Genomic DNA, 72,089 nt, shown 5'->3' with positions numbered 1-72,089 from the left:
TTTTCATTGGAACATCAGAACTATTATAGCTGTCTAAGTAATATATAGGCTTGACATATATGGTATCATTAAGGATTTACATCTTAGTAATGGATTGAGAGCACACACTTTCTGGACTCTCTTGTCACTAATATTACACTGAAAAAAATCCCCTAGTGATTTGTTTACATTTGTTAATGCAGCTTTTAAAAGATATTGAAGCACTAGACAAAGTAATTTCATTGCTTGACATGAAGAGATTGCCTCCATTTCTTTAATGCTCCAACTGTAATTATTTGTTCCTAAGGACAGAGGACTACAAAAATTCTCCCTACAGACAAATTAATATTTGTTTTAATCAGGTATTTTCAGGCTTTTATTTATTATCTGAAGCAGCCTGTGGTGGGAGTCACAGGTTCTGCAAAGTGACTATTCCAGTCATTAATGACTCTCAGCCTCCAGAGCAGGGAGCTGGTGACAAGGTCTGTGGTGCTTCCCCCAGGCCACTGCAGCTGAATTTAAGCAACAGAACAGAGAGAAAGGGTTAAGATATTCCAGGGTGTTAAAAACCTCTTCTGGATCCCACCCCTGGTTGAAATGCAGTCCAGCTGGTGGAATTCAACAAGAGCTGACTGATGACCTCTGTCCAGCCAACCGTGTATTATCCATCTCTGACACAAGGAAATCACTTTGCAGGACGTTTCCATCTGTCTCCATTCATCCCCTGCCCTTGCAGTGCTGTGTCTGTGCAGCACACTCTGCATTCCAGCTCTGCAAGCTGAGGATGTGCCAGCCACCCCCTCTTGCCAGGATGATGCTGTTCCCTCTCCTCTCTGAGCTCTGTCCCACAGCAAAGGGTGTCCGAGCCCTCTGACTGACCTCACCACACAGAAATTGTCTCTCATTTCCTGCTTAGTTCAGGGGCAAAGCCCTTTCAAAGCAGCCCCTGGTTCTGCTCCTCTCCTGCCAGCAGGTTGTTGTTACACCTTGTTCACACTCTCACACAGGGCCCAGGACATTTTCCTGCTCAAGGGAGAAAAATTCAAGAGATTAAACTGTTGTTTAATTTTAAAATTAAAATTGGATTTTGTTCAATAATAGATATAAAAACATGGCAGGAAGTAGGAGAAACAGAAAGAATAGCCTGACTTGTGGTCATTTTTCTTCTGCAGAACTTCTTAATTCCACTCTAAGATACATTTTATATTGGGGGTGATTTTGTTTCCACTTCCAACTTTGGGTCTCTAAACACGTAGCTAACACTGGGACCCAGTGTTTCTTTCTTCTCTCCTGCTCTCACCTCTCCCCACTCCCTCTCACAGTGTCTGAAGGACATAATATAGTTATAATTGGAGAAAAAATCACGGCTTAGGATATGAAGCTGCAGAACTTTCCCATGAAACATTTTATATCTTTTGTTTTTTTTTTTTACACAGCAGCCATTTGAAAGCTAAATGCAACTACAATGCACAGCCACAAAGCTGTTTCTCTTCTTAAAGATCCTTATCATGCTCTAAACTTGTCAGCACCCTGGCTGGGTCCAGGTCCTGGAGCACCAGAGGAGCCAAACCTGCTGGCAGGGATCCAGGTGGGAGATCAAGCACTGGGAAATCAATGTGCCCAGCTCTCCTGGATCTCCAGAGAGTGAGGTTGAGTTTAATGTTCACTGTCACAGGTATGTAAAGATGAAGATTGATAACAAGAGAAGCTCAAAGTCAGGGCTGCTGTGCCCATTTGCAGGGTTACACCTGGAGGGGACGCAGCTTTTCTGGGTGTGAGGGTGACACCTCCACAAAGCAAAGCCTTCCTACACTGTCCTCTGCTATTGTAGCTGCCCCAGACAAAACATAAAAGCAGAAAAGCCATAAGAAGACCTTTCCAGCAGATATTCTAGGCTGTAGGATAAAAAACCCCACACATCCCAGTCCCAATACTGCTAAAATATTTCCACACAGCTGGGCTGCAGCTGCCTCGTCTCTTGTCTTTAAAATTAGGCATCAGCTTGTCTGCAAAGTGCTACAGCTCCCAAGAGAAATGAAGATGGGTCTGTTTTCTCCAGAAAGGCGCCAGGCTGACATTAGGCATCCAGCAATACCAAACTTTATCTCTCTCCTCTGTGAACAGGGGGGGTTGTTCCTCCTCAGAGGGTCTCCAGCAGCAGTGCAGAGCTCCCGGCTGTCCCCGAGCACTGAGAGCTCTCCAGCTTGGGCAGGGTGCCAGGCTGAGTGCCACAGCCCTCCTTGGAGTCCCCTTGTCCCCTGGGCTGACTGCCACAGGCACAGACTGAGCTCCACAGCTGGGGTTTTGCTGAGCATGACCTGTCAAACCGTGCTGCCAAGCTGGTGAGAAGGGGTTTGTTTGCTAAGAGGGATGCTGCACTGAAATCTTCTGTGGGCTGGGGATGGGGTGGGATGGGATGGGATGGGATGGGATGGGATGGGATGGGATGGGATGGATGAAATCCTCTGGAGCAAACAAGGATATCTTATAGCTTAAAACTTAGAGCACCTAAAGGGGGCCTAAAACCAGGCTGGAGAGGGACTTTTTACAAGGCCATGCAGTGATAAGACAAAAAGGAATGGGTTTAAGATGAGGGTTTAAATCTATCTATTTAGATTGGATATTTGGAAGAAATTCTTCCCTGTGAGGGTGGTGAGGCCCTGGCACAGGTTGCCCAGAGAAGTTGTGGCTGCCCCATCCCTGGAAATGTCCAAGACTGGGTTAGATGGAGCTTGGAGCAACCTGGGCTAGTGGAAGGTGTCCCTGTCCATGGCATGATGATCTTTGAGGTCCTTTCCAAGGCAAACCTTTCCAGGATTCTGTGGAACCTGGCAGAATGTGAACTTGCTGCAGAAGAAATTGCCATCTTCCACTTCATCTAAAATGGACTCAATGACTTAGTGGTCTTTTACAGCCAAAATCATTCCATGGTTATTTTCTGGTCATGCAAAAAGGAACAGAAATTCATGTGACAAGGAAGACTAAATTTAAGTAAATACACAACAACAAGACCTTTAATTCTGTCTGTTGATGATACTCAAACCAGAAGAAGCTCTAAAGCTGCTTGTTACAGAGCAGGATAATCTCAGCAGACCTAACAGAATAAAAATTCATTTCTGCCAGTACACTGAGAATGTCTCAGGATAAACATGGCAAGGAGATCTTAAAATAAAAAAGTGTCATAACTCCTAGCTTCGGGATAGGGTGGAGGGGAAGATGAAATACTTTCATTAAATTAACTCTCATCTGAATGAGGCTTTTGTTTCATTTCTAAAAGAAACTTGTTTCTTTGTTGTCATTTTCTTCTTGAGTGGTAAATACAATGCAGAATTCCAGAAGCCTCATTTTCAAACAAGAAAATGTAATCAACTTCACAGAGCACTGAGACAAATCAATAAGGAAGGAGTCAGAAAACCAAACAAAAGCAACAAGGGAAAAATATTACCCTATTTATATGCCCATAATACATGGGAGAAAAAGATATTTAAAATTACAGAGCTAATTTCTAAAGTAGCAAACATCACTAGTCAGTGATAAAAACCAGAAAACTATTTCAGCTGAAAAATACCATGAGCTTGTGATGATGATAACAACCCATGTGATAGTCATTATTGTCAACAGTACAGAAACATGAGCAATTTTGCCTTCTTTTTGCTCTTTTTTTATTTGTCATTAGCAGAGAGTAAGAGACCAGAAAAGCAATTATTGCCCAATTAACCCTTGTAATCTTATATGACATTTCAGCTTCATTTGCAGCTTTAAAGTTGGATTTCATAGTCTGGTGACTCTTCACAAGGATATCAAGACTTTGCTGAAACATGCAATATCTGCCTTGACTGGCAGCTGCAAGATGCATAAAATCAACATTAAACTGGCTTCAGCCCACAGAGCCATGGCTCAGAGTCTGGCTACATCAGAGACAGAAGATAATACATCATAAGTGGAAAAAAACATAAAAGCTCATCCTTTCCTTCTTATTTTTTTTTTCCCTTAAGATTCCTCCTGTCTCCACTCCAGAAAGTCTCATCTTTGCCCACAGAGCACAAGCTCACCAGCCAGCTGAGAACCCACACACTTTTCAGAGTATTTAAGTATTTAAGGGTGGGAACAGGCTTGGGTGTCTTTGAAAGAGGTATCTTTCCTGTTCTCTGTTATTAAACCTAAATCACTTTTTTCATAAAATTTAGAGTGAATTAGTTTTTTCAGCTGTAAGTGAGGAAACAACGTGGATGGAAAATAGGAAAAAAAAAAGATCAAAAACCAAACCAGAACTGGACGAGAACTCTGCTCTTTTGACATTGTGTTCAATGAATTTGAATGTAAGGAAAGCAGAACATGTCCACTGTTGCCAAAGGAGAAAAATTCTAGAAGCTAACTACAATTTGTGACTGCTTTTGGGGTAGGAATATCCCTTCTGAGTCACTGGGAAATAGAAAAATCAAATCACCCTTAAAAAAAAATAAAGCCATAAAGTTCTGTATCAGCAGGGAATCCAAAGGCTGAAATTAAACCAAATATTAATCAGCTCACCCATTATTCTTATTTCAGTGCTAGAGAACCAGAAGGAAACATCCAGCAAAAAAAAGTTAATTTTCATCTGGAGACGTATTAAATGAAAATAACCACAAAGTCAACAAACTTCAGCTCATAAAAAGTTGCATGCACATTTTTATTCTGCCATCAACTGTGCTTTACCTTTGGGCCATTTCATATCTGCTTGAGTTATAACTGGTGTAATAAATGGGGTTTTAGGCAGCATATTTCCATGCAAATTTACATAGTCAAATTACTATTCTTATTCCAACTCCATCGTAGATGAAAAAATAAATTGAAGGACGTGTTTAAAAAAATCCTTACGATAAAAAATGACTGTTTCAATAGACTTATTCTTTGAAATATTACTTTTCACTCTCATGTAACAGAAGTGTATAAAATTTAATAGGAGTAGACCCAAAAAGCTTCTAGAGAAATTCCACTAAAGACCCTGTAAAAGTAACTTTGTTTAGAGAAGTTTTGTTCCACTATTAAAAACAAAAATTAAATCAACAGAGTCTGAGTGATTCATTTTTATTGACTGGTTTTCAAAGATGATCATTATCATGCAGTTTTGCCTCTATGCTAATATCACACAAATAGAATTAATTGTGAAACACTGTATTTTCCTTTAGAAAATTCCAGCATTCCAATCCAGCTGAGGTTCAAGTGAGACGTGTTCAGCTGCACTTTTTAAAAGACACCCATGGTGATCTCCCAGGCCTTCACTGAATCCTGGGAAGCTGTGAGGAGAGGCACAATGCAGGAGCTGAATATGGACATTTTCCCTGTGTTTTGCACCATTCTCCCACTTTTTTAAAAGGCAGGAAAATTTCAGTGCATTCTTTTTGCAGCCCCTGACAGTGTGAAAGAGCCTTTGCAGCACGTGTAGCCAGTTGGCTGGAGGAGCTGGCTGAGAAAACCCAGCCTGGTAATTTTGCCTATAGTAAATGCTGACAGAAATTTCTCTGATACTGTTCCACTGCAGCTGCCTCATTGTTCTGTTTTAACGTAATCAGCACAGTAAGGAGGAAGAAAGGAGCGTTAATTTTATATCAAAAAAACTTTAATTGAGTCTTTCATACTTGAGCACTGTATGATAAATGCACATGATGGTCTGTGAGTTAGTTCTGGTTGTGAGAACGTGGTGTGTCAAAACTTGTGCCCTTTCAGCTTTGTGTCACCCTAAGAGGGGCTCCTGAGACACCCCCAAACTCCTCTGCAGGAGTCCCTGAGGAATCACAAGCACCAAAAGACATTCCTGGGTAAGGGTGAGGCTTCTCAAAATAACTCTAAGGGTCAAGGTGGTATTGGAGGACCTCTGAGGGCCCAGCCTTGCAGAAGAATGGCTCAATTATAACGAGACAGCATGATCAAGTATGTCTTGAAAAAGCAAAAAGGTTTTAATAAAAGAATGAAAATAATACAAAAACAAATAACACAACCGAGCACAGAATAATGAACAAAGTCCATATCCCTGTTACAACATCCCGAAAATGCCTCGAGTACCTTTATTCTTCCACTTATCTTCTTAATGTCTGAGGAGGGCTTAATTGGCAAATTGCCAATCACAACAGGGACAACTTTTGAAGAGCATCTAGAAAGTCCAACAGGTGCTTCTGTCTTGGCCCTGAGCCAATTATCGTGAGAGAAGCAAGGAAAGTTCTAGCTAAAGTTCCTAATATGTCTAAAGGTAAACTGAAACCTCTTTCCTTATACAAAACTGCCACTTGGATGTGGAGTTGCTTTCCTACAAGGTGGTTCGAGGTCCCTCTCGCTGTCACATGAGAAGGATGATCCAGAGGGGAATGAACTTCCAGCCCGGGGTACATCAGAAGCACTCAGTGCACAGAGGTGAGCCCTGGCACCACTGGCAGCGACCTTTCACAGACACTGATGGAGCAGCTGGAAATCCACCATGGGGAAAACACAGCAGGTCTCACCACCAAACCCTCACAGTTCTGTTTTCCAGTTCTCATAACAGTGCAGCTCCTGGTAAAGGAATGAACATTCCTAATCTCTGTCTCCACTTATTACAGATGGGATGTATTTACACAGGGGGATTTTGAGATGCTAAACCTGTGTTACAGCTAGAAAACTTGTAACCCCCTAAAATCGGAAACGCTTTATTCAAAATATGTACAAAGCAGTGCAGCCAGTTCTTCCTCCTTCCTAGACTCCCCTCATTTTGTTTACACCAATTTTAAATAGGGGATGCTCAGATGACATTTAATCCTTAGATTTTATGCGTGAAAACAAATATTCTCCCTGGTTAAATTCTAATTTTCTCACACAACTTGTACCAGAATCACAGACATGGCAGTAACACGAATGAAGGTCACAGTGCCTATTCCCCATGTCTCAAGGTGGAGCATATTAGATTTAAAATCATGGCTCAACTCTTCTTAAAATATTCAAAGGCTGGGGACTACAGATGGTCCCCTACAGGTTTAACTAACCTTCTAGTTATAATATATTTTTTAGGACTTCTCAATTACTTTTGTCCCAGACCAATCAAATATACAAAAGAGTTTATCCTCTTCCATATTTTTTTTTGTATCATCTTTGTGCATTCTCTTTCTCTAGAAACTGGGCAGCCTCAGTTCTTCTCATCTTTCTGGTTGCTAGATCTCCAATCACTTAACACTACTTAATTCTCATTCTTTGTAAAATATAGAAGTTCAAGATAGGAGATTGTTTCCAAAATTCCAAATCAAACCAGAATAAAAGTCCTGTGATTATGCTACATTTTATGCTTTTTCAGCTTACTTGAAGAGTCAAGATTTATCAATGAAGGTAACAGCCAAAAAACCTGTCACTGACATTTATTATTAGACCTGGACAAAAGGAAAAAATTATCTCAATAGTTTCATGTTTATCTGTTTAATTAATTGATCTAATTTGTTGCAAATAGTTCTTGGTTGTTAGCATATTCCCAAGCACATTCTGGCAACCATTAATTACCTCAAATTCAATTTGCTTTGCTTGATTGACCAACAAGGTCACAGAACTCTGTGGCTTTGTGTTTGAAAGAGGGCAAAGAAGTCTCAAAGAAGCTTCTCAAAGAGATGCAAGTTTGATTTGTGCAAATACACTGCAATCATCAACTTTGTCCTTTCCAGAATTACAACTACAATCAACCTTTGCTAGAATAATTACAGAAAATGGGCAGTGGAAAATCAAACAAAGCAAAAAAAGTTCTTTTCCTTTCCTTCAGCGTGCAAAGACAGATCCCCTTCCTATCGTCATCTCCCAAACCAACCCAGGATCTCACAGCACACAAACAGGTACATCCTGATGGGAAAATTATGAAGCCAAGGGGTAGAACAGAACAAAGGGAACAGCTGCTGCCAGTCAAGGCTGGAGAGGAGAATCAGAAGTAACACGGAATTTGTAAATTTAGCAAATCTATTCTGAGAATTCGGAATGATGAATCATTCCCCGCCTCCCTAACTTCCGAGACGCCTCGAGAGAAAGTTCATTTGGCTTAACTCTGGCCCTCCATTGTCTTTTAGCCAAAAGAATCCCCCAGGTGCTGTGTTTCCAAAGATGAGACCCTGGACTAAAGGTCTAAATACATATATTAGCTGTTGTTTCTGCCTTTCAGTCCTTTTTATTAATTAGTCAGTTTTGCCTATACTGTAACAAGGATGTTTCTTTAATTACTCCTACAGTTTTAACCTTCCAGGCCCTGGAAAAGACTCATTAGGAATACTCAGCAGGAAAACTGGTGGGATCATGGCTGGTGCAGCTGAGCAGCCCAGTGCACCCAAGTGGTGCTGAGCAAGTGCAGCCTCCAGCAGTGGTGCTGGAGAGCCCCAGCCCCACGTGGAGAACAGCCCAGGAGAGCAGAGAAGGATTAGATTTCACCACTGAGAAGTGGTGCAGCTCCCATTATCCACCTCTATTTTTTTAACCATCTCTGGTTTGCTTTGCCTACCCTCTACTTAGATTGATGATTGCCTTGTTTTTGTTGCCCTTCCCACACAGTTTCCCAGACATTCTTGGAGGTGCTCTTTTCCTGCAAGCCCATTGTCTGTAGTGTCTCTCCCTTTTCTGTAGCTGCTCTTTTCAACCTGCTTTCTCCTCCTTTCTCCCTAACCCTTTTTTATCCTTTTGCCTTCTCTTCTAGCACTTCTCTGCCCTGTAACCTACCACTTTCTGCTCAAAAGGGAAACTATAAATCAATAGCCTGCACTGTGGAATTGCTGCCTTTTCCACTTTGTTTAAATTCTGCCCTCATAAGAATCAATTCAAAACTCCACTATCTCAGCCAGAAAGGAGAAAAAGTGCAGGCAAACACTTTCTTCACATACAGTGGCCCACACAAGCTCCAGTGCCTGTGCACACCCAGACACACACAGCCCAGTGGCGCCTGAAAATACAGGTGGTGTGTCAAAAATCACACTGCCATCTCTTTTGAGGTTTTGATCTCCTTTCAGTGTCAAGGGAGCCAGCAGAAAGGAAAACTAGGATTTTTCCCTTCCCATTTCACATTTTATGCTCCTCAGAGCAGGAAATTTCCCCAAGAGAATGTTGTGTCAGGTGACAGAAATCACAATTTGTCACAGAGCAATGTTGATTTCAATTACCCCACAAAACAACTAGAAAGCCAGGCCCTGAGCCTATTACTCAAATCCTCATTGATAGCCAGGTTTGACCACAGCAATGTCAGGTAGAAGTTTTATTTTGCTCAGGGAATGGACATTCCTGTCCTGACCCACAGTCCTGCTCCAGCTGGAGGACACAGCAGCAGCTCAGCAGTGGAGCCCAGGCAGGGCAGGAGCCAGCACTGATCAGCAGCTGCACAGGAGCCCCATCCTGGTCCTTGCAGCACGTCCTCATTACCCAAAATACAATCCAGGTACTGCTGATTCAACCATCAGTCATAAAAGCAGTGAGAAGTTTGGCTAAAAAAATCAGCGCTTGTGACGGCAGCCAGGAATGAGCAGATTTATGTTCATAAAGCATTAGACAACCTATTTTTAGTGAAAGAAGAAGCCCACAACACCTGGGGTCCAGCTGAGAGTCTTCAGAAAAGTGTCAGTTTGAGGTGGGACTAATCTGACTCCTCGTCCTTGCAGCAAGGCAAATATGAGTCAATGTGTTGGCAAAGGACAAGCCATGCTCCACTGGAGAATAAATTTTCCTTTTCAGGAGAAATTGATGCTCTTAGGTTAGACTTTCTCATGGCAGAATCCTCTGTGATCCTGAAGCCCGGGTGCATGTGGTATAATAATTTGGTACACTATGCAAGAAAGTCATCCAGTTGCTCTTTGGTGCTCAGGCTAAATTCTTCTTGGTCCTTTGATGGCAAACGAGAGGCATAAATCAATGGCAGCTGATCAGTAATTATACAAAATTACAGTATGCTTTTGTGGTGTTTTTGAAAGAAAGTGTCATTTTGCTATTCAGCCTTACTAATTTCTGGCTCACATTGAATCATTGTGCCACGTTTGCAACTCCTTAAAGCCACACTCACATCTCTCACCACTGTGCCTTGGTTTCTGTGATGACAAGGGGGGGAAATGAGGTTTTCTCCAGGCTGCTGCAGTACCCTGTGACTGTTCTTGAGGTGAGGGCTTTGTCAGGAAAAGCCAGCCCTGCAGGCTGGGCTGACAGCTCACAGCTCCCCCTGCGAGTGAAGCAAGGTCCCTCACTCAGCTGCTTAAATTGCCACACCGAGGTCAGGCTTGGGGAGGGACACAGAAGCTTTAAATCCTCCTTAGGCTCTTCAGTCCCTGTCCTGTTTCTTGTAGTCCAACCAGACCAGAGGACTCTGGAGCTGGAGCGCAAACACAGAAAAACACACACAAACCTGCACTCCATAAAATATTCCTACTAATTAAATCCATTTCAATACTTTTGGGTTGGTTGGTTGGAAGGTTTTTTTAGTCAAACAGTCTGTGCTGAGCTAAGGATTACTTACAACATATCTGCAAACTCTGCTGTGTCACACGCCGTGGTGGAAATGGGCTGCCATGCTGCACTGGGCTCAGTGCAAAGGCTGCTGCCAATTAACACTGCTAAAACATGTTAATTTAAGATTTCCCTTTTCCAACTAATTGATATCTGATTAAGCGCAGAATAAGTTTTTTTAAGTGTTCATTAAGTAGCTAAAATTTCCTCACAAGTTTCATGTTTTATATGAGGCCACAATCACGGAAGACGTAGCTCATGTAATTTCCAAATCATTACAGAGTAATTGGACTTATCAGTTACATGCTAATTAAACTTCCACTGAATGCTCTTTCTGCAATCAGATAGATGCACGGTACCCATCTCATTATGGTAAAATGGAATTGCTGAGGCACTTGAAGTGGAGTGTGGCACAGAGAGCAGAAAAGTGTGCTCTGCTCTGTGAGGGGAGCAGCACCTGCAGCTCTCACAGCTACAGAGGACCCAAAACCCCAGCAGAGCCAACAGACACTGGACAGGCTTCAAAATGCTTCCCAAAGCCTGGCCTGGCACAGGGGTTTCACCTGCCCTGTGCTCTGTTCTGCCATTGTCACACTGCCACCAAAAATGAGCTGGGCTGGGTTTGTATCTACTTCAGTGCATCTCCAACCCTCCAAAGCTCAGAGTGTCCCAAGAACATCAGCTGCACTCATGACAGACTGTGCCCATGTCACAACATGGACAAATCTGCTTTTGGAGCCCTGATACACTCCCTGCTGGTCTGGGTGCTGCAGTATTTAAGAACTTGTGATTTCCACGGGAAATAAATGATCCATGAAGAAAAGAAACAAGGGAAGAACCTTTGATACATCCAAAATTCAGATGTGTTTCCTCACCCGGTGAAATGATTTCATCACCAATATGATAATGACAGAAGGATTTGGTGACATTACATGATGAGGAGGAAATCAGACTTATGTCCATAATAAGATTCACTGGCTTTTCATGGAAGAGCACAATTGGGTGAGGGAATTTGGGGAACACAATGTGATGACAATTGTAACTCTTCCTAATAATGAATAAGGAGATAAAAAATATGATACATCAGGTGATTTAATATTTTTTCACTCTTTCCATCTGCCAGAGCATTTTTTCTCCAGGACTGTGGTTAGTATCTCTTCTCTCTCCTGGATTTGGTTTTGGCAGCTGGAGTCAAGAAAAATTTGAATGAATTGTCTTTCAGGGAAAGGGGAGGGAAAAGAAAAAGAAATGTAAGCAAGCTTCCCTTTTGGTCTCCCAGGGAGCTGGGCCTTTACTCCTCTCTCTTGAATAAGAGAAAACCTGCAGAGCTGCATGGGAGGTTTTCCTGAATGGAAATTGTGGGGTTTAATCTTCCAGCTGATCAAATGGGCTGCAGTCCCAGGCACAGAGCTGTGAGGAATTCTGCTGCTGCTCCTCAGCCCACGGATCCACCAGAGCCCAGCCTGGGAGTGCACCCAAAGCACAGCTCCCCGTGGGAGCCTGCACCAAAACAAGCAGCTAGAACCCAGGGAAACACACGGATTTCAAACCCACAGGGACCAAGCCAGCTCCCAGGGAGGTTCTCTTTGGTTGGTTTTTACTTGGTTTTTTTGTTTAGTTTTAAAAGAGCACAGATTCCTACAAATGAGTAAGGTGTAGATACTGATTTCTCCAGCTGATATTCCTTTGGTGCTCATTTATAAGCATTTTTCAAGTTGAAAGCCAAGCATGAGTGTTTTAATTTTTTTTAATGAAAGCCTGAGAATTAGTAGGAAGACCTAGAAGAGATGTCATAGTCAATTACTAATGTGAGGTTCTAAAAATGCAATTAAGTGTGGATGAGTATTGCACTAATTGCAAACAAGTTACCTTAGACCAGTTAACCTGTCTGCTCAGGGGAAAGCTAATTTCTATGACCCATGTGAAAAACTCCTTTAAAAAGTAGTCTCTTCCATTTCAAAAAAAAAAGGAGAAAAATAATTCTAAACCATGCCTGCAATTATCATCAACTTCCAGCACAAGGAAGATAGTAATTTGCCTGTAAGCTAAAAAGCCAAGAGCTTTATGTTTCTTATTAATGCTGTAACACTAACTGTTGAGCCTTTCAATGCTGTAGAGTGACTGCCTTACTTTATTATGGGTTTTAAACAATTCTCCCTGCCTCCAGAGCCACATATCTTAATTTTCTGAAGTCAGCAATTGTCCAGGGTGGTGGAATCTCTTAGAAAGAAACAAGTGGAGACCCACCTGGGTCCTGGTGCTGCTTTTCATCTCAGTGGCCTTTGGATGTTGTTGACTTGGACAGTCCCTGTTCCCAGCCTGGGATTGACCAAAACTCCTCCTCTTCAAGTGCTGGAGAAAATCAGGTGGAAATCTGCTGCCACCCTTCCCCTTTCCTCCCAGCACAGGCTGCAGAGCCAGGGCTGTGGAACTTCAGGGAGTCCCTCAGCTGTAATTGCTGTAATTGCGTGAGGCTTTTTGGAATTAACATTCATCTCCCTGACACGCACATCCCCACACCTGGAAGAATTTTCCGTTTGTTTATTTGTTCACATGGAAAGCAGGATTAGAGCTGACATGCACCTTGTCACATGATTACCACTGATATGGGTGGCAAGTCCACAAACAGCTACAAAACCTGACAGAATCGTGTATCACTATTATTATACATGTGTGGGATTTCTTTTTTATTACAAAATTATTTCCTTTATGGCACGCTGATTTTATTTCTGTATTGAATTCAATTTTCCCTTGTTTTAATCTTGCAGGAGTTTTAAATCACTGAGGATTTAAAATTGAGGCTCCAAGAATGTCATCTGCTTACAGGTAGTGTATGCAATAAGACACATTGCTGTTATTATTGCCATTATTAGGGGTGTATGTTATGGTGGGAGTGTTATTTGATGTGTCTTATGGGAACAAAAAGCCAAAATGAAACCAAGCCTTTTCCCTGTCTGGCACTTTGCCATTTCACTGTTTCTTTTTGTATAATTTTTTATTCTTTTCAATAATCGATCACTTTTATTTGGAGTAGGGGAAGATGACATCCTGAGTAACACCTTTAGCTTGGAGGGTTTGATCAGAGGAATGTGACTCACTCAAAGCCAGCTGGGAACTGGCTAGGTGGGAAGTGGCAAATATTTTAATTCTGAGCTGCCTAAATCAGTATTTCCTTGGCCTTCTCTTTATGTGCAGCAGACTTACTTCCTCAGGCAACCTCTTGCACTTTTGTGTTTTGCTATTAAACACAACTGCAATTATTTTTATCATATGAGCATGGGGGAATTTAGCATCATCCCATAAAGAGAAAGTCGACTGGCATTTTTCCTAACAAAATTTCATTTTCAATTGTCAAACAACAGTTGGGACATGAATTCTCTTCTGCAGTTCAGCTTTATGGTAAAGTTTCATCTCAGGTTGTTTACCATTTCCAGAAGTTAAAACCAGGTAAAATACACTGTTGCAGTCAATGTAAAAAAAAAACCATAGAACCATTTAATTGAATATTTTTCTCTTCTTTCCTCCTGAGGGCCATTTTGTTGCTTTCTGTGAATAACAGGATACAATACAAATATACATCTTAAATCCACCACTGCTTTATACAATTGCACGCTGTTTCCACTGTTACTTAATAAATTGTCCTGTATAATATAAACTGCCCTGCATTCACCTAACTTCATTTTCACTTGCTGCTGTGTGACTCAGAGATCTGGCTTTGCTAGAATTTTCTACCATGAATGAGTTTATAGGCTTTTAGCACGAATTTGGGATGAATGTTTGTAATTTTCAGCTTTTCAAAGCAGTGGATATCACCCAAAAAACAGCACTGGATTCCTATTCTAGTCCATAAAAGCCACTTCTCTCTGTTCCTACTGGTGTGCCTCCTATGACAATCACAAGTTATTTCCTTTATCCTTCACTACACAGTGCTTAAAACCAGCAAAATCATCACAGGATTTCAATCAGAGCTTGTTGCCAATGTTTCACCTTCCAAATGAATGCAGCTTTTAATAAATTATCTTGAGCCTAGGAGAGGTTCCATCATGATTCACTCTGGAACATCCTGAGTGCTGGGCTATGCCAGCAGAAATGATTTCAACAAGGCTCTCTGTGAAGATGCAGCAGACGTGATTAAAGGAGCTGCAGTTTGGAACAAATGGTTCAACATGTTGGTGTCAAAAGGAAGCATTTCCCCCCTCGACTGGCTTGGCAGCTGTTGGACTTCATTAGGAGGAGAAAACACAGGAGTGTGCAGACAGGTGCACAGCAGATTAAGGGCTCAAAACAAGGCAGAGCAACAGCTTCGCCTTGCTGGTGACAGAGCAGAGACAGAAAAAGAACATCCATGGAGAGCTGTGATTCAGGGAGAGCATTAGTTAGAAAAAAAAAACCAAAAAAGCAAAAAAACACAACCCCTAAAACCCCCCCATACTAATATTAGTACTAATGTTGGCACTAATAAATACTAATACTAATACTAACACTAATACTAATGCTAAATACTAAATTAATTAATTAATTAATACACTAAATTAAAATACTAGCAATTCACATAGTAACAGAACTGCCTCCCAAAATAAGGGAATTGCCAAAATACATAAAGTGATTTGTGCCTGTTTTCTCCCACAAGCCTGTGAGAATGTTTAATAAGAATTTGTGTCTTGAGCTGGCAAAGCAGCAGCTCCACTTCTCAGCTTAAAATGAAAATTAAGAATTTGGTTATTAAATTTGGTTGTTTAATGCTTAAGGAGTGATTTCCTGTTGCTAAATATGTATTTAGAGGCTTAAGTCCCACTGAAATCAAACTGTCAAAATTCATCTCAGAGTGTCTTCCTAACTTACACGTTTAGAAATGCAAAAAAACCCCACTTTTGGAAATGTAGGGGATAGACACAACACTCATGGATTGCCTAGACAAAAAACAGGCTTGTTCCTATGAGTGAGGGTCATGAGAGGGATTAAAGAGTTAAGCAAGAGAGGACCTGGAATTATTTAGGATGTGTAATAATGATTAAGGCCAGCGTTGCCTCGGTGCCTCCTCCCCAGCACCTGGAGAAGGAGCCAAGGGGGTCTGGAGGACCCTGGCAATTCTCCATAGGAGTGGTTGGGGCAGTTGTGAGTCAGGATGGGAGAGCCTTCCTCCAGATCATCCATCCCAAGCCAAAAACAGCCACTGACACCTCCACAGCCTGGAAATTGCCATTAGAAAAAGAAATTTCTCTCCCCTTTCAGATACTGAAGTGACCCCTGGATATTCCAGGAGCAGCAGGAATCAGGGTGCTGTGGTGTTGGGCTGACAAACACACCAGGATCCATCTCCACCAGACCTCTCATCACTGTACCACTGACTGGACTGGACACATAATTTGACAGAAAAATCATATTTTCAGCCCATTCAGGGCAGCACCAACTCACAGCATTTCTCTGAGGTTAGCAGGATACTATAAAACCAGCAATCAGCAGTTCCTCAGCTGAAATCCTTCCCCCACATGGAAAGGAAAGTGAAATCATTGGTCATGCAGGGCACAAGGGCAAAGAGCAAAGCAGGGAGGCTCCTGCTGCCCAGGGTAACATGAATAATAAGGCACTGATGATGCTAAGTGCTGTGTTTATTTTTTATTTTCCATTTTCCCACTGCGAAGCAATGCTTGCCTGTGAAGAATTGTCTTTCTTTAAATAAAGCACCTTTCAAACAAGCTCATTACAAAACCATCTGAGCACTCCTGACAGTGAAGTTGGTGTGTGAGACAATGGCAAATTATTCATCACAAATAAATTACCAGATGAACACACTCTCCTTTTTTTTGGAAATATATTACTGGAGCCATTGAGGCTGAGGGTGGAACAAGGGCTGTATAAAAACTATGAGCAGTGAAAGGTAACAAATCCCCAGCCCCACTAAACATATTAATTAAATTTACAAGACCAAGAATGACGTAGGGAAGGAAACTATATGATGAGGGATACTTTTGGTTAAATCAGTGACTAAATCAAAACTAAATTCAGGTCTCCTGGAAACTTGAAATACTTCAGGTTAGGAGCAAATTAGGGATGGGAAAAAGGGGAGGTGAGTGAAGAATATATGGATGAATTTGCTGGTGTTTGAGGACCACTGGTGAGGAAAAAATCAGGTCACAGCTAGATTATACTGACTATCTGATTTTTATCTTCCAAATTTTCTGCAAATTCCAGCAGGGTGTTGTTCAGAGGAGGGGATGAGACTTTTCTGTTGCCTTCTTTTTACTGAAATGGTCTAAATAAGAGAATAAAGTGAAAAGCGTGCAATCAGTGGATAACAAAGGAATAGCTGCTGACAGCATAAGGAAAATTATGGCTGATGCATCTCATGACCTTCAGTAGTGACAAAAAAGCAGTAGCAGGAGAGAAGTGAACAGCAGCAAATAAAACCAGGGTTGCACACAGGCCCCAAAGCTGATTTTCAAGCAATTCCCTCCATATCTTATTCACAGTATTTGGCTTGCTGGCTCTGAGTTCTTCTGTTTCTATTTGTTTTTCTTAAATGAGCAATTAGTCAAATCTGAGTTAATGAAGCTTGCTTAGTCATCCAAGGTCTGTAAAACTTTGCCAGAAGTCAGCATCTTTGCAACCCTTGAAAATGAGTGAGTCTGGCACAACAGGCTTTGCTGACTGGCCTCTTCCATCATCTGAAATCCCATTTATCAGCTCGTTTCAGGCATCCTTTGAAAAGCAGCAGAGATGAAGAGGGAAGACTTTGTCCTGTCAGGGTAGTTCATATCAGTTCCTTTAGACTAAAGATTGAGAGACTTAATCATCTCAAGTAGAGATGACAGTGAAATATCAGACTCTCGAATCAGTAATGATCAAGGGGGACAGATTTGGAGGATGTCTGAGAAGTGCTCTTTGCTCTCTGTATGGCAATTTGGAATCAGGGTTAAGCCCACAGGGATTTATCACACATCTGGGACAAAAACTGAAAGTGCTGCTCTGATCAAGAGGAGTTTGATGGTCTCCAACTCTTTCAAGATTAAAAAAAACCCTTTTCCTCTTCGAAGCTCCAATTGCAGACCAAGTGAGAGGTGCTGGGAGGGCACATTTTGAAGGGAAAAGGCAAAAGTGGTGTCCTGCACACAGCAGCTCTTGGCAGTTTCCAGCATGGAAAGGGATCTCCCCGGGAGGGAAGGAAACCCACACCTATCAGGCTTCAGAGACGTGCAGCAATTAGTGTGCCAGCAAAGCTTAATTTCCTTGATAGAGTTATAAAAGCAGCACAGAAGAATCTTTTGACACACACACTCTCAGCTAAAGCAGAGCCTTCAGTATGCCTTGATATCCAAGGAAAAGTTAGCATTAAACATTTTAACTCAGATTTTCATTCATATTATTGAAAAAAAAATTGAAAACCCAAACCGATTTTCTTGGAGGAAAATGGACAATTAATTTCTCCAGCCTCCATGAGTCTGTCTTTTCTCAGATGCTGGTGACAAGAACACTTGGTATTTCGTTTGGCACATGTGACTGAACAATCAGTTCCCAGAATGAAAGGCAGGGCTTTCTACATGGGAATTAGGAACTAATGCCTCAGTGTGAAGGCTATAGCAGATTCCTATTTTTAGTGCATTATTCAGAGATGTACAACCAAGACATGCATTACAGGATTCCACGGTTGCATCCTCTCCCCTGGGGAGGCAGCCTGACCCAAACTTGGAGCAATGTGCCACCTCCTCCTTTCCATTCCACTCTCCAGCCTCTCCATGTCTCCATCTGTTTTGAGGACATATAATAAACCACCTTTTGTAGTTTCTCCTTTTGCATAAAACCTTTTAAAACCGAAATGCATCTCAGGAAATCAATTAGCTGGAGTAAATTAATGCTGTGGCCTTACACCTGCCTTCTGCATTTACTCCCACCTTCTCTACCTCTCTCCTGCCTTCTCATGGGGCCAGTGTCTCACTCCTGCTGTGCAATCTCTGACCTCCTGAAACAGTTTTAGAAATGCTGTATCCAGGCCAGGATGATGTAGGATGTAGTGAAGGATTCAAATCCTTTTCAGTTCTGTGAGGAGAACCTTTCTCCTTTGGAACTTTCCCACTTTTAGACCTAAACAGATTTGAGGTCCATCCTCAGTGTCCAGCAGTTCAAATACTCCCAGGTGAGAAGTTAACCTGGACTGGGGCCAGATTCCAAACCAGTACCAAGTACTAAATGAACAAGAAAACCATTTTACTTTCTAGTTCTGGGAATTTTTTCTTCCACCTGAAGGAAGAATTAAGTACTTTGTGTTAAGGGCCAGTAAATTTGGACAAAAATAAAATTCTTCTTTCCTTCTGGCTTGTTCTTTGTGACAGAGTGCTAAAGCAGCCCCTTCTAGGATGACAGGGATCATCTGTGCACCATCTGAAGAAGCAAGGTTTTGGTGTAAAAACATTCCTCTTGCCTCTTTAGTTTCCCAGAGGCATGCTGATTACAGCTTAATCATAGGTTATTAAATATATTAACAAATACCTGTAATGAACAGAAAATTAATCTAAAATCTGCATTTTCAAGAAAAACAAGAGTCAGTGTCAGCCCTGTGGTGATTCAGCACAGAGGCTTCTTCTTCTTTCTTCTTCTTTTTTCATCTTTTTTTCTTCTTTTTTTCTTCTTTTTTCTTCTTTTTTCTCCTTTTTTCTTCTTCTTTTTTTGTTTCAGGGAAAAGAAAACATGCACAAGCTCCCAGCTGTATACAAATATTAGGAACTGCTCTTCCCATAGTAGGAAATTTATTGGTTGTATGTCCTCTGTATGGGCTAGGCCATGCACAGATGGGTCAGGGCAGACTGAATTTAAGCTGATTTCACATACAAGGGGATATTTGCTGAAGAGGACTATAGTTCCTCATCCACTGGATTTACACAGCAATTGCCTCTTTCCAGCACATTTCTGGCAAGTCTTTACTGCATGAACCATTTCTAGAAGCCCAGGGTATTTCTTACAGAACTGTTCTCTAAGAGCTGCAAGGGCCAAGGGATGATGAGGTATTACAGCCATTGTAAAGGACCTTGAGAAAAACACAAATCAAGCCTTTCTCCAATCCCCAGGTACATATAATCATAAAACTGAGAAAACATTGTAAAATGTTACCCCGCCAACCATGAACACAAAGTTTAAAAAGTTGGGTTTTTTCTCAAGTAAGCTCCTTCAGATTCACTAGTTCTGACTTTTATTTATTTGTTATCCTGCAGCAGCAGGAAACACCATCATTAAGGCATTTTCTGGGGCAGCAGTACCAGAGATAATTAACTGGGCAAAGCTGAGATCCAGTGGGGAGAAGGAGAGGGGCTCATCCTGCTCAGCCCCCTCAGAGTTGCAATCACAGCAGCAGGACCAAACCTGTTCAAAAGGCTCTCCAGCTGCAGGCTTTTGCAGACCTTTGAGAGGTTTGGGGGATGAAATGTGTTTTCTGAGAATTCACAATGAAATCATGCAAAGGAGGGAGGTTATTACATCCCAGGCTGGAAGACAGAGCACTTCTCTTCTGCCTCCAGAACAACCATATTTTTCTGATGCATCTTCTATTTAAAATGCCCTCCCTAATCACAGCTTCTCATAAGGAGTAAACCTCTAAAACACACACACACTGCAACTGAAAACTGTTGAGCCAACAGTGCTCAAAATTCTGATAGAAGCAGGGTGTGGAGCTGGCTAACAAAAGATGACTTTTAACCTCTCACTGAGCCACAGGAAACAGCTGAAATGCAGGTGAACGTGTTCCTGGGGTTCTCCCCATCTCACAGGACACTCCAGCCCACCCCACCCTCTCCCAACCCCAAAAAAGAACAGCTAGGAGGGAACCCAGAGCACTCTCCCAGACTCCAGACTGAGAGGAGCATGAGGAGCTGGCAGCAGAACCAGTGGAGTTGCCCTGGTAGATTCAATCTGTTCCGAGGATTAGGACCTCTGTTAAAAATATCTCAAAAGCAGAGTTTGCAGCAAAGTTGGTGCTTTGAGAAAGAAAATGTTTTTATTTTCTAAGACCTGGTCCCAGAACAGTTTTACTTGTAGTATGCAATTAGAAACCATTGCTGAACATACCAGGGAATGCAGATGAATTATAGAGGTTTGTCCATAAGGGCGAGATACTTTCTGGCATGAAGGGATATTATACTAAAAATGAAATCTTTAACCCCTATTTGTCCAGTGTGTTACCTTTGATTATTTTGTTTTAACTTCTGAACTACAAGTTTAAAGGAATTGCCATCCCAGCACAGTGCTAGGCTCTAATCCAGACACAATAACTCAGGCACAAGCTCTTCTGGGCTTGTCTTTCAGAGTTTTCCACTCAGAGCTGTGGAAAGGGTCTGCCTGAAGCCCAGTAATTCAGAATCCTGCCCTCACAGAGGTTTTGTTATGATTGTATCTCCAATATTTTTATTTGTATCTATTCACTGTTCAAGCCAAAAGTCCTTGAGTTCTGTTTTGCTTTTGAGATTTGTCATGAGGACTTCCATAAAGACACTTCTAGCAATTTGACAGGCCCAGTAAATCTGAGAAAGAAATTTGGAATTTTATATTTCTTTTTTCCTCTTCCTTCTCTTCACTGGAGAAGGAAGAAAGGGGATGAAGGAAAAGGATTTTTTTTGGGGGGGGGGGGAGTTTCCTTTGAGGTAGCCAATGCAAGCATTTGCAGGGAAATTGAAAAATTCACTTTAAACAGTTTGCTACAGCAATGCTTTGCCTCCCTCCTTTTCCATCAAGCCAGGAATCTGGACATGCAAGCACATAAAATGCTTTAGGGAATCTTTCAAAAGTGAGAAAAGAGGGATTTGTGGTGAGAAACAAACAGTTTCTGAAGCTGTTTGAAGTCTCACTGGAAATCAGTGTTGCCTTTGCAGGGCAGAGAAGACTTTTGGAGTGACTGCATTAGCAAGAGCCTGGTGTGGAAAACAGCTGAGTTTTCCTTGGGCAGAGAGGAAATCAAACACGGGGACACTCAGCCACTGGAGAGAGCAGGACAGGAAATGAAGGATGTTCTCAGGAGAGAGAATGCACAAGCACAGCACTGGAATGATGGAATATCTGCCACCTTCCAGCTTCCACACAGCTAAACATACAAGAATCCACGCTGTGCATATCCTCACCACACCTGGAGAATGCTTTTGGTGTCTGACAAATGAGAAACCCAAATGTGCAAACGCTGAGGGTTAGATTTTGTCAAAAGGCTAAAATCAGAGCAGGGAACTGGAGGCATTCCCTGAACCCTAAGCTCATTCTTGCTCCTGCACCAGTCACTCATTTTGTGAGCTCTGATTTATTCTTATTAGAAAAACAAAACACAGCAAAAGAAGGCACAAACCAAGCATTCGTCTCACATTGATCCAAATTCTTTCACTTAACTCATAATTTCAGTCCTTCAGAGAAAATGCATTTCTGTCCAGGCTTCAGCTAAATTGCTCCAAGAGACATATTCTAAACATATATTCTAAAAGTTGTCGTATGCCCCCGCCTCTTCTATTTGGAGAAAATGGAAAAAGCAAAAAAGCTAATGGAAGAGGAGCTGAGTATTTCAGAAAATTGTATTCTGTTTCTGCAAACCCAAGGGAATTCAACGATTCAGCTAAAAATGGGTAGCATTTGTTTTTGGTGCTCTTCATTTGCAAGTCTCTGGAATATTTTGAGCTTTAATCATAACACTAAAAGGAGACATGTTCTGCATTGTGATTCACTGGAGCACAAAGGCATCACCCACACTTGGACAACAGCTTTTTATGCTGGAAATCTCTAATCAGGATCAACACCTAAAATATGTGTGTATGCTTTTAGGTGAGTGGGGAGCAATAATGTAATTCCAGGCTGGGGTGTCCCTTAATAGCTACACGTTTTATTTCCTATATAATGTCAGGAAAGTAGAATAGAAAGGTGTTAAGAACATCTGGGACGGTATAAATAGAATTACAGGCTGGGAGGAGGCAAAGCCCCAGCACCATTAATGGAATTTTTAAAAGCAACAAATGTACTAAATGTCTCCAGTATGATAAAGACTATCAAGATGAACATCTTTCTATGCAGGAATTTTCCTCCTATTTTTTTTTAATGACTCAAATGCTTGAGTAGTTTCTTTATTGAATTTTTAATTTCATGGATAAGTCAAGCATATACAAATAGATAGTAAATACTGATAGGTTTAGTATGTAAAAACAAAGAGATAGGGAAAACAAGAATTTGGTTATTAAATCCTAAAAGCAAATGAAGCACACACACAAAAAAAATCTTATGGGAACCTCCAAGCCCCAGTGGAGTTCTTGAAAAAAAAATGAAAATAAAAGATACAGACAAAAAAAATACTCTCATTCTTTGGATTATATTAACTGAAATGTGATTCCCTGTTTGACTCTGAACATTTACTTGAAATAGCACATTAATTTCTCTAATGAAATAATGGAAAGAAATTGAAACAAAATTACAGTTAATGATATTTTCTCCTGCCTGTACAGGTACATCTCCTTATCTTCTGTAGTTTTTTTCATTCCTATGAAGAACACCAGTTCTCTGCAAAGTAAATGAAAACTGCCTGTTCCTTTGAGTGATTGGGAAGGGGGGATGCAATAGGGAGGATAAGAATATGCTGATGGTACTTTATTCTAAGTACCCAATACTCAATTCAAAGTTTACTGGAAGAGGATTTCCAGTGCTCCTCACTTACAGGAACTCCTCTAAGAGAGAAGAATTTATGGTGAGCAAGCTGATTTTATTGGAGTTTTTTCCAGTGCATTGCACTGTAATGGAACCCTCGTTCGTTTACAGACAAATGCATGTCCTGGGCTCTGTTTCAAAGGGGATTGAGCTTCCAGTCATTAAATTGTGTACAGAAGGCAGTCACCTAAACTCCACGATCTTAATTATATGCAAAACAGAATCCTATTGATTTCTTGCATGTTCTCAGCCTTCTAGAGTAACACACATCCCATTAAGGGTAAGAAACAGATTTTCCCACTAACTGGAAGTCTAAGGAGTGATACAGGATGTTTGAAGGCACAGTAAGTCCACGTATCAGAAGGACCAAGGAGAAAACAAGAATGGGGCAGTTTGCTGCAGATCTTACACTTCCAGCCATAGAGTTTACTCAGTAATCTACTTGGGAATTCACCCTGGAATATTTCTTTTTACTCAGTCTATGCAATTCCCACAAAACATTGAACAATTCTAACATTGCCATGCATACACCTTCATTCCTTCTTCTGGCATGGAAATTTTAATGAGCTCTGGAGCTGTTTCCTCTACCTCCACTCCCTCTCCATGTCCCGTTGTCACTGCCACTGGAATGAGGTGCCACCACAGGAGTGGCCAGGTGAGGAAAGTTTGGGATGCTCTGGGGCTGGGAGAAGGGAGCACAGTGCCTGCAGCAGAGCCCACCCTGTGACCTGCCAAGGCAAAAAGCAGAGCAGGGCAGCCCTCTGCTCTGCCTCCCCTCAGAGGAGCTCGTTTGCACAGCAAAGTCCACTCGAGTCAAGGGAAATATTTCAATTATTTGAAGTGGGCTGTGGATTGGAGTTATAATTGAGGTTTGGTTTCTCGGTGTTATTGCAACGTGAGCGCTGATCCATTGCAGCAATCATCACAGTGCCCTCACTCACTGCAATTATTTAAAACTATTGAAAAGCAACACCCCATGGAAGCAATTTCTTTTCTCTTTTAGGGCATAATTTATTTGTAAATCGCTCAGGGTGGGTCTTTGTGTTGCAAACATCACAAATGAATTCTACTTCTCATAAAACAGTCACCTGATACCTCTTCACATTGGAAAATAAATCTGTAATGTTATAAGAACTGCTCTAATTGACCCCTTCCCTTCACAAAACTCACAAACAAATATGAGGAACAAAGAATAATGAAAAAAATTATCTAAAGCACATCTTTCTCTTCTAAGAAAATCTCAAGGTATTTGTTCAGTTGCACACAAATTCCAGGAGAGGTTACACAAGCTTCACAAGAGATTACCCTTCCAGCCAGAGCTGCAGTGCTACAAATTTGCCAAATCAGATTTCAGGCATTTCAAATGGAAAAACCTTGAGAGGCTGTCCAGGCTGTCCAGGCAGCAATTCAGATATGATGCCATGAGCAGATCAACTTTCTAATGAAGGAGTCAGGGGCATTTGCTGTGTACACACACAGATCTGACTGAACCAGTGCATTAAGCCATGAGATCCTTTTCAGGAGCGTTTGAGAATGAAGATGGTTCATCTGCCATGAAATAACCTGGCAGATGAGTCGGGTGAGACATGTCATCAGGGTCAAGTAAAAGCAATTTTTTCCTCAGTCTCAGGTTAAAACACAGGAAGCTGGGTTTTCTTTTTAGTTTTGGGTTGATTTTTCGTTTTCTGCTTTTTTAAGGGCAGCTATAAAAAGTCTAGACACACATAGCCTCCCTGGAATTCCTGATGATAGAGCAAGGACTGCATGTGCAATCCTATGTTTGACTCTGTCTTTGAAAAAAAGTTGTTTTTTCTTCCTTGTGGGCTGATTAGAGTGATACCATCATACTTTAAATCCAATCTGTGCCGTCAGCATCAGCAGAAAGATTTGTTTACCTTACCAAAATCTATTTAAGCCACCCATAAGTGACTCAACAACAATGCACAAATATATTCAGGGGGAGAAGACATCAAGTGGCAAATGACTATTCAGTATATCACAAAGCACAACAACAACCACTGGATGAAAGATAAAGCCTGACTCATCCAAATTAAAGTATGGTGCTAATTATTTAATGACTGCAAGGGAAACTGCTGGCATAGGCTGGCTTGGGACTTTGTCACCTTTGAGGAGATTGACAAGGACTGATCATACCCACATCCTGCAGCAATTTCTCAGGAGAAGCTCTTGTTACCCTGGGGCAGGAACCTGGGCTTGTGCCACCTTCCTCATTTCCCTCCCAGCCCTCCTTTCTGTCACAAAACAGCACAGAAAGCTGCAGGACTCCCAGAAATGGTAACAGCCAGCAGAATGCTCAACACAGCATGAGTGCTCACCTCCAAATCCACCAAATCTGGAGCACTGGAATAAGATCAGTCAGTGCCCTTTGAACCCTGTAGCCAGCAGGATTTGATAAAGCACCAGGAAAAGATTAGGAACTGGGAAGAGTGTTTCCCAGATGTTGTATGATGCTTTAGTCAGGGGCAGCTGCAAGTCCAGGCTGGAGAATCGGTGCCCTTTGATTTCCTCTGATCTGGGCCTGGGGTAGCAACAATAGAAAAATGAATTTCAGGATTTGAGCTTGATCTTACAGCTCCTGTCCATGTCTGTAAACAAAGATCAGAGTGGTGAATGGAAAGAGTCTCCTCCACTTTGCAAGCCCTGCTCAAGGCATGCTCTGCTGTGCTGCAGGTGCTGAACAGTTTGCATGCAGAACTTGCATCTTCTGGCCAAAGAGAGCAGAGTGAGGATTCTGCTGCTCATGACCTCTGTGAAGGGTACCTGGCTTCAATGAGCAGTGACAACTCAGACATAACAATGAGTTTCAGCAATTCCAGCTCCACATCTTCCACTGCTCATGGCCAGATAATCCCACAGGTGGCTGCTCTCCTCAGCTCTCCTCACTGACCTTCATTTGACATGCCCAGTCACAGATCCTTTCATAGCAATCACTATAAATCCATCCCAATGGGAAAAAGGAGGAATAAATCATGTAGCTTCATCTCTTCCCATTCAAATATTCATTTGCATTATTTATAGATAATGAGATATCAGAGACTTCTTTCCTCTTCTCACTGTGCATACTGTCCTGTCAGAATTAATGCTGCTCTGGCTCTTCATTGATTGCATTGAATCTAAAGATCAACATTTCTCCTTTTAGTCTCCATTCTCCAGGGTGAAGACCTGAATATAGAAAAGGAAAGAATCACTAGTCATAACCTTAGAATGGAATTTATTTCACCTGTACTTAAAATACTGAGAAATCATTTGCAGTGCTGGGAGTGAAATTACTGATGAGACATTGGGCAAAAGCAGAGCTCAAAATGTTCTGTTTGCTTCAGTGTCTTGAGGCTGTACACTCTGCTGTGCAAAGCAAGTGCTGGGCTAAACCAAAGTTAAAAAATAAAAAAGAAAATTAGGAAAAAGAAAAAACCCTTGTGCTTTGAAACCCAAAGAACAGCATTGCAAGAAGGCATCAAATTTCGAGGTAGTGTCAAGTGTTGAGCCAGGGTACAGCACAACTGAGCTCATCTTAATCATTACTCCCATCTTTGCATCCTTGAGGGGTAACAGATTTTGAAATCTTCAAAATCTTTGACCTCTGTGGAACAAATGGAATTGAAAGTCAACCCCTGAACAGAAAAAAAAAAAAAAAAAAAAAAAAAAAAAAAAAAAAAAAAAAAAAAAAAAAAGAAAAAGGTGGCCATGTCCCATCTCATACTGCCAGTTTCAAAGCCTTTCCTGGCTTCCAGCAACAATATTCCACTAGTAACAGTGAGAGGTGGGTGAAACCCCTTTCTAATGTCATTTCTCAAGCATAAGAAGTTAAACTGTGCTTTCAAGAACTGTGTAAAGAGTTACACGAGCACCAACCCAGAGGAAGCGGAAATGGGATGCTCAGGTGCAGAACTAAATTAATTTTAAAGAGGTTGAGCAAGTATTTCAGGGAAGAGTTTTATGAATTTACCCAGGCTTTACAAGGGCTGTGAAGATCTGCGGTGGAATTCAGTTTGAAAACAATGAACTGAAATACCATCCCCACCCAAAGTGTTCTCCAAAAGCCCCTTATCCAACTTCCTCCAGGCCTCTAACTTGTCTCCTGACTGCTGCAGAAAACATTCTTTATAAAAACCACATAAATTAACAAAATCCATGACTTGCAGAGATCAGGAATTACTTTTTTTAAGCCTTGCAACTCTCCGCACTCAGTGCAAAGCATATGAAATAATAACACTGCTAGCAATGACTCTGCTACTGCTCATGGAAAACATCTTTCCTGATCACTGACATGGCAGATCTGCAGCTGACATCTGCTCAGCAGTGAGATTGCTTTGCTGACACATAAGATTGAGTTTCACTGGGAAATCAAGATGATATCATTGGCTATTATAATAAGTTGTTAAAGCCCATGGTAATATTTTTCTGTCTTTTTCAATCAAATTGTTATCTTTTTGCTCTCCTCTCTCCCTCCCAGTCACTTGCTCTGATTTTATCTTCTCCACAAAACACTCACAGGAAAAGTATTTCCGTTGTGTTTTTCAGGTGCCATTGCTTTCAAAAAAGCTAATTAACATCTTGCAGTAAATCAGTTCCCTGGGTGTCCTCAGATTTCAAATGAAGCTGACCTGTGCACAACAGGGTCTTCACTTCAGATTGAACGTGCTCATTAGTACCTCCTAATAAATGAGACTGCTGGGTGGTGCTGCTCATCCCACCTCCCAGAAAGTGCTGCAGGAGGGGAGGGTGGAATTGGGACAACTATTTGATTCAAGCATGGCCCATACCTGTGCTCTTTTTCATGATTCAGCAACAATTAAAAAGCTGAGAAAAGACTGAGGAAAAATAATTGAGAGGCTCAGAGCTCCAGGAGGTTCCTGCTAAAAAACTGGGCTGAACAAGAGGCCCCATGAGCAGCAAGGAGATCTCCTGCACCCTCGAGGCTCAAGGACACACAGGCCTTGAGGATGCTGGGTTTTACCCTCCAAGCTGAGGTGGCATGGGCCAACATCTCTGACAGAGCAGAGGAGCAGCTTAGAGGAGAGTTGTTCTCACATCACACCTACTCCAGACTCTGGGCAGCCCATCATCAACTCCAGCTCCAAGGGGAGCAAGCCAAGCTGCCTGTCAGTCAACAAAAACAGAGTTCAAACCTTTCAGACACCCCCAAAGGAGAGGAGAAGTTGATGACGCAAGATTTCTCCTCCTTAATTGCTCTTTAGCACAGTCACTACAGTCAGATTTCAGCAAAGAAAACACCTCTGCACAGCATTCCCAAAGGGGATAATCTTTTGCTTTTGCAGATAACCCTGAGGTTTCTTGCCAAATTACTGCAGCATTATTAACATCAGAAACACTCAAAGCATTCTCAGGTGAGGCAGGGGTGCAGGGACCCCTCAAGCTTCAGCAGGAAGTTTTGCTGGGTGGGCTTTGGCAGTGGGAAGGTGAAGGTCAGAGCTGATTTGGGAGGGTGGTGATGCCATTTTTGTAGGTTGTTATTATTCCTTAGGTGAGTAAAAGATCGTGGCTTCTAAAGAGTTGTTGCTTTTTCTTGAGTTGATGATTTAGTACCTATTTCTTATGTTGATAAATTAGGGTTTTATTCTCTCATAGTTTCTGATTCTCCTTTGTAGGAAGGTAATATTAAGTTAAAGCTTTAGATTAGCATGACCAGAATTCTCAGTTGTTCAGTGGAAGAGAATTTGAAATGTAGCAAAATTCACAGTTAGGCCTTGGTACGAAGGAGTCAAGGACCAAAACACTCATTCCAAGGGAAAAAAATCTCTGAGCTGTTTACAAGCGTGTGCCTCTCTTGCCTCAGGCTGCTGATCAAATTATGGTCTGGGTTAGCTGAGGATTCAGAGGTTGTGTATTTATCAGAGGCTACTAAAAGCCTTGCAGATTCATTAAGTGCTCTAATAACAGGAGGGAAAAAAGCCAAAGTGAATAGAAAAGCTCTTCATTAACATCACAGTATTGTCTTTTCCATAAGGTATGTGAAGGAACTTGTTTATTTTTCAGTCCCAGTAGAGTTTAGGTTATGTCCACTATATATATATTTTTTTTTCCCCCGGGAGAGTGAAGATGGAAATTTCTTTCTGAATAATGCCCGAGTCCATGTGTTTGAATTTGGTGCATTAAATGGGAAAACAAAGGCATTTAAAGACTTTGGGACTAGGCTTATGCTTTCAAAGGTACTTTGGTGCTCACAGAATCAAATATTAATACGTTGAGATTTAGGTCCTAAATATTAAGGCAGATGATATCTTGAAATCACACTGCTTAGCTTGCTGGCTTAAAGTGCAAAAGTCTCTTCGTACCAGAGAGAGATTTATTCTTACAATTGATTAGAAAAAATGTAAGCACACAATTAGAATTCATTTTCACCGAAGGCTTCAGAACAGCAATCTACCTCCTATGTTCCTTATTGTTTAACAAGGCACCTGCTGGGAGTTTTTATGTGTGGAGGTTAGGTATATTTAGAAGTATATTCTGATTTAAATACATGTTATTTTGATGTGACCTACTCAATTATAAATGCAGAACTCTGATATAAAAACACAGCTCCTCCTAGAGAACTAATATCTAGGCTTTAATTTAACTATTAAGCACTTCCAAATATACACATTTAATTAAAGCATTAGGGAAACCTCTTGTAGAGTGCAAACAAGGATCCTCTGCATTTTTCACCCCAAATGCCTCTTTCTGTCTTTGAAACTTAGTTCTCCAAGTAACAAAACAAGTTTTTTGGTGCTGCTGGGTTTATGAATCCGAAGGGGGCTGATTGCCAGGATGTTTTCATGTTCCTCTGCGGTGCTGGAGGATGCTGTTGCCTCTAACCTCATTGTTCCTCTGCTTTTGGAGAAGTGGTGTTAGAAATAAGACTCTTGACATGGCAATATATCAAGCAGCAATTCATATTAATAATTAATTAATTAACATGGTAAAGTGTGAGCAGAGACAGCGCTGGGTACAGTGGAAGGGTTTTCCCTTCCGACTGCCCCCTGATTGCTGGACTTGCTGGGATTTTATTGGCTCTATTCATACATATTCATAAGCTTTTCTCAGCAGTTTCCATTTCTAGTTTTTAACGTCACAATTCAATCCTTAACAGTCATAAATCCATAGTTGGTCCTGTATAATTCTATAGGCTATTGTGATCTATTTCGATATTTCAGTATTTCAGGATGTACATCCAGGATATGTCTCTCAGATGGTGGGGTCCAGCTTCCAGATGTGGGGGTCCAGCTTCTATTTTCCAGGTCTATCAATCTTCGATAGTGATGTCCAGTTTCCCTCTTCAGGAGTCATAAATCAGTGAGCTGAAATCTTTCTTTCGTGTCCAGGATGTTTTCCAACCTTCTGTGAAAGGCCTGGACCCCCTTCTTATTTCCTTCTTTTGTCTAAAAGCCTTTTTACATTCTAAAACTACAGTAAAAAAATTCTTTAATACAAAGCAAGCTTCTAAAGTTATCATTAGAAGACACTTATTACAGAATAGCTTGCGACTTATAATAGGTAATTGCAAGCAAACGATTTATTCAAAAACTTCCTTCCATGCTTTCCTTGGCTGTTTATTAGAACTCATCTTTATAACTGACCCATGACCGTGTTCCACAACTAGAATTACACAGATTTTCTTCATTTCCCTGACACCAAACACAACTTTGTATTCACAGTGGGGGCTCAGAGAGGGTCTCCAAGCAGTGGCAGGCAGTGAGCAGAGCACAGCCTGTGCTGGGGAGATTTGTGCACGTGGAGCCAGAGCAGTGCACGGGATCTGCTGCCAGAGATGGATCTAATTGCCCTGGCATCAGCAGGCCAATAAAGCTGATTGGTTTTTAATTCCTCGGCGCTGGGGTCCCAGCTGCAGGCAGCACACACAGAGCCACATTTCTCAGGTAGTGCTGGGGCTGCTCAGCTCTGCTGCTGCCTCAGTGCTGCACGGGGATTTCTGCTGGGGCTGCCCAGGTCTCTCTGTTCTCTGTGCTTACCTTGCCTTTTTGGGCTACCTAAAAACACAGGCCAGGCAAAATTATGGGAATAAAAAGCAGTTACATTTGCTGAAGGGTCTTCAGGTACATTTTAGGCACACGTAACCCTCCCAGGCACTACACCCAAAAAAGGGCAATGGGTCATGGGTGTCGTCTTTGTAGGTTTGGAGAACCAGTAAGGGATATTTTCCCTAGGAAAGTGTTGCTTTTCATGGGAAGTTGAAGATTTACTGTGTTAACCAGAAAGCAAGTTCTGTTGAGGCAAAACCCAAAGAAATTTCAGGCTGTGGTAGCTGCATGAGTGATTTTGTGTAAGTGAAAAGTCAAATGAGCAGTTGTTCTGACCTGCTGCAATCTGCATGCACTGCAAACTGAATTTCCTGAGCATCACAGGAATATCTGAAACCTGTGTAGGATGGCACTGAGGTGAGGCTACAGCAGCTGTAAAAGCTTTGTTTTGGCATTTGACCATCTTCCAAACATAAACAGCAAAATAACTCATCCATCTCGAGGCCCAGGAATGGCTGTGCGAGTTAGCCTCAACTTAAACCTTGTAGGTTTAAATTGCCTTTATAGCCAAATACACTCAGGCTGAGGTCAGGGAAGGTACTGGCAGGTTATGCAGGCAGGCTGAATCTCATTTTTATAAAACTCACTGGAATCCATTTGCAACAACAGATGCCATGGAGTGCACCTGCCTGATCCTTCACCACTGATAATAGAGCTGGAGATAGCTCAGTGAGCCTCTTCATCATGAATTTCTATTTTCTTTTATAGTCTTAAATATTCCCACTGCCTTTATCTTAGAAAACATATTGCACTTTAGTTTCTATTTCACTAGTTTTTGAACACTGCTATTTTTAAGGGGCTATTACTTTTCCCCTTTGCTAAGTTCAGCATCTTATTCCTCAACAAGAAAAAGTATAACTGAATAAACTAAACCCTTTTTTTTTTTTACTTTGTCATTCATATGACTTTGGAAAGCAGTAAGCTGCAGATACTTTTGGGTTTTGTGTGTGTGAACCTGCATTTCCTGTGTTTGATTCTATGATTTTTTTTTTCTATTTTTTTTGCATTGCTTACCCAGAAAATCCACTTAAACATTTGCAGTCAGTAAATGCTGGCAAGCAGATAGCTCTGCTGTGATTTCCCCTACTTTTCAAATTTTTATGTTTGGCATTACTTGAAAAGGTCATTCTTCTCTTATAGAGTATATTAAATTGGGATATAACTTTTGTTTCCCTCTGGAGAAATCCTATCCTAACCCTATTAATTTTGGGTACATCCTTATGCACACCAGATATTGTTCCTGTATCTTTATTTCATCACTAAGATTGGTCCATTTGATGAACTTATATTCAGACAAGCTGAGAAATGAGATTACACGGGCTTGATTCAGTTTGACAAGCAGCAGCAGATTTGCATTTGTGCTGCTTTTCCCCACTCAGTAGTAGAACAACTCCTGTGCAAACCTCCCCCTGCTTTCTTTCACAGTCTGAGACAAACAGATGTTTGGCGAGATGTTTAGCATCTGAAATGATTAGTCTGCTCAGACTCTTGCATTTATTTACTTTATATTTCTTGAGGGTTTAGGGGTTGGTTTGTTTTTGTTTCTTCCAGTTGTGTTATGAAGAGAAAAGCTTCAGTGTCCCATTGTGAGTTTTTCCTCTTCAAGCTGCAGCTCCTGCCCAACAAAGGGGCAGTGAACAATTGCCCATCAGAGCTGCAGGAAGCAATTCGAGATTTGAATTGGGCAACGAAGAGCAAATGTACTCTGTCACCACAACTACGTGGAAGATGCTCGAAGATTTTATGACAAATCTTCTGCAACAGTCCAGCTGCAAGAGAAATGTCTTGTGGAAGAGCAGAAATAGAAAGCCTTCATTCATCAGCAGTCTGTCTTTGATGTCTTTTTTTTTTCTTTTCTTTTTTTTTTTTCAGATTTAGTCAGATAAATGAATATATTCCACATGCTAATGTCGATGGTACACATTTTCTTTGCAGTAGCTACACCACAATCATCATGTTTGTGCAGGTGACCTGGTCTCTGTCACACCAAATTCCAAGAACATGGACTTTTTTCTCTTTTTTTTACATCTCTTTGTTAGATATACATCATATTTTGGTCCTTGCAGGGTGAAGAGTGCTTCTGGTTCAAAGACACTTGAGTTGCAGAGGCAGATTTCCCATCTTCCTTTGGCTTGGCATGCTGCAGAAGGTCTGTAATTTATTAAAGTTGGCTTTATTAGTATTTAGTGCTGGAGAACATCCACATTGGTTAGGCCTGTGAGTGAAATCAATGCCATGCAGAACACTAAGTCTCATTATTCTAATTCTGCAGCTAAACTGATGGGATGTTTAAAAGTGTGATGGATAAGCTGGAAAGTAAACCAAGGAGCAAAATCTCTTTGGTCTGTGAAAGGACTGGATAAAGAACAACAGAAAAGAGAGCATGCAGGCTGGAATAGAGCAGCTAATACAGTGTAGGAGTGATTGGTGTTTATTTGCATACCTGGCATAGATAATTAACTCATTCAGAAACATTTGATAGATAAAGGATGGAATAATCAACAGGAAAATGCATGTTCTGACATCTGAGAAACTGATTATGTGTCTGAAAGAACTGATGGCTTGTTTGGACCTGCTTGGTGGATGTCTGCTGATGTCTCGAACTAATTCACTAATGAACATCTGAACTCATTACTCACTGAACTAATTCACCTGCCTGGTAAATCTGGGCTTGAGCTGTGGCTGTTGGTGGGAGCAGACCCAGAGAAACAAGGGCTGATGGATGAATGCTGGGGAGTGCTTTGCATTAATATTGGCTAATAGGGAAAGAATTAATTATGGAAACAGGAAGAGCAATGAATGGTTCTTGTGAAAGTTTGGTGAACCCTCCTGTCGCAGGAGCAGCTGCAAAGCAAACTTGATCAAATCTTGGGTTGCTCTGCCCTGTAGTTCTGTGGTAGAAGAAGAGAATCATGCTTGAAGCACATCTGGGAAATTTATTTACTTGTCAGTCACAGAGTTATAAAAGTTGGGGAACGCAGATGCAGTTAAGTTACTTAAAGAATTAATGAGGCTGCTAGAATATCACCCATCGTATTTTTCTGGGTGTTGGGGAGAGAAAAAGCATCTCTATGATCTTCCATTATAGTTTCTGGTAGAAAGGTGTTTCTTGCAGTACAGGTGGAGAGAAAAAACACTTTGGTTTTTGATAATGAAACGATTACCTCCCTTTCTGCTGCAAATCCTTCTGGTTTGAGGGAACAATATTTCCTAGAATGAAAGTACCAATGCTGGTTTGAAAAGTACATTATAAGCCACAATAACTTTCCCACTGCATTCTGGTTTATGTCTCTGCTATTGTGTTTTAGTGTTTCTCTGAAATGAGCAAGCTGTGTCTTTTCCTTGTTGCAGTTTTCCAACGAGTGTATTGTGTCAGGTCACTAAATACAACATATTTACAACTATTACTAACAAATCAGATTAAATGGGCCATGATTGTTTGGTTCTTGGTGTAATCAAGCACTTCATATATTTTTTTTTTCAAAAAACAGGAATAGATCTCAATTATGTAACTATTCTTCTCTAGAATTCTATGAAAAAGGTCTTTTTTTCAAACTTTGGTAGGAAAAAAATAGCTATACTTTTCCGAGCTTCTGTATAAGCTCCTTTTTGTTGTTCTTTGCTAGCACTCTGCATAGTTCATACATTTTTAGTAGTAGAATAAGAATATAAATCTCTAAATATGTGCTTTATTAGTATAGACAAATAAATAAATGAATTGCCCTAAAAATTGAAAGTGTCCCTTGAGATTCACTGAGATATTCACAACCTAAGCTTGGCAGGCAAAGATTTACCAGACCATCTATAACTTTTATTTGAAAAACAAGGACAATTAAAAATAGTATGAGGCATTTTGGTCATGAATTATTCTGACCAGGATTGTAACTAGAATTTTATTCCAATGCCTAAATGAAATATCTCCCTGTGTATCCAGTGAGTTTCATTATAGCTTCAGTTTTATTACCTCACTTTGAGAGATTTAATCCTTTTCTTGGAAATGCATTACTCTTCAGAAAGTACAAATAAAAATGAAATACAGCATTTTTTTTTGGTGGGGGGTAAGGCAAGAAGAATAGCAGGAGTGAAGGAATCAACTTTTATTTTTAAGATGGCTAAACTTTTATGGTATTATTTTATTGAGGTGCTCTTAGCATTGTTACAGCTTTTTGAAAACTCAGGAAGGGCAAAGTTTAGAGGCTTTTGTAGAGGCCACAGCCTTGGTGCCATGGTAGCCCTTTCCCTCCTCAGCAGCATCATCAGTAGCAGTGGCTGTGGTGGTTCCCTGGAGGGTCCAGGGGACCTGGATGCAGAGCAGAGGAATTTTCTGTTGTCAAAAGAGAAGGGACGTGTTGGAACCCTGGAAATTGAGAATTTCAGACTTTCTCTGCTGACAGGCACTGACCCTCAGTAAAACATTGCATTTGACCTGAGGCTGTGGAGAAGGCTTCCAAAATTGAGTGACAGCACTGGGATTGTGGAGGTGTAGTTTGAATAGAAGTGTGTGAGACCATAGGGTGCAAAACTTAGAGTTTAAGGGTTTAGAATATAGTAATATATATAAAGCAAGATGGAGGATTTAGGGTGTTGACTAAGTCCTTCTTTTTCACCTTCCTCTTCATGGGTTCAGGTGGTCTTTTGTAATTGGGTAGAAAAATCTGAATTGCAGACCACGGGTGGTTGATTATTGGGTTAAAAGTTAAAATAATATAGGTGTCATCTCATAATTGGACAGTTTGTTCTTCAAAAGCCTTGTAGAGAGATAAAGACAGCCATTTTCTACCTTGTTAGCTAGATCTCATAACTTGTGAGATTGTACTATAAACAAGAATTACATATCTGAGTCCAAACACGAACACCATCTCTCAAGCGTTTAATCTGGCTCCAACAGAAGAAAGAAGATAAAAATACTTCAGGGACAGACTGAATTCCTCCTTTCCAACCCAAGTGCCAGCCACTCAGCCACTCACCTCTGTGCTTTGGAGCCCCTTTGGATAAATGCCAGCAGGATGAGGGCAAAGACAGGGAATTGCAGAGTTCCTTCCCATGGCTCTGCAAAGGCAGCACGAGCAGGGAACTCCTCTTTTACCCCCTGTGGCTGTGACAGGGCTGAGCCCCAGGGCTGGAGCAGCTCCAGGGGCCTTGAGATGGAAAAAGGCTACCCAGGAGGAGAATTCTTGCTGCAGGTGAGTGTTCATAGGTCCAGCATTTTCTCTGGCACAGAAGTCACCTTTCAAATAATTTAATGATTTTTGAGTTTAGCTTATCCTGTCAAGTGTTTTTCTTCACTCTTCCTTCCCTTTCTTGCTCCAGTTTTCATCAGTGTCTTGGCACTTATAAATCCAACCTATTTTGTGTGTGAAGGGTAAAGATTAATGCTACTGAATAGGTTTATCTTTTTAACAGTGCTGTCACAGACTGAAGCATGTTACCCACAGTCTAAAGCAAAATTGCATCGTAGATATTTTTTGTCTGAAAATGAATTTGTTCTTTTGAAATATAGATGGAAATAAAACTATTGTCTTGCTAGATAAAGATATATCTTTTTTAACCCGTTTTATTGCATTTGTGCAAACAAATGAGCATGAGACTTAAAAAGTAACTCAAGAAGAGGAAAAGGGAAAGAGAAAAGAAAAAAAGAAAAATTAAAAGCAAAGGTAAGAACTGAGATGAAAACACAAAACAGGAGAGTGATAGATTCCTGCAATCAAACCCAGTAGCAGAGTTTAGATGCAAAAGGCACAAGGTCAGAATTTAAAATTTATTAGTTCTCAACTGCTGTGTTTTGTTTTTTGAAGTCAAACAAATGACATAGAAAATGATGTGTAAGTAAATTGCTCTTTCTGCACACTAATGATGGAACTCCTATGATAGATATGAGAGCAGCACAGAGATGCTGATAGCAAACTGGATATGTGGAAGAGACTTCCCAGGAGCCAGAACTGCAGAAAACATGGTCAGTGAACAAGAAATTTGAAGTTTTCTGGTGAAGGGAAAACCCTTTCACCCTAATTTAAGGATGAGCAGCTTTGCGTGTCTGTTGCTTCCTGCTCCTATGCAGGTACTGCTCTATGCCTGATCTTACTAAAACTGGCAGCAGAAACCTTAACCATGTGTTTCCAACCTTGTCCTTACAGGATGGGAGGTCAGGAGGCAATAAAACTGCTAGTTGAAACATTGTTTAACACATTGTCCTAAGCACAGAAGCAGCATTTTTACCTTTAGTAGTGAGTGCCAAGGTGCTGATTGATGTTACAGAGGAGTCACAGATCTCATATTATAAGGTGAGGCAAATGTCCTGTGAAGTCAACTCTGTTCCCTAGTGAAAAGAGTGAGATTTTAGAAGGTTTCCACAGAGCAATCACACTCCAGGGTACTGCATAGGAGGTACTTTGGGAAAGCCTTTCCTGAGGCTTTTAGTGTGAGCCAGCAGGGACTGAAGCTGATGCTCAGAATCCCCCTCTGAATCAATGGATATGGAAATGGAAACCTGTTGTCTTGAGCTTGGCCTTGGAAGATTACCCAAACAAAAAGGCCTTAAAATTTTCTCCAGTCCAAGATATATTCTGGACCTTCTATTTCAGAAGAATTACTTGCACATTTCTAAAAGGACTCACCCAGTCCAGGGAGTGCTTAGCAGTGATATCTCCTCATTGTACACAAAGCCATTTTGCCACCCGCTCTTCCACCCAACTGCCTGGTCTCATTTCCAGCTGCCTGGGCACAGATGGCTTCCTCACACACTGATCTCAGCCTTTCTTTGATTCTCTAACACACTTGAACTCCCCTTTCCCCCCAGGAATTTCCCAGGCTGGCAATGAGCCCTGGCAGCAGGGCTGTGCTGGCGCTGGGGGTGCCAAACTCGCTGTCCCTGCACGTCCCAGCTTCAGCTGGGGCCACCACAGGTAGGGCCAGCACTGGCACAGGCAAAGGAAACCCCACATAAGGCCTGGGCTGCAGGTACAAACCTCATTTCTCATCTGGTTTTGCTCCTTGGCAGGATCTCCACACTGATGCCAAACCCCCAGGCCAGTTCAAGATCACCCACACGTCCCGTTGTGAGGAAGTAAATACAATTTATCAGAAATACAACACAGGAGATTCCAGAGAGCTCCAGGAGCTCGGGTTTGTGTAGGCAAAGCTTGGGAGATCAGCCAGTGATGCCATCTGCTGTGGGGTGGTGCAGGGCCAGCAGCTGTGCCCCTGCTCTGCCCCTTCTCACAGCAGCCCCCCCTGCCCTCTGCCCACAGCCTGGCACCCCGAAACGAGTGCTGGCAAAGTCCTGCCCGCCAGCTCTGCTGCTCTGAACACACACAGCACGGAAAGATCCCCTCTGGTGTTGTCCTTAAGGAAGCTTTGACTCATCAAAACCAGCAGAAATGCAAAATATTTCTGTTGTGGTGCATAAGAGGCCAAGTTCTGATAGAGAACAATCTCCTACTTAATTCATTTTATTCAACTTTATAAAGCACACTTGGAGACAAAAAGTATAATAAAACCCCAGAGTCCCAGTACAACATCTAACACTAACAACCCTAACACTGCCACTAAATAGATTTATTTATTTTTTTATAAAAACCAGAAGTAAGTCCTTAATCTGCTTAAAATGCAGAGTCAGCTGCCAATTATGTAAATAATACATGCATGTAATCTCCTTCTGTCTCCCTCTTCTTTTTATTTTCAGAAGTAATATCTTTTTCTTTGTTTTTTGCAGTCCATTCTGCCGACCAGCTCAGGCACAGGACCTTGTAAATAGGTCTCTATTTACAAGGCGGGTCCAGCTAACAACAATCCTGCTTCCAGATCCATAACTCTTTTCCCAGAAGTGCTTAGATATTGCTTCAGGAAGCAGACAGTGAAATAAAAACAATGGCAGAAGAGTAACCTGAGTGATTTGGAAAAAAGATAAAAAACATCTCCATGGAATGCTTGATAATAATAATAATAATAAAAATAAACAGAACAAAAATAAAGGTATTGATAATTTATTCCCCTGTCTCTCTCTGCTCCAAACCTGGGAATGTATTTTTCAGCTCCATCATGCAAGTATTTCCTCTGTGGGGAAGTCCAAACGAGTTCAAGTGGAGAAAAAAATTGTTTTCCATCAGCTGCTAGAATCTACTACAAAATTATATCCTTTTTGTAGGAATGTTGGTGGTTTGTTTTTTTGTTTTTTTTCTCAAGTGTCTTAGCAAGCTGCTGTTGGGGGTGGGATGTGAGGTTTGTGCTGCCCTGTCCGGTTTCTCTCAGCCCTGCTGGGAGCGGTCCGGGCGCATCCCGGGATCGATCCGCGGATTCCTCAGCGCCATCTGCTGCCACCGGGAAAGTTACAGCCAGAATCATTTTAATTCATTCATGGACGGTTTGTTTGGTTGGGTTTTTTGTTTGTTTGGTTGGTTGTTTTTTGCTTTTGTTTGTTTTTGGTTTTTTGTGGGTTTTTTTTGTTTGGGGTTTTTTTGGTTTTTTGTTTTTTTTTTTTTTTTTTTTAATTGTTGCTTTTATTTTCAATTACCGCAAAGGATGCGATTCCTGGGGAGCACAGGAGCAAACCTGCCGGGCAGCAAAGCAGCGAGGTCTGACTTCCTCCCCCAGAATTGTCTGTCTGGGGAGGTGGTGGGGTCACCATCCCTGGATGTGTTTAAAAGAGGGCTGGATGTGGCACTGGTGCCTTGGTTTAGTTGAGGTGTTAGGGCTGGGTTGGACCTGATGATCTTGAAGATCTCTTCCAACCTGGTCATTCTGGATTCTGTGATTCTGTGATTCTGTGACTCACAGCCCTGGGAGCTGGATTTGTCAGCACTGCAGTGACACCTGGACACTGATGATGTTCCCAGGCACACAACACAGCCAAGGGCCATCACAGGAATTAAAATACCCCCTGCCCCACACCACAGTCTGTGCCGGGAGCTGTGTGCAGGAAGAAAGTAGAAATGGAAAGGTTTATTTCTTTATCCACTTAAATTAGAGAATGGGAGAACTGGGGAGAGGGTAGTGCTGGCAGACTTTGGGAAGCTACAAAGCAAACAGCTGGGTAACACAGGGATCAGTTATATCTGGGATTCCCAGCTGGATCGGAGTCCCAAACATCCCTGCCTGCCTATCACCATTGTATCCTGGGAATTTACAGTCAACAACAGAACAACTTATCATGCCTTTTCCCTTGTAATAATCTCAGTGATTTACTGGGGCTGGATATTAAAATGTCTTTCCCTACCACCAGGCATTTGCATACATCCATCAGCCAGCTTGTATACGTGGGATGGGAGATGATTTAATGCTGCCAAGGAGGCTTAAGATGTGGATAAATGTTTTTGTAAGGTTTGTTAATGCTGTCATGACAAGATTTAGGAGGCCAAAGACCTGTCCTAGGCATAATGACTGGCTGAAGCAATCCTGGAAACATCCCTGTCTGGGGAAGTCATATTTAACAAAGATTTTAGAAAACAATATCTAGTCACAATATCTAGCAGAATAGAATTTCACTCTAATCTTTTTATACCAAATACAAAATCAAGTTTCTTGAGTGAATTTTCCCAATGCATCTGCTATTTGAGCCTCCAAGTATTACAAAGCTGAATATTTGCACATCTGATCTGCCCAGACACTGGCCCAAATCAGCTTTGTGCATGCCCTGGAGCAGCTGATCTGCATACAGGATGGCAAGAGGGAATACCAGGAGTAGGAGTAGGAGGGTACATACCTGGGGCTAGGACAGACATAAATTCAATCAGCATGGACAGTCTGTGGAAGCAGAAAGCAAGTAGATTAATATTAATTACTGTCAATGGTTTATATTTTGTGAAGAAATTACTTTTGCTGATAGTGAGTTTCTCAACTACCATTTGAATACTCCTGGCTTCTTTTGGGGAAAAAGAGAAGTGCAAAATCTTGGTAGAGCAAAAAATGTCATTAACTTACCACTGTACTTCCTCATCAAGAATATTTTTACTGCTATAAGCCCTGAAGATCCAGGAAATCAACTGAAAGACAAAATCACACCCTCAGAAGTGTGTGCTTTGGAAATGCAGACAAGCTCTGGTGACTGGAGAGATGCATGGCTGCTGTAATGTGCTTTACCCAAGACAGAGTTCCAGTTGTTTGTCTGAGGGGGATCCACAGCAAGTCTGTGTTAATTAATTCACTATTACAAGACAGAACAAGAACAAGAGGAATATCTACAATTCTCTACTGCACCCCACAAGAATTTCCCAGAAGAAATAACTACTGGCTTTACTAAACTGGTTCTCATGATAGTAACTAACAGAAAGACTGTAAGGGAATCTGAGCCTCCTCAACAATGAATTTAACATTATAAGCAGGCACTTTTTCAATAAAATATTTACATTTCCTACCTCTGCGTGGAGAGGTATTTTGAATTAGAAGAGCCTGGTGCTAAAGCCACCTGTGCAGGTTCATTTGCAGCATGAGAAGTGCAGTGACTCTCCTGCAGGCCCTGTGTTAGAGCTCAGCTGGGGCCATGGGGGACCCATGCTCTTTGCTTTTTCCTGTTAATCACTTGCCTTCTCCAGGGCATTGCCCAGACATGTCAGGATTTAATTTCTTAACAAAGAGATTGTTTTGCTCACAGAGGTGTGGAAACCAAACTCTGGCAGTGGAGGCTGCAGTTTCTGTTGGGATTAAAGGATCTTGGAAATTCACCCTAAAGATCTACTCTACTGCCTCGTGCTACTGGGTGGTTTTTGTCAGGAAGAATTCATGTTTCCAGCTGGCTTTGGCTTAGTGGATGTCTGTTGAACTAAAAGTATTTTTAACGTGTCACTTTATCCATAGTCCAGTGTGTCTCAATTTCCATTTCAAATACAGCTCAGATCTGACTAATCTTTTGCTTCTTCAACATTTTCAAGGAACTGTAAATTCCGCTATTTAATTAATGGGTCAAAGAGGCTGAGCTGTCTTCACGCAAAATAGAACCTTGCAGTGATTAATTAAAATTGCTTTCACTGTTCCAGCTTGGTAGATAGACCTGAGCATGGCATATTCTGCTCCAGAGTGCAAACCTGAGTGTGCTAAACTTAGAGAAGCAAAGGGAAATGTGATTATTACAAATGGCGGAACAATTTTTGCAATATGCAGAGACTGGTTTTTAAAGGACACTTTCAAGAGTTATGATGAACTTAAATCTGATCAGCCTTAATTGACCTGAGGAGCTCCCTCCCTGGGGATGTCACATCACTGTGCTCCCAGAGGCCCAGCACTCCTGCCAGGAATGGGCAGGAGGCACAAGATGCTGCAGTGGTGATGCCCACTGGTGCTGTCCTTCACCTCTGGGTGCCTCCTGCAGCTCCTCATTTGTGGCTGCAGCCAGCAAGGTGTATTACAGGCTCTCTCCTGGTTAGCAGGTGGGAAATTCAGATGTTTCCACAGGTCTGGGGCTGCACTTGTGATGGTTCTGTGTTGGTGTGGCAAGGGAATGCCAACATAGCAGCTAGGAATGAGGGCAGCCAGCAAAATGGAATATTTTGAGTTATTCTCAGTGGAGCAGACCTCTTATTTATTGTGTGGTTTGGTCTCTTGTGCCTTTCTTTCAGTAAAATACATTCATTTCATTCTTCAAAAACCTTCTCCAGCTCCCAATGAGAGGATTCCTCGGGAGAAACAGCGGGTGAAGTTCCGACAGCGGATAATAGAAGTGATTTCCTTTGTGCATTTCAGAAACCTCAGGTTAACCTGTTTTCCTTCCTCCATGCACACTCACAGGTCCTGTCACTCACAGACCCGCCCCTCAGTTAAAAGTTAAAATGCTGATCAGCAGGAGTTGGCTTTAATCACCTCCAAAAGGCCGCTGACAAACAGCTCTCCCGGTATGGATCCTGTACATGCTTTTACCTTTCCACCCTGCATTTAAATTTGGAATTAACCCCACGAACCCCCCACTAATGTGAGATCCAGACCGCGCTGGCACTGCCATCTGCTAAAAGATCAACAGGGCAACCCAAGGCATCAATGACAGCAAAAGGAGGCATTGGGTTTGTGAATTGAAGCCTCCTGTAGTGTACAAATTGTATTTATTCCCCTTTGCTGGATGCAGGGGTGCTGAGGGCAGCGGGGGGGTGCTGCCCTGGGTGGGTGCTGCCCTCAGCACCACAGGCACAAAGCCTGGGGGCTGGTTCCCTGCAGCAGCCAGCAGCGATTTCCATGACAACCAGCAAGCTGATTACTCAATTACAGCCTTCCTTTTAAAAAGTGACATCAAGCCAAGGGGACAACACATCCTCAGCTTCCCATGGTGCTTGATTTTCAAAGCACTGAGCTATGTTTAACTTTTTAATATACCTTGTGATTATGTTTGCCAACCTAGTTCTGGATCTCTTTTTTTTTTTTTTTCATTCGTTATTACCTTCATCATTATTGTGTTCCAATTGTTCTTTGAAATGTAGAGAAAGTAAAAAGCTACTTAAACCACACAGTTTTTCCTGTTGCAGGAAGTATGCAGGTGTAACCAACACCCAGTGAAAAGCCTCACTGGCATGGGAGGGCTGTGACAGATGCACTTTTAGGGGAGTGCTGGAGCCATGATCTATTTTGCAAAATAAATATGCCAAACCTATTACAAGAAACCTCAACAGAGCTACCCGTGCTGCAGTCTCTGAAACTGAGTTTTCTCTTCATGCTGTGCAGGCTTTTCATGCCTAATGTGCTCCTGTAGGTGCCAGCATGCTGTTCTCAGAGCTGATGCATTTTTCATCCTTCTGCATGAGCAGAGATTACAGGATATTTTTCTGCAGCTTAAAAAAGGAGGAAAGCTGAGCATACACTTGTGATACTGGCTTTCATTGCTTTGTTTAGATCAGTTCAGATCTATAACATCAGCTGTGCACAGACTGAGGAATTCCTTTGGTTTTTTATAGGGATACAACTGCTGTTATAGCTCCTTGAGGGGCTGGTCGAGGTCTTCCTCATGGTGGACAAGAGAGAGATGTCCAGTGATAAACCTCCTTTACCAAGCTAAGCCAGGGAGAAGAATAGAAGAATGGAAATAGGTTAAAATTAGCCTGGTTACCCCAATTATCTGGTTTTGGGACAGAGCTGAGCAGCAGCTTTTCTGCAGGGGAAAACTGTGAGCTCCTCTTGTCTATCAGAGTGGAAGAAGCTTCCCTATCTCTCCCCAAAGAGCAGGGCAGTATCCAAAGTCCAACCCCACAGGAGACAGATAGGTAAATGAGCCTTTCTGATTTCCCCAGACACTCTTAAATTGATTTGTGTGGAGTACAAACAGCAACAACATGACGAGGGGAACAGAAAACCACAGCAAATGAACTGTTTCTATGCATTTCCTCATGCCTCGTCCCTCTTCGACATTTTTAAGCTGAACCATAAGCCCTTCTCAGAGAAATGATTGACTAAAAAGTGCCTGATTATTTCAGCATTATTTGCTTTGCAAACTGCCTGTGTTATTTTATTTCAAAGCTAAGAAAACATAACCTGATTTTCCAAGCCATGGCGAGGAGCAGCTGAAGGTGAGGCTCTCCAGTTGTGGTGTTTCAGGGTGTGATGGAGATGTCAAACTGTGCAGAGGGGGGAGCTCCCTGCCAGGCATCTGTGGGAGAAGGTGCAGGGTGTGACTGGCTCAGGTGTTTGTCAGGAAGGCAGGGACAAGCTCAGAACACCAAATTGCAGCTTGCTGCTGCTCACTTAATGAGTCAGCTTCCCAGCCAGGCACACTCCAGAAAGGAGAGGTAGGAGGGATCAGCTGGAATATTACCTGAGCCACGCTGACAGTAGGAACAAATGGGAATTTCAAAAAGTGACAGATCTACATGGAGTGGAGAACCTTCACTGACTCTGGGGCCTTGCAAGAGGGGTAGATGCATGAGCTGGGTGTCTAAATGATGGGACAAATGCAGGCAAATATAATCTTGGCATTTAAGACCTCTGTGATGAGCTGTACCTTGTCCCCTGGCCTTCTTTTCCCTGAAAAGTCACTGAGAACCAGAGCTGGGAAACCAAACTCACTGACAAAGGACAAGTGCCTGTATGCTTTGAAGGGCAGGTATGGCACTAAGGTATGGGATCTGCAGTGTCTTAGATGGGCTGTGCATTGCCAGGTGCCGTCCTGTCTCCTCTCAGAGCCTCAGACACACAAAAGGACATTTTTTCAGAGCACTGGCAGGAAACTAAAGAGAATTTAGGCTGGGATAGCTAAACTTTTACGTGATACATGTTTGCATCATTATCTCTCAGGAGAACACCTCCTTTCAATTACTTGGGGACATGAAGTTCTTTTCTCTCTGTCACTCCTGCCTTTATCCCTTCCCTTCTCCACCCTCAGTGGGAGCTTCTTGCTGGGTAAAGGCATCAAATTAAACAGAGACATCCCTTTCCTTTCTCCCACCACTATTTATTTTGCAAATGACAATGATTAATCATGTAGGGGATCCATTTTCTGTGTAACAGGATTGTGCATTTGCAGTTTTCCCCAGCACATCATTATTTCCTCTCCTGGTCATAAAGTCATAAAGCTTCTGAAGCTGGGGATGATCAACCAGGATGCTGGGTGAGATGAGCAGAGACCTCCATTTTCATTTATTCTCTCTAGGTTTTATAAATATTTGCATTTTTTTGAGAACCTGGAGTTTAGACAGTTTAATAGAATGGAAAAATAATTGAGAGAAAGATCCAAATAACTTTCCCCTCCCCATCTAAGGGCACACAAACCATTTCATTGGAAATATAGAAAGTGGAGAAGTTTTCACTCTTCTGATTAGTACTTTGGGTTTGTGGTAGCCATTGTAAAGGCAGAACTCAAGGAGAAAAAGTGACACCAGTTCTCACCTGTGACAGCTCCGGAGTGCAGTGGGACTTGTGTCAGGCACAGCAGACACCAGTGCAGGAGCCTGAGCAGCTTTGCAGAGCAGTGTCAGTGCAGCTTGGACAGTGCTTGAGTGTCCCAAACATGAGGCATGGCAGCACGGAGGGTCAGAAAAGAGAAACAGCAGCACTGGAGGGACCACAAACATGGGCCAGCAGCTGCCACACAGCACAGCACTGAACTTCACAAGACCTCAAAATAACTGAGACCTCAGTCTTTCACCTGATTTTAACTTTCTGTTCTCCTTCCATACCCACCTCACAGTCCTTGATCCATGAGCTCAAACACATGCACAAGTCATTGAAATCCTTTCCTTGGTCCACTACAAATACTCTGCATTTCAGTCAGTCTCTGTTCCTCAGGATGTCCATTATGGGTTGGATTGGGATCTGGAGTCAGGCTGGGCTCTCCTGATTTATTAAATGAAGCAGTCCTTGTGTCAGTCACACTCAGCAGCTGAATTTCATTCCAGTCTGTTGGGCAGAGAAAGGACAAATTCTTTGGCATTTTTATTGAAATATGTTCAGTGCACTTTCAGACACTCACTGAAATTGAGATTTTTCTTTACCATGTAATTTATGATCAAGAGAACAGAGCCAATGACTAATTTATTTTACCAAATAAGTCTTTAATCTTTCCATTTATGTGCATGTGTTATTATTTCTATTTTAGAAGGGTGTGATTATTCTATAGTGCTTTCCAGCATTTATATCATCTTTGTTCTTCTCCAGGTGAAGAAAACACAGAACATTCCCTTGCAGAATTCCTGTACCTCCAATTTCCCATCACTTTGCCTGAAATTTGGGTGATATCAGATCCATGAAAATGGGAAGCCAGAAGATGCAGCCCTGTTTGGAGGTGTTGAGTTTCATTTTACAGCCTCATTACAGCTATTGCCCTGACCATTAATTTGCTCTGTTTTGGGAGATTTTACTTGCCCTTGTTGGAAGTTAAAACATCATTAGAAGCAAATGCCCTCCACAAACCTGGCACAACACTCCTGTCAGAGACAGCAGATATGGCAGATAGCAAGGCTCTGACCTGTGTGATGCTCTGTGGCACAGTTCCCCAAACTGTGCAAATCAGCTGGCACTCAGAACTCCTTCATTAGGACCTCAGTAATTTCTGAAGCAAGTGGAGAGTCAACATCAGCCACTCCTCAGTAGCAGACTTTTCTCCTGGGATATCACACAGAAAGGGTAGAGGAGAGAAAAGAGAGATCATCCTCAGCAGGAGCCTCAAAGAATCCATTCCTTCATTTAGGAGACCTAGATGGGAATGAGCCCCCCTTGTGCTGGGGGATGCACAGACACAGGATCTGTTACAAGGGGAGCAATTAAAACATCAAAAGGACATCAACAGGCAGTTACTTAAAAACATTCAGACCCCTAGAACTGGATGGATGTACAGCCAGCAAAAGAAGCTCCTGCCCCCAGCAAGCATGAGGGTGGTGGTGTGATCAGTCTTGTCTGCCCAGTGGTTTTATTCTATTTTTTGTTACATTTTGAGAACACAAATAAAGATGGAGCAAAGGTGAGAGTTCTGCTTCTCTATCCAATACAGTGTTTTATATAGAAAGCTGAACAAGAACACTTAATCAAACTGCTCCATCTGTGTCAACACTTCTGATGGCTTGAGATGGCACCACTAATGCCTGGACATCCATCATGCCTCTCTACAGCAAGGTACCCCTAGGAGTAATTCAGGAGCCTTCTCCCAGGATATTGCTCAGTGTAAAGTCAATATTTTAATGTCTTTTCCAATGGGAATATTGCTTATGACAGTTTCATACAGCTGTAGAATTACTGCTATTTGTCTTCAAACCCCTCTGATGGTGCTGTGTCCTCAGGCTGCCCTTTCATGCTTTGGAATTCTTGGTCTCTACTTCCACATTATGGAACTGTAGAGAGGGAGGAGAAGGTCAAATCCACAACCCTGGGGGGATATCTTCACAAGCAACATTTAGAAACTGGGATGAGATGTTTTGGATGATATTTTCCACAGTGCTAGTCTGGCTGCCATGGAGTGATCCCAGACCATCTAATATCTTGCTCAGAGTGTCAGCAGAGCGCCTTTGGCAGGACATTTGGGTTTAGCCCAACAGTCATCCGAGTACCTGGGCATGTAATGGATTTTTTAGCTGTAGAAGTAGACTGAGTTTGTGAAGATGGAAGTGCAGAGGTTGCTAAATCTCTTTTACTGATGTCAGTGTCTGGGAAGAGTGTTCAGCATCTGCTGTAAAACGTGTTCTTCAACAGCCTACCAATGTTTGGGGAACAAGGGGCTTATTTCAGTTCCTTTTGCCATGTTTATATAGCCTTTGCACCAACTTACAGAAGCATAAGAGTCCTTATCCAGTGCTGAAATGTGTTCTCTGCATTTGACAAAGTGTTCAGTGTTTTCTCACTGTTTCTGGATTGCTGGTCTCAAATGAGGGCTGATTTTCCTGTGATTCACTTCCACCTTTTGAGAGTATATTTTCTGCCTATAGAGGTATTTCAGAGAGAAGTGAGGAAAAAAGGATTTTTAATGAATTAAATACACAATAAATATACCAGAACAATGCATTTTACAGCTGTGTCCTCTACCTTTCACCGGGAATATAATCATATAACATAACAATAAGATACAGAATTTGAGATCTGCCTTTACAAAACTGTGAGGAATTGGGTTGTTCCAGAAAACCTCATGATGAACTGACATGAGATTCCTTCCTTGTGGTTGTTTCTGCTCCTGATTTTTCCACAGATTCTTCTTGGCGGGCTCTACTAGAAATGCCAGCTCTTTTCAGTTTGAGGAGAAGGAGAAAAAAAAAAGATGATTATAAATAAAGGGGGAGGGGAAAAAAAGAAAATATTTAATCTTCCTTAATGATAACTTCATTAAATCTTCTCATTACAGTAATTGCAGGTTTAACTAACGATTTTCCCATTGTGCAAGCTCTGGAGAGGCTGGGAATTTAATAAACACTTAGAATAATACCACACAATGAAGGCAAAAGGTGAAATTGCTATTTGGATGCATCTCTTTCAGCTAAACTGTGCAGGATCAAGGGGTCACTCAGCAGAGATAATTGTTAATGTGGCTCCAGGGGGCAGCCAGGCAGTCAGGCAGACAAACATCCCCGTGTTCTGTTGGGTTGCCATTTGATTACAACGCCAGTCCTTGATTACACTTCAGAAATGATTAATTGATTAATAGTTAGACACTCTCCAAAATGGCCAAGGAGGAGGGGACACCAAAGTGAGGCCATTGCATTCACCTGCAGGTGACCTTCGAAGCAGGAGAATTTTGTGGTTCTGTTGTGGTCCCATTTAGGGTTATTTCATTAATGTCAGTACAGCAGGATGAGCTCGGGGCCCAGGTGTTGCACAGGGAATCAAATAACAGCAGTTCACTGCTGGCTCTGCAAAAGATTTGCTCTCACTGGAAAGTACTTAATCTCTCCCTCCCTTCATTCATCATCTGTAAAGTGATGGTGAAAGGTTCTTTCCTACAAATCTGCCTGGGCAGAGCTTCTTGAGGCCCTGAATCCATACACAAGAGAGATTTTAGGCTGAGAAGAACCTCCTGAAACTTTCAGATTCAGCAGACAGTAATAATGCAGGTGTTGTTAAGAAGTGAGGACCCAGAGATCCATTGTAACAGTATTGATTTACAGTTTGAGGACCAGGGAGTGCGATCAAGTCTGAAACTGCCTCAAAGCATAGACACAATTTAATTTCAGTAGCAAGTGGCTGGCAAGAAGGATGTCACGACCAAACAATTTGTTTAAACCAAACAACTTTCATGCTTCTTTTTTTTTCTTTTTCCTTGTGCTTTTGTGTGGATTCTTGGAAGCATGAAAGCAAGCTAAGATGGATCATCACCAAGAACAAGTATTCCATCTCCCTTGCTTCTCTGTATAAGTATCATTACACAGTATTTATTTACTTATTTTTGTACTATCTTTTAGTAACCAATATTTGAAGTTTTGAATACCTCTTAGCTCTTTTTGATTTGTCAAATATGTGAACTTCCATCACGGTATCTCTCATAGGAATGGCTAGAGAATTTTCTGTCCCAAATACACCTAGCCCCAAATTCTTCTGTCTGATCACACTCAAAACCTTGTAACAAATAGCACAAATATGTTACCTTATCCCTCTTTCTGAACTTGCTCAAGGAATCGTTATTTCACACAAATTACAGTTTAATATTTAAAAGCAATGCACTGAGGTTTAAATATTGCTCCCCCAGCTGGAAGAGTACATTTAATTTGCAGTTGGTAAAGGTCTGCTTACAATTCAATACTGAAACATTCATTAGGATGCTCTGGCTAGCATATAATTCTGCCCAGTCATGTTCAAAGAGCATCAAGAGGCAGATGCAGTCATCCCTTCTCTATGGGGAGTGTTAAAAAGAGACCCTTGATTAAATGGTGACTCACGAGGAACACTTGGGGAGAAATCTTGAGGGTGATACAATCACCACGGAGAGTTTGGGTGCATAACAACAGGGTGGGCACAAAGCATCCTCCCCAGGGAGAGCTGCATCCCAGGGGAAGATTTGCCTGGATCCCAGCTGCAAGGCAGCACCTTGGCAGGTTCGATGGATGGAGCACAGAGACAAAAATCTTTGAAATTCATCTTTATGCCTTCACCTCTTCTTTTATCTCTGATCCCCGGAACCTGAATCACCTACAGTAGGGTGACTTCAGGACAAGTGGCAAGTAATCAGGTGTTTTGATACTAAAACCTGTTTTTACTGGCCTTTCTGTGTACTGCAGGGCAATGTGTGGGTGTGCCAGAGCACCCCAGGGAGCTGGGAGCTAAATCTGAGCAATACAGAGGGGAACACATCTGTGAGTGATAACACACACCTCTACATCACCAGCACCCTTCAGTCCGAGGCTGGGGAAAAGGTGTTATCCAGGGAATAAATCCTTCAGGTGCAGGGGTGGCTGGACATGAGGAGAGCCTGGAGGGGGAGATCTCACAGCAGAACCTCTCCTGTTTAAAACAAAGGCTCTTTGCTCCAGGACTGATGACCAGGGCAGTCTCTTTCCTTCCAACACACACTTAGTCTAATAATTTGTGCTGCTGCTTTTTGCCTGCATCCACTGCCTGCAGGTTTTCCAGCTTCTACTGCTCTAACTCAAATTCCCTTTTCAGCTGTGACTCATAAGCACTTTGCAGTGATTTCATAGCACAACCCCTTAAAGAGATTAAAATCTCTGGAAAATCACCACCTAAGGTTGAATGAAGCTTACAGCCACAACCCCAGGGAGGGGATTACCCAGTAGTGTCTTCAGCTAGAAAGGTTCTTTGACTCCTGGGTATTTTTGATACAGTTTGTGTTAAAGAAGTCTGAAAAGCCTCTGAACAGAAATTCAGGTATACACCTGCTAGATACCGGCACTGTGAACTTTTCTTTCAGGGATACTGATGTCCTTACTTAAGAAAACTGTGTAGAAAATTAAAGCAAAAGTAATTTTCAACAGAGGGTAAGAAACAACGAGGAATAATCCAATTTGGTTCAGTAGCTGAATGAGATCACAGCAGGTCTGTGCTTTATGGCCCTCTGGAAAGTTGCTCAGCTCAGCACCAAGCACTCTGAACCAGGAGGAGATCTCATCTCAGTATAAGAAGGTTCTGTGAGCTGGATTCTTCTCCCTTTGAACACAGGAGATGGCTCTTGTGCCATGCTGGCTGCAGAAGACATTTATGGCATTGTTCATGTGAGTCTGGGAGGATGCAAGGAGCAAAGCCCACAGCAAAGGAAAAGTAAAGGGTTTCCCCAGCACTGAGTGCAGAAGAGAAGAAATTTTATTATTGCCAGGGCCTGGTGCAGACATGCCAGTTTTCAATGTTCAGTCTTGCTCTGGAAGCAGCATGGATCCTGCATTCTTGTTTTTCAGGACCCCAGATGGGTTTGTTTTTGTGGTGTTGCTCTGGTCAGCACACCCTCACCAGCCCTTCCACACCTGGCCCAGGAGAATTTATAATGGGGAAAAAAAAAAAAAGGCCTGAAATTGCAATGTTCACTTCTAACTTTGAGCAGTGAGATCCTCTGGATGGGCTTGGGAAAACTCATCTCAGTGCCAACCCCAGGAGGATCCATTCAGCCCCACTTGTTTCTTCCCCTCCTAGTGAACCCTGCAGACAAGCACTCTGCAATTAGAGTGATTTTGTGCCCTAATTACACCGTATTATTGGTATCTTTATGAAAAATAGACCTGCTGCAAGTCTAGAATCAGTATTCCTCCTACACTTCTCCTTAAGCTCCTTTCCCTGCAGGCACACTCTCCCTTTCCCTCGCTCTCCTCTCTCTGCTTTGCTGCTAGCTTTGTTTCAGACAGGAATATTTTTCTCACAGTCACTATTGAATGAAACCCTCTGCTTTTTGTGTCCTGTACTGAAAAGGAGAAAAGTTCAGCAAAAATGGAGAGCAGCTGAGTGTGAGAGGACAGGTGAAAATATTCCTGATAGGGCTAAGGAATGAAAGGCAGGGAGGGGAGGAGGAACAGAGATGCTGCTTTGCAAAGGATGCTCTGTGGAGAAGATTCTGCCTGTGGACCACACTGGCATGAGTGTGGATGTAAAAGACACCAGCATGGAAGGGACAGAGCTAAAGGGATCTGTGTGTATGGGAATCTCTGGGGAAAAGGGGGAATTTCCTAATTCTGGAATTAGGAGATTAACTGGGCCTTAAAATTCCAAGAATGTAAAGGTTTTATTGGGAACAGAAATGCATTCCCTGATTCATGTCCCTATCTGTGGGGCTGCTCCTGTTCACAGATCCCAAGGAAAGCCCTCACAGGCAGGCAGGGAGCTGATGTCTGCACTTGCCACAAACCCAACACCTCCAGGGGGTTCCAGGCTTGGTGCCCATTTCCCACAGCACCATGGGCCTAGCCAGGAACCTCTGGTGTGCCTCTTCTGTGCCCAAGCTATTGCACAATCATAAAAATTCTTCTAATTCTGGCTGGAGAGAGTTTCTAGGTGGAAAGGAAGGTGTCCAAGGAGCCCAGATGCTCTGGCACGGCTGTGCAGCATGGGCTGAGTCAGAGCAGGTCTGGGTTCCCAGCCTGGCAGGGCAGCTGTACCTGACTTTTTGGAGCAGCAGCAGATCTGCTGAGCTGCTGTGTTCACTGGCTCACCTCTGAGCTTGGCAGCTCTCTGGATGTTAATAATTCTGGATGCTCAGTTGGATACAACTGCTCATTGCATAAGATTATTTTCTTCCACTCTCCAGATCCTGTTGTCAGCTTTCAGTATTTGAGGGGTGCTGCCTCTGTCTGAACCCCTGAGACCCCCTGCTGCACCTGTAGGAGAGATCCCCTCTCAAAGGGAACCCTCAAACACAACAGGGTCACTCAGAACAATTGCTCCTGCCTGTGCTTTGGTCTTGCAGAAAGGTCTGTGAATTCATTGTCCACCGTTTTCAGTCTATTTTAATCTATTTTAATCACGGAAGTGGTCAGGGAGAGGAACCATCTTTTGGTGGATTGCAGTGTGGTGCTAAAGGCTTTGATTCTCCACAGAGCTCCAAAGAGCTACTGGAGTAGAAAGGACAAACCACTAACAACTTCTGCCAACAAGAGAAGCTGAGACAAAGATACATTCTTAAAAATTTAATTCTGCAGGGATTTGCTTCTGCAGCCCCACTGTCAGTAGTAGCTGGGATGTAAAGATAACCTCTAAAGCTAATTTAGGTGCATCTGGATGGGTTGGTCATCAGTTCTTGCATCTGCAAAATACTGCAGAACTGCTGCTGCTCTGGAAGGAATTCGACCAAGAGGTTGGGGACATTTAGCCATTTTGTCAGCCAAAATTCTGGTGTAACAATAGCTCTGTGCTTTTGCAATACATATGTTAGGAGAGTTACTAACATCACCTTCATATTTCCCCCTTGCAATTAGTTTCCTCAGTGTAAGAAAAAACCTGAGAAAAAACAAGCTTTCCTAAAGGGATATCTGGATACTTTTCAATACTATTCCAGAGGGAAGCTGAGTAGAAAATGCTGTATTTTCTTTTCCAGATTTCAAATGCCCATCAAGCCTTTCAAAAGTGTATTATTTAGCTCATTATTAATAATCCGGCTGTTAAACGAATCTGCAGAAAAATAATGTGTGCACTCCAGTTCAATGTTTGGGCTCATCCAAGCATTTAAGAACTGTCAAACAAAATGCACTGTATTCAAGGGAATGTGCATTCATTGAAAGATTAAATGAGGTACTGCAGCAAAGCCCCCCCATTGCAGGGGAGAGGCATTTCAAGCTAACAAATAACTACAGCACTATTATAACGAGACCCAGGGGCATGTGATTTCAACTCACTGCACATCTCTGCTCTCTGGGAGCCTGTATTTTTTTTTTCTTTTTCCCAGGCTGATGAAAGAGCAAACAGTGGTTGACATGGACAGAGTTGTTCCCTTAAACCGTTTTAAAAGATTTTGTAGTGTTTCAAAGGCTGTCTTCAGAGTGGTTTCCCACCACCCATACCTGTGGTTTCCTTTCCATCTGCTTCTTCTGAAGCACTGGGAGGTTGATATGTCTCAGGGCATCCAAACTTTTGTGCCTGAGAAATGCCCTCTCCCAGTGCTTCCTGACATGCTCCCCAGCGTTCACTTGGCTTTTTCATGTCTTTATTTCTGTTTTCCCAGCAGGCAGCAAAGCCTAGATAACCTGTGCTATCCGACTTTTTAAGGTAAAATTTGTGTCTCACCTTCTTTGAGACTTGGACACAATCCCTGCTTTTCTTCTCCTTATAAAATGTGAAATAACTTCTCTCTGCCCTTTAAAATATAGTGTCTTTAATGGAATATTACCTCCTTTCTTGCCTGTATTTCAGATCATAAACCAAAGTTCCCAAGAAAGCTGAAAGGGAAAAAAAGTCCAATTTGTGGCCAGCCACAGCTGTGCTTTCCAAGATGTGACTCTAACGTGGCACTGTTCATGCCTAATATCCAAGGCTTGGCTTTCCAGCTCTGACTGAGCCCAGCATAGTTATCCCTCCTAAAATGTAGGGCCTAGAAAAAGCAATAAACTTAAATGCTGCTGTAAAGGATGAGACAGCTTGTAAAAAAAAATGTGGCATATTCAGCAATTCAGCCGCTGAGCACCAGCTAAACAAATATTCATGTGGAAGCAAAAACGTCCTGACGTGGGGTTGTGTACTTTTGCCATCCTAAATACTCTACAAATGTCTCTGTGGGAAGTATCAAAGATGCTTTATAGTACCAGACAGGTTATGAAGATGGTTCTTTACCCAGTTGGATATAATGACTTATATAGTGTAAATGGAGGAGGTTGAATAACAAACACTAAATAATTTATTCAAGGAATCTCTTAAGTTCTTTTTTATCCTGCAGCCCTTATTAGATGAGTGTCTGTGCACACAAGGATCGTTGTGCCTGGCTGTTGTCACACAGAGAGAATCCAATGATGACATTTCAGAGCTCGATTGCCATTGATTCTGGGTCATTTGGGTCATTGGAAAACTTCCACTTCTCCCAGGTGAAATTGAGACCAAAGAGAAGCATTTCAAGATAGCATGTGCACCCAAATGCAGAGAGAACTGTGAACATCCCAGGGCTGAAACTGGATTTACCAAGTGTCAGTTTAAGGTGTCAGAAGTGATGGTGGGGATGAAGCTGCTACTCTGGGCTATATCCCAGCTGTAAAAAATACCAGTTTTCCTTCAGGAAACAGCATTCAGGAATGCTGCACATGCATCTGTTTTGTGGGCAAAACCTTTGTCCTGTGGCACTGTAGAGGTGAGAGGGGCTCTCAGCAGGCAGGGGCTGTGTTTCCTGCACTGAATCCAAAATACCTTTGGGCAGCACAGTGCTACCCTGGCAGGAGGCTGGGTGCTGGCAGCAGCTATATGTGCCTTAGTGTTTGTCAGCATCAAGCTCTGAGCAGCCAGTGTAAATCAGAGATGAACAAAATTAGGCTTTGTCGAGAATTCCCATCCCATCTATGTCAACAGCCAACCATATTATTTTAGGGACTCCTCTTTCTTTCTGGGATGAACAGGGTAATATTTCATAAATCGAGGCTTGCTTATCAAGTGAAATGCTCCTTTCTAACCACAGGATGCTGAGGCTGCCAGGCTGAAATGATGCACAAATAATGCCAGAACAGCTGAGCTGCTGCAATCCCTGATGGTGGAGCGTGGAGAGAGCCTGGTCCCTGAGGAGGATCAACCCCAAAGCAAGTGTGGCCGTGCTCTGTGTGGATTTTTGAAGGGTGAGCACCTTCACCTTTCCACTGCCATGACCTGCAGCACTGCCAGAGCTTTTCTATAACGCCAGAACAAAAGGCACCAGCCAGCCACAGTCTGCAGCCACCTAATTGAAAGTTTCTGAGCCTGTCGGGGCTGTGTTCTCCCGGCTCTCTGGTGGAAGCAGTGTATTCCAAGTTTTCCCCCAATTATAGCTGGCAGCAGCTCCCGCAGCCGGCGCGGTCCTCCCACACACCGCTCCTCGCTGGGCTGCAGCCTCAGGATGGAGTTGCCTGGCAACAAGACTCGGCATCTTTGGGAGACAAAAGCTATTATTTCTGTCACACAGATGTGCTAATGTGATTATTGACTGGAGGGGGGCGCAAACACAAGAAGGGTCAGATTCCTGATATTTGAAAATTTCCGGGCAAGAGGGTTTTAAGGGAGAAAGGCAGAGAACCTGAGAGAAAAAGGCATCGAGGTGGAGGGAGGAGGCTGGGAACTGCTGAGCACAGTGTGAGATAAGGTAAACCTGATCAGAGTTTTTCCAGTAAAACAGTTTAATCCAAATAAAAGATCAACAAAAAGACCGGTTTGGTGTGTTTTAGCTGGTGAACTTTTACTGAGTCCCTCCTGGGTCCCTGCGGATGGTCTGGTGGCTGCAGAGCTGACCCCAGTGCTTGGAGGTACGGAGTCTGCTGCTCTGGAAAAGCTGGTGGTACAACAACTGGGTGAAGAGAAGCTTCCAGGACCTTGCAGATAGATGTTCAGCGAGTTCCAACCTCACTGCTGACAGAGAAATGTCCATTTCACCAGCTTCATGCTAATTTAGAGCCAAACCAAACAGCAAAAAGAAAGAAAAACTTTTTTTCCCCTGACACCTTTCTTTCAGAATTTATAAGTCACTTTTTAAGTCAAGCTAACCAAAAATCTCTGCTGTGAAAACCCCTCTGTCCTTCCTCTGGGATTCCACTAAGCTGGCTTGTGTAAGGTCTGGGGGCAGAGCTGTGGCCTCTCCCTGCAGGAGCTGAGGGATGCTGGATGCAGTCCCTGCCCCTGGTTTGCAGCACTGCAAACTCCACCCTCGAATGCACAGGAGGGTTTGGACCCTCCCAGGTGTTCAAGTGCTCTTCATACCTGCCCTGCTCATGCTGCCCCTGCTCCTGTGGGTGGGGAGGTGCTTTGATCTGTGAATAAATCCAAGAACAAGTTATTGTTCATGGCTTTGCACGTATTTGCACTCAGGTTAGCTTGCATGAGGGCCAGGGTTGCTTATCCTATAAAGGAGTGGCCTAGGGCTGAGGCCAGTGCATGGAATGTAGGGTTTTATTTAAACTTCTATTCAGATCAGTCTTGTTTTTCTAAACGAAAGGGTTTTCACAAAAATCTTGTTTTTCTAAACGAAAGGGCTTTCACAAAAATCGACGAGGCAGGTTGGATTAATTGTATTGATGCAGAAGTGCCGGCCCTGTAGCTGCACATTCCCAGTGAGTTGTGCTCTTGACTGTCTGACAAAGTCTCTTGTAGGCTACACACAGCCGAGGCTGACCCTGCTCATTGCCTGGATTTCTCTCATCATTAGCACTTTTTAATTGAGCGGGTAATTGACAATGCAACCAAAGCACCCAAACAAGTATCAGCGGAAGGAGTAGGACTGATTAAAATTGGAAGAAAGTCATCATTCACATCGTGTTTGTGCCATTTTGGTGGGGCAGGAGCCTTGCAGTGACGCTGCAGGTTTTGTTGCACTTTCTCCTGCTTGCTGTTTTTCCAGCATTAAGTGGTGCTGCTCAGAGGAATGAGGCATGACAGGCACCAAAGGAATTGTCCTCTGGGGGAAAAGGATGGCCCAGTGCTCCTTCCCCAGCAAAATGGAATTCTAATGACCAGAGCATGAAATGCACTTTTCTGCTCTCTTAAAATGTGAACAGGAGTAACAAATGCCCCCCAATCCCTACCTGAAACTTAAGGCACGCCTGGAGCAAAATGCTGATTGAGCGTGAGAAGTGTCTGTGTTAGGGTAATTATTTCTTTTCCTCTTTTCCAGAGAAATCATCTCAAATGTGTGAGAAACTGAGACAGGTGAAAAAGTCTTTGGGTGGGGGGAAAGAGGAGATTCTAGTATTTCTCTCATTTCCAGGACAAAATTAAGACTAGACCTTCAAAAGAGCCTGTGAAAAACAAAATAAGGAAAAGACAATGTAGCAGATTTCTGGGGTACTTTCTTTGGCTCCTATTTTGTTTTGGCTTCCATTTCAATGTGGAGCAACTTGAAAAGGTGACAATCTTTTCACTTCATTGAAAAAATATAATAATAACTACAGAATGCCTTGTCTTGAACTGAGATATTTTTCTCCTGAATTTTCAGATGGGTCACCCAACCAAATGAAATCAGGTGAGTAAATATATCCAGTTTATCCAGCCTGAAAGGTAACTTCAAAAAGACCTCTTGAGCTCTGCATATGTATGAGATACATATATGTATATATATATATATATAAGAGTGCAGTAGTTGAATGGAAATGAGGTGTTTCTTAGTGTTACATCCTGAAAAGTACCCTGTTTGGATGTCTGCAAATCTTAGAGAAAGGCAGAAAAAGGATCTCTGCTTCTTTATTCAGGAGAAGGGTTTGGTTTTAATTTTTGCATTTCCCACATAGCTGTAACTGTGCCTTGAGTGCTAGGATGTGAAATAATTTTTAAATCAGATATTGGGATTTTCAGTGCTGTGCGGCTCTGGGAGTGGTAGGTGAAGTGGAAAATAATAGAGGAGCTCAGTTAAAAATAAAAGAAAGTGGATTTTTGATAAGTTAGAAATTGAAGGTTGGAGCCCTAAGAGGGAAGTAGAAAACATACATGCCCTTAATGAAATATTTAAATAGGAGGATTGAACTCAAGACCTGCTTCTATCCAGCAGTGAAAGAAGCTGAGAATCCCTGCTGAAGGGCTGCATCTGTTATGAAAATCATCTTCCAGCCATGGCTTCAGTCTCTTTTGCAGGAAATCAATTCCTTGGTGAAGCTACTTCTCACTTACAGTGTAAGATACAATAATAGACTAGGAGAAAAATGCATTTTTGGCACCTTTTGGCTTAACCTACTTGAAAATGAACTTCTCCAGCTTCCAAAATGAGCAAACTTCTCTGCAAGAAGGGTTGCAAGGGGAAGCCAATCTGTTTGTGGAGCAGTGATGAAGTGTGATAAATTCAGATCTCAACATTTTTGGTTTATTATAAGGTTGTCACTCAGGCAAACTCATTCTCCTCAATAACCACCATGCTTTGGTGGGAATTGAGTGCAGGCCTCAGGATTTGTCCATATAGCCTAACAAATCCTTGCAAATATTGATTAAAATTGGAGTGCAGGTAGCAGGAACAGCCAAAGCTGACTGCCTAATGCAGTGATTTATTACACAACTCAATGTTTTCCCTTTGGCTGGTGTGCACAGAGGCTCCCAACACCAGCCCTGAATTAGGGGAATTATTCTCTTCAGCCACTCAACAAATTCTGACTGATGCAAACACTTCTTATTGAAGGAACTGAGTCACAACCTTACAAATAAACCTTTTTGCAGATTTAATTGCTTAAAAAGAAAAAAAGAAAAAAAAAAAGAAGAAAAAAAAAAAGGAACGCTTGAACATTATTTCTGCTGGCGCCATCTGGTGATTTCCAGGCAAGGGCTCAGCCTCCCCTGCTGAGTGCCACAGCCAGCAGTTCCTCCTCAGTGTTCCTGTATGTGCTCCCCCAGAAGTTTCTGCCAGTCTGAAATACAGGGAGATAATTCCAGCTTTATAACTATCCACTTTCTGTCGAGAAATATAAGTGGAATTTGGTTCCGTGTCATTAGTCCTCTCTCTCCCCTACTCATCTCAAGATCTCAGTGCCTCTTCCTAAATCTGATGTATAAACATCAGCACATCCCTTCCTGAGGGGCTGCTAACATTCTTGGCAGTGTGAGCTGGAACCCAGCAGTGAGGAGGATTAATCCATCCCAGTCCATACAGCAAAGCAGAGCCCAGCTCCCAGCTTCCCAGACCTGTGCTCCTACCCCCAGGGCATATTTATTGTAATAATCTAATCTCTCCCACCATTAATTCTGCACCAGTTTCTCCGTTTTGTTAATAAAATCAAATGTCAGCCTTGCTGTGAGGAGAATGGAGTGAGAGATATCCTGCTTTTAAAGGAGCCAGAAATGGGATTTTTTTATTTCATGGAGGTACTGGGACAGCTGTAGCTTTTTAGGTTCCCTCTGCTCTGCTCCAGGTAGAAAGTTCCCCTGCTCTCTCACCAGCCAGGGAAGCTTGGAAAGAACTAAACAGAAAGGTTTATAACCTTTCTCCTTTTTACCTCAACACCCAGAGAAGTGGATATTCAGGTAAGGAGGAGAGGCACAAACAGCAGTGATAGGGTAGAGGAGGCTCCCTTACAGCCCCTGCAGGCTCACAGGAATCAGGAATGCCATGGAAGAACTCACAGCTAGGTGTTCTATTCTATCCTTACAGCATGGGAAGGGTTTGGCCTCCCCCATGAATGACAGTGTAACAGCAACATTTATCCAAAAGGAAGAAAAGATGCCCCAACAAATGGTGACTGCATCGTCCCTTGAAATAAATAAAACCTTCCTTAGTTGGACCAGCAGAACATCCTACAGTGGAAGAGATGGAGGAGAGCGTAGACAGTTGATGGAGGTTTTCCTTTGGGTTTCCTTCTGGGGAAATTCCCACTGGACAAGTCTTTATGCCCACACTGGGACAAGGATATCCCCTCCATGGGCAGGACTGCAGGAGCTGGGATGCCCCGTGCACATCGTGAGCTCCAGGATGTCCCGTGGATTTTCTTCTCTAATTTCATCACAGAGAAGCAAGTTACAGGGAGGTAATTTTCAATGAGCCCATCAGCATAAAGAGATGCAATGTCTAGACACCTACCTAGGATCAGTACAAAATTCAGGATGAGGAACTCAAGGAGAACTTGGCTCGTAACAGAAATGTGGAGTAGCAGAAGTTCTGTGTGCATTTCAAGTATAATTCTGCATATTTTGCCCTGCTGTGGCAGACACCTTTCCTTGCAAGTGGATAACTTGCATCTTCTCTGTTCTTTTGCCTTGAGCTTCACTCCTACAAATTTTCTTTTTTATTCCACCAAAGAAGAGACATAAAGCACAGCCAGGATGGTTTCAAAATCCCAAGGCTGATGTTATAAGATAAGATCAGCTGTTTCAGCAGTCACATCACAAGTATTCATTTATTTTTTAAAAGAACACAATGTGTTTATATTGAATGCTGAAACTTAGACTCTTCTATCATTTGTAGAAGGCTTTAATAAATCTTTATATTATTGCATGGATGATGGTGGAGCTTCAGTAACCTTTCACAGCACAGTATTGACCACCAAAATAACTTCATCCCAGGCAGCTTCCTATACTCTTGAGAAGCAGAGCTAGTAAATTACAGTACAGCTTCTGGTTTTGTGTTTTTCCAAGTATTGAATATGTCCCAAAACTAGCTTTCTTTTGTAATCTAATTAGCAATATTAAATTCTTAAAAATGGTATCATTTAAGATAACTGGCAGTGTTTTTCAAAAATGCATGGTAAGTTCCTTTTGGACACAGCATGTAGAAAAATGATGGAAAATATTCACGTTGGGTTTTTTTTATTTTAATGACATGCAAATCATGGTTCCATTTTAGACACTTGGAAATAAGTTCCACAAGTGCTTGATTATGTTTAATAGGGGCTATGCAAGTCCTATCCGGAGGCTGGAACACAAGCCATAATATGCAGAAGGAATGGGAAGACTGATATAGAAGCAGAAATTAAGATCTTCTTTAGTGTTTCTGCTTTCTTTGATTAATTTAACCCTACTTATACAAAATGCAATGCACTTGGGAAGCTTGTTTCTAGATAAGGAACCCTTTTCCTCTTCAGCAGGACAATCCGTCTAAACTGGCTGCAACACATTTTGATAAACACAGCCATTTTCACACACACAAAAAGGGAAATGGAAAAGTACAATGGTGTTTAATGCTTTTAAAAAAGTAATTCAATGTGCAGCTACTCCCTCTCTTCTAAAAACATCAGAGACTTCAGGCTGTGGGTCACAGGTGTGTGTGTGTTTGTACAAGGACAGTCATGTGCAGTTAAGCTCCATGAAACTCTAACAAAGATTGCCCAGGACATTTGCAATGCTGCGTTTTCATGATGATCTTCAACATCATCATCATCTTCATCATCAGAGGGAAATCATTGTTCCTAACTCACAAAAATGTGTTCTTACACGTTGGTTTGGTGAGCACGTGGGATTTTCAAGCGCAGTCCAATCAGGCCTTACCAGGCAGAAGCCCATGGCAAGGGTCACTTACATGAGCATTTAATTACACTTATATTAACAGCCATCTCTGGTCTCTTTTGTCTCTGTTCCACAAACCAGCTCTACCACTGTGCTGCTGCAGCTGAACCCTTGCTCACATGGCAGCAGTTCTGCCAGTACTGATGGCTTTGTCTTTAGCTCCACATCAAAACAAACCCAGGGGTAGAACCCTGACATCCCTTGCACAAGGGAATTCTTGGATTTTCACCAGCCCCCTCTGTGGGATCAGCATGATCCACCACAGCACAGCTTTCCTGTTAAGTGGGTGACGTTCCTCCCAAGCCTTCTTTTAGGATTGAAGGACTGGCAGAACTTTAAAAAGTGGCAATGCAAGTCTTTAGCGTGTCCCTGATGCAGTATCACCCCAAGGCAAAAGCGTCCCTCCAGCTGCTATTCCCAGTGACCTCCTTTGGCAGGGATCTCACTGGTGAGTGCCCCTCCATCTAAGCCCAGGGCATGCAGTAACTGAGCATTAAACCCAGAAAATCTCCCTCAGTCCAATTGCTTTTCATTGTTTATGCTCACTTTTAGCCAGAAGCCTCCCAATATTAATTCAAGAGAATGATTCTTCCCAAAAGGGAGTGGGAAGGCCACGAGTAAAAGCCCATTTGCTGTTTGCAGGGCTGAGTGATGTTTCCCAAGGAGATCACTCCAAAGCAGCACAGGGACTCAGTTAATCGTCCCTGTCCCCTACAATAAAGATTGTCCCGACAAAAAATTGTCCCTGTTCCCTGCTTTCCTACCCTGGGGAGAAGCCCTGGGCACTGCAGTGCCATTCTCGCTGTCGTACAGGGATGGGGGGCAGAGAGGGAGTTCAGCTGTCTGAAGACCCCATCCAATTTCACATAAAGCAGCCTGTAGAGCCTGCACAACAGCGCAGTGCCTGCCCGAGAAGCTCATTTACATTTTAAATGAACCTGCTGATGCCTTCGGGCAATCTTGATGGTTAATAGCTTAGCAGTAAAACACACCATTCTTTTCTCTCCTCTAAAATAAACAAACAAATACATCTAGGCATCAGAGCATCTCTTCTCTGGGTAGGTGCCTTATCTCTGGTATGAGGGCTGCATTTTAAAGACATTCCTATGCTTTTGTGCACTTCTAAATCCCTAATATAGGCAGTGGCAATGGATCTTTTCTTTCCTCATAAAAAAATAAAGAAAAGAGCATCATATACACACACATAAACACACAAAACCCAAAAAACCACACAAACAGAAAAAATATATATATATATAAATTTAAAAAAACCAACCACAACCCTCTTTCACGAACATCTTGGACTCCTTATCATGATCTCCACAGAGGACAACACCACACTGCCATCCTCTTGCACAGGCAATAGAGTTCACTGTCACAGCACTTTCCTTAATACCTCAGTAATCCCTAGAGCTACTTAAAGTAAATTCCGCTGGTAATGGGGAGATGAACTGACTGTTAACAGGTTTCCCCTCCGTGCACCTTGCTTCTAAACAGGATCATTGTGATGGGGATTTGACTACAAACACCCATCAGCCACATTAGGTGAGATGAGCAAGAGCAGCTTTTTGTGATTAAACCTTCTCTGGGAGATGCCTTCGTTGATTTACAGTGATTGCCAGACACTGAGCTAGAGGTATTTGTGTTTGCTGCTCATCCTTGCTGCAGTTACGTTTTTAGATAGCACTCATCCATCTTCCACTGGCCAAGCTTTCACCCTGTAGCTTCTCTCCACAGCCTGTATCCTGTTTCTGATTTTCTGCCATTCCTCTCAAGGACATCTGTGTTGCAAATGAGTCTTAGGACAAATAAGCATCAAACTACTTTCTGCTTCTCAATGTAGTGGCCATGACCAGGAGGGATTGCAGAACTGCTGAGTGAAGATAACAGAAAATTTCACATTTTGCTGTTAGTCCAACACTCACAGCAAGCTGGAGAGGAATTCTTTCGTGAATAAACAATAATAGATACACATATAGCTGTGGCTGGCCAGATGATGGCAGATATAGATCTTAAAAAGTGCCTCCAACTCCCTCAAGAAAGAGACAGGTTTAGGAACATAACACAGATCACCTGTGGGCAGATTGAACAGCACCAGATGATGGAGAGGGAATTAAGGAAATGGTGATGTTTCCTCTGGGAGCCACAGGAGCAAGTCGCACAGCTCTCCAGAGAATCAGATGACAAAAAACAGGAGAAGGGGATCCCAGCTTGCCAGATGGGTTACAGGTTTCCTTTGCAGGTCCCCCTCGAGGCTGACCCCATCCCTTGAGCCAGCTCTTCGGAAACCTGCTGCCACAAATGCCTCCCTCCAAGCATCTGAGGGTGGAGGAAGCTCTCTGGAAGAGGCTGTTCTGTGTGCCTTGAGCTGCACTGGTGTGATTCCTGCAGCACTTAGCACTCTGACAGGCAAATGTCAGCACCGTGCTCTCTCCAACAGCCCCTGCAGAAGCCTGAGCTGACACCCTTTCAGCCTTGCCCAAAGAACACAAGCAAGCAAGAGTTCTGCCTTATGGCAGGGCATCATTGCTGTGTGCTGCTGAAGGGAGAGGCTTTGCTGGGCTGCCTGACAGGAAACCGAGTGGGAAAATGCTGGCTTGGGTTTCACTGGAGCCTCCCACAGCAGATGGGCCCAGCATTTTAATAAGTCTTCCGAGCAGATGAGCTAAATGCTTTAGATCACACAAGTGCTGGTTGGGGAGGCCTTGTGTGCGTCCCCATGCTAACATGTCAACTTTGCAAAAGCAAGAAGTACAAGGCTGCTGCAGCAACAGAAGAAGAGTGGCAAGAGAGATGTTGGTGGAGGGAAAGGCTTTGAAAGGGTAAAGCTCAAACCCACCTCTTGGTTTCCTGGGAGGTGGGCTGAAACAGAATGGGAGATCAGGTGCAGATTTAAGGGGGTCAAATTGGCTAGACAGCCAAATAGATGTTGATAAGAGGCGAGGACTGGTGGAAAGTGGATGTGTGATTGTAGGGAGAGAGGTTTACAGGAGACCTGTCTCCAGACAGTCTTGCAACTTATTTTCCCCCAAAATATATTTCTTAGCAGAGATGCCAGATTGGGAACAGCACTGGGAGCCCAGAATGTGCTAGCCTTGAAAACCAGCTTTAGCAAGAGAAGGAGGAAATAGTCTGTTTGTTTACTGGAAAGCTCTCCCAGGGCAGCAACAATCTGCAATATTGATCAGGAATGAGGAGAACACATTAAATGGGTATTAATTTGCAAGGTGAAGCTGAAGTGTTTTATGTGGCACAGTTATCTGTGGCTGTTCCCTGTGGTCCAGGAGTGCCCCCTGCACTGTCTGCACTGTGCTCCCTCCAGGCTCCTCAGACTCACCAGCAGGAAGTGCCCAGGCAAGAGCACAGCTCTGGATTTTTTCCAGTTACTCCTGATCTGTAGAAGCTGCAGCATATCCACCCACAGTGTGAGGCTGGTATGGCACTGGGATCCAGGCAGGAGTGTTTGTGTGGGCAGATGATGAGAGGACAGAGAGTAACCTATTACTCACCCACAAACGAGAGTCTCTGATGGGATGTGATCTGAGAAAACAAAACCCTTGAGGAAGTGACGGAATATCAAAATTGAGCATTGGAATGAAGGGTTATAAGCCATTTTTCTTTGATGTTATCTTTTTCCTCCATAGGGCAGAAACAAATGGTTCAAAGTCCTCTATGAGGTCATCAGTTAAAGACAGAAGAAACACACTGAGATGGAATTAGACTTCATGGGCCAAAACTCAGCGTTCAGCTGAGAATTGTAAACTAACAGAAACATTCAGTCCTGGAGCCTGAGTCCTCACTGAGGCAAGAAACCAAAAAGAGAATCACAGAGAGGCTGGGTCAGCACATCCATTGGCAAACAACTCTTGGGGCAAAATAAAGAGCAACTGGATCATTGCACTTGGAACTCATCTGGGGGGAGACATCTGGTAACTTCTCCCCCTAAAATCCACGACCTCTCCCTTTTCCCCTGGGCCTGCAGAGCTGGTGTCCCATTTCTGCAGGGGAAAGTTTTCTTCCTCAATTCCCCCTTTCTCTCCCAATTCATTTTTTGATCAGGAGAGTGGAAATTGGAGGAGATGTTCATCTCAGCTGCAGAAATGTTCCTGACAGTGTAGTATCTCGTGCATTTGTCAGTCCTGCTCTCAGCAGCTAAAGGGAAGAGGCTCCATCACTTTTGCTATGGCAACCACTCCATGCACTTTAGTTAAACTTCACTTAACTTCTTTTTTTTTAGTGATATTCAGCTGGAATTGTCCTTCCCATGGTCAAAAAGGCTGCAGCAGCCACTCTGAATTCTACCTGTATGGACAGAAATCGAAGGCTCAGCCAGCCCAGCCACTTTGACAGTATAAAGTGCTTAAATTCAAACATCTGCAGTATCTCTACCTAGACAAATAAATCCAAATTAATTCAATCTTACAGAGGAAAGTTTGTTTATTCATTAAACAGAGTAAAATGGTGAGTCAATTTGTAGGCACCTGGGCTGGTATCAGCCTTCTGACACTGCAGTGTAAAACCGGCAGCCCACGTCCAGAGCAAGCTAAAAAATCTCACTCTTCCATCTTCCAGACAAACAAAGAGGAAGGAATCAATTTTAAGACGTCTCTTTCTTTTTCTGGGGGGGGGGTGATGAGTCATCAAGGAACTTTCTTCAGAGTTCACCTTCTCCATCCCACTTCTGGGGGAGTCTCTTTCCAAATTTCTGAAGGCAAGTGACTCTTCCTGTACCCCTGTGTCAACGCCCTCCTCCCTGCCTGTGCTGGCCCTGTGATCTGTCTTGTCTGCAAGATATTCCTTATCCGGGAATGACTAATGGCACTGTGATGTCAACTGGAAAATATCCCCAAACCTCGTTATCATTGCCTTGGATGTCTGTCATCCCAAATTCCACCCGATCCTTTGGAGCCACTTTGTGAAGAGGAGCAGCACATAAACTTATCCTGCTACTGGTGAAACAGGAAAGAAATTTAGGAACTATTTGCCTTTGAGGCACAAACAAAAAGTAGTGGCATTTCTGTTAATTCCCTTAGAGTCGTTGCATTTACTTCCTGCTTTGTTGTTATTTAATCTGCTTGTACTATTTATACATTTGAATGTCACAGCTTTGAATCTGATCCAAATTACTTCCCAATAAATCATGAGTAACCTAGGGGAAATCAGAGGTGTGCTGGGGAGTTCTGATGGAATCATAATTTCCAAAAGCTTTCTCACCAGAGAAATTTCTCTCTCCCAGAGGATCTGGGGAATGCATGCATGCAGTTTAAAGCCTGGGGAATAGACTCTTTGCAATGTCCCAATCCAGTTTGGTTTACTCTTCCAGCTTGTCATATTACCAGTCTACCCCTGCATGGGATTTTACCTGCTGGTAAATAGATTTGCCTGGAATTGCAGATTGCTTTGCAGGCTGGATATTTGTAAGCCTCAAGATATTTGTAAACCTCAGGATATTTGTAAACAGAGAGACAAAGCAAGAGGTAACTGTACAAGTATAGACACATACATATGCAAATCTTTTCTGCGACTTTGCTCACACCTTGAATTGCACAGGTTTAATATTGAAATTCAGTGGGTTCGAGTCCTTCAGCAACGCCTCTGAACTGTGCAGAAACCATTGGAGACAGGGCTGCTGTGTGCAGGTGCTGGTGCAGTTTTCTCCCCCATGACTTTGCCGGTGCTGAAGGGCTCCTGGTATTCCAGCTCTGGATTCCAAGCAGACACAGTGTCACCTAGAGGAGAAAGCATGGCCATGCACTCCGAGATACAAAGGGAATGTATTTTTTAGGGGAATAAATGTCCCGAATGAAACCAGAGTCCGTACTGATGCAGTTTTCCCTTCATCATTATCTTTCTGAGTTGTGTGTGTGCGTGGGCACAGGGCACGGCATGAAGGACTCTTGGGAAACTCCTTTGTGATCAACCATAAAGAAGATCTCAATGATTTGGGTCATTTATGTCTTTCTATTATCTCCTCCTTATTTCCCTTCTCAAGAGCACGGCGGGCTAACAATAACTTTTGATACTTCAGTGCCCAGTTTGAAATGTAGAAATAGCTCAGATAGTGAATTATTCCTTTGTAATTGGAGACAAGAGCCAGCAGGAGCCAGAAGGAGGATGATTTGCTTGCATTCACATTCTCCTTCTAAAAGCCCTGCTGTTTCTTTGCTTCTACTGTACAGGAAGCAGACAAGCTGTTATTTCTCCTTGTCGAGTACAATAGGGCTTAGAAGAAACGTGTTGGGTTAACATTAACCACCTGTATTGAAAATCTTGGCAGACTTAACTCAGTCCTGTACCTTTGCAAGATGTGATAGATAAATGAATTATTGAGCAGCTCACTGCATGGGAGGCATTTCAGTCCTGCTGTAGAATAAAAGATCTTTCCTCCATGGGCATTTCAGAGCATCGTGCTGGTTTTGGCCAAAGTTTCCTTGTGCATATCCCTGCCGTGGAGCCTCTCCTGCTTTTGGAGAGCTGGTATAATTTGTCCCCACAGATGGATATATTTATTTTATAAAGCACCCAGACGACTCAGTGGCATTTATACTTCTTAATGATAGGCATCAGGAGAACATTGAACGCAGTGGTCCTGGGGTTAGCTGCTTGATTGTGTTAGGATTTCATGCCGTGTAGGAGGGGGAAATGAGGAGTAACAATAACACAGCTTCAAAATACGCTCCTCAGTGGAAGTAAGAGCAGCTCCAAAAAGGCTCTCGTGTGGGAGAGGCATTGACACGAGCCTGGCAGGAAAGGTGATCACAGTCCAAAGTGAATTGTGCCCGTTCCTGGAAGATAAATAGGGATAACTTTGCATGAGTGAATTCTTCCCCAAGAAGTGCAGATGACAAACTCCTTTGGAGAGCATTTCTTGAGATGCAATCAGCTGCCTCCAGGCTCCAGGAAACAGCATGTTATTTAGATATTACCTCCTGGGAAAAGGGGTTTAAGAGACCTTGGCTTTAAAAGTATTTGCCTTAACTAAGCCCAGTAATTATAGTCAGAGGACATGCTAGGATCACATACAAAGGTCACAGGAGCCCCACTTAGTTGAAGAACAATAAAGGTACTACTGGTACAAAGCAAACTAAAAAATAACAGAGGATAACCCTGATAAAAACTCCATTCAAGATAAGTGCCAGAGTTTCAGACGTTCAGGGTTACAGAGTTTCAGGATCACCATTAGGGGACATAGAAGGTCTTCAATCTGCATAGAGGAGAAATAACAAGTCTAATTTTCCTGTTCCCATTAATAGAGAGCAAATCTCAGTTCTTCATACCACTAGATCTCATCTCTGCCAGCTACCTGTTCTTGGCAGGCATTGAAGTCATGGCATAAGTGTTCTGCTTTATAGCAGGACAAATGAGTAACTTAACAAAAAACTCTCAATTCTTACAAGATGACAGAGCATTTTTTAATTTCCTTTTCCTATTAAAAGCCACAGAGAGTTCTTAAAGGTTAGGTTTGGCTCAGCAAGCATGAGCTCTTACAAAGAAGCACCTCACTCATTAGCTGACACAAGAACAACTCCAATTTACATTTAGAGGGCATGAGTAAGAGGTCATATAGGCATTTCTTTGGCAAACAGAGCTATTAATCATTGTATTTATTGCAAGATTAGACACAGGGCTGAGATGTGCTGAACATGAGCTGATCACTTGCAACTTCAGCTGATGAGAGGGGCAGCCTGCAGGATTTCGTGCTGCTCTGGATTGGATCTTCCAAAACCAAGACTGATTTAGAAGGCTGCACTGAGTCCTTTTGAGGGTGATTTGATGATTGGTTCCTGAACTGGGAGTTTGTTTGCCCAGACACTTCTTGTGTTCACTCTGTAGTTGGTGGAATTCAGTCACCTGCATAATATTTAGTTTCCATAAGAAGAGCAGACCTGACTTACAGATATCTTTAACATCTGGTACATCCGTTCATTTTAATTCAGAATCCTCTACCCACCCAGCTGTCCCTATCTTGATGACTTGGAAGAGTCACTCTGTGTAGGCCATAAAATCATAATTAATTTTGTAGGTGATTTCTGGGCATTTGTATGCAATGGACTCCAAGTAGGAACTCCTGCAAACACAGTGGTATTTTACTATCCAGCACTTTTGTGCTGTTAATGTTCAAAGAAAAGTAGATATCTGCAGAAAATATGGGGTGAATTGCTTCAGATCTTGATGTTCAGAAGCATCTGACTGGGATAGTTTGTAAATAAGAGCTCACAAAGTTTCTCCAGTTGTTATCATGGCAGGGGGAGGACACACATGGTTTATTTTTTATTTGTGATCTTATTCCTGGAGTGGTTTGTTCCTGTAGGTTAATAGGAACAGTAACCCCATAATGCCTTACTCACAGCAAGCTAATTGCTAGTGGGTTGGGGACTGTGCCCAGCATATGACAAACCTCACATTTTGGGAAAGGGAGAGAAGTAGAGAGGAGAAATCCTATTAAGTCTTGTCCTCCACTAACACCGGACATACTGCACATCAAATCCTCTGCTCGTGTGTTAATCACCCCACTCATTAGGCAGTGGAAGCTGATTAAACAAAAGTCACTCAGAGGGTCTGATGATGGAGGCTGTGTTAAGTTCCAAAGCAGATCAAATTAGATGGCTGGATAAGTATTTGCATACATTAACATTAACTAGCCCTTTCTTTTGTAAAGATCCAGGCCATATCTTTCTGAGTGAAGCATCAGGATTTTAATCATATTCTCTCATGATTAGCTCACTTATGTTTCTAATATTGCAGGTCTATATCTACAAACTAAGAGATGATTACTCATTAAAAAATCGTGAATAAATACATGCTAGGTAGGTGTAAAGATTAATAGGAAGGTTGTCTCTTTTAGATCAATGTGCATGGAACAGTTACAGCTACATTTTGTGTCGCTTTAGATTCAGGAGTCGTTGAGATCTAAATCCCCAATGACCTAGAGATTAGATGTGCTCAGTGTCCCGAGTCATCCAGACCCTCTCTTATCTGTGTGATGTATTAATGTCATTGCTGTTGCCTTTCAGAGCAGGGGTTATCCAATCTGGCAGTGTCATTTCAAGTTCCAGCATTATGAAAACTCAGTGGTGCCAGTTCAGCTGCAGGTGGGTAACCACAAACAGAAGAACAATTTGTGCTATGTCCCAGTGTTTCCTATGCTGCCTCTGACAATGCTGGACATTGAGGGATCCTGCTGAAATCTGTGGAAGCTGCAGGTCTCCTGTCCCTAGTACAGGAAAGGAGGTGCTTCTGGCACTGCCATCACAGAGCACTCACCTGTGAGTGACCATGGGAGGAACCCTTCCCACCTTTATTGGGAATGGGATTTTCTGCACTGGACTGCACACAGGCAGATGAACAGGAGACACTAAGCAAGAAAAATCTTCTTTCATTACTTCCAGTGTGAGAATATCTGTGTGTAATTATGGTCACCCTCCACCCGTGTCACCTTTGCCAGTATATCCACAGAACAGGCCTGCATTGTCCTGTGCAGCAGTGAGCTCCCATGGGTGGCAAGATTTTTAAAAAATAACAGCAAAGGAAGTGAAAAAACACAGCTGTTGCCAGGTACAGGTG

At 42.5% G+C, this 72,089-nt stretch overlaps 1 long non-coding RNA gene across 1 annotated transcript; it reads right to left on the bottom strand.

The window, feature by feature from the left end:
• Positions 1 to 39,698: 39,698 nt before the first annotated feature.
• LOC134558850 (uncharacterized) lies at positions 39,699 to 41,634 on the bottom strand. Its single transcript, XR_010082420.1, has 4 exons — positions 41,492 to 41,634; positions 41,058 to 41,119; positions 40,840 to 40,880; positions 39,699 to 40,046 (listed from the first exon to the last, which is right to left on the bottom strand). It is a non-coding gene; the product is annotated as an uncharacterized LOC134558850 (long non-coding RNA).
• Between the last annotated feature and the right edge of the window lie 30,455 nt (positions 41,635 to 72,089).

This window comes from Prinia subflava, chromosome 16 (genome assembly GCF_021018805.1).
Source record: "Prinia subflava isolate CZ2003 ecotype Zambia chromosome 16, Cam_Psub_1.2, whole genome shotgun sequence".
NCBI classification, from domain to species: Eukaryota; Metazoa; Chordata; class Aves; order Passeriformes; family Cisticolidae; genus Prinia; species Prinia subflava.
This window is presented reverse-complemented; position numbering and strand designations above follow the sequence as displayed.